We start from the raw sequence: 70,115 nt of genomic DNA, 5'->3' as shown, positions 1-70,115 counted from the left end.
ACGTTCGTTCGAGATGCCGCCCAAGACTAGCGGGAAGGCCGCCAAGAAGGCTGGCAAGGCGCAGAAGAACATTTCGAAGGGCGACAAGAAGAAGAAGCGCAAGAGGAAGGAGAGCTATGCCATCTACATCTACAAGGTGCTGAAGCAGGTGCACCCTGACACGGGCATCTCGTCGAAGGCGATGAGCATCATGAACAGCTTCGTGAACGACATTTTCGAGCGCATTGCGGCCGAGGCTTCTCGCCTGGCGCACTACAACAAGCGCTCGACCATCACGTCCCGCGAGATCCAGACCGCTGTGCGGCTGTTGCTGCCTGGCGAGCTGGCCAAGCACGCCGTGAGCGAGGGCACGAAGGCGGTGACCAAGTACACGAGCTCCAAGTAAGGAGGTGGCTCTGGAATGGAAGGAAGGAAGGAAGGATGGAGAAGGCTCCTCCGTTGCGAGAGCGGCAAAACGGCCCTTTTCAGGGCCACCAACTTGCCTTTTGCGGGAAGGGCGGAATTGTTGTTGTTGTTGTTTGTGTGGACGGCTGTGATGTGTGTGTGCATTTTGATTGTGGGTGGGGGGGGGCGCGTCAAAGGGTATTGCGGGGTACGGCCACGAGGTTGGTCGCCGTGGCGTGGTTTTTTGACCCATTGGTGTTGGTGTGTGTGTGTTACCTGTCTGCGAGGGGGGACAGTGCGATCGCCGACTTTTTTTTGTCACCGTAACGACGGCCGTTTGCGGGTTTGTTTTTGCACATCCATACATGGCGAGGGTGAAATGTGAAATGTTTTTATTTGTTTTGTTTTTTTTTTTTTTTGTTTTTTTGCCGCCCACTATTCCCTTTGCTGTACGCCGAGTTTTGACAATGGTGCGACGTAACTGCAGCGTGGAGGTGTGTGAGTGACGTTGAAATGAACGTGCCACTAAGACGCATTGTTGTTGTATTGTACTGTACGTGTACGGCGACACGCACGATGATGTACCATTCGACTCTGATTTTTGATAGCCGTGTCTGACTGATTGCGTACGACGCACGCACACCGATGTCGTCATTCAAGATGCACGCGTGTCCAGTGCAGTACAGTAAGCGCGACGCTAGACGGCGGCGGCGGTCGTTTTTGGCGAATGTCTGTACACGTGTTTGTCTGTGTCCATCCGGTGTGTATGTATTTGTTTGTTTGGAAGTGTTTTGTGTGTCGGTGACGTGGTCCGATCCGTCGCCCCCTGAGTAACTGTCGATCGGCGCGATAGACCGGCGTCACGCAACTGAACCGAAGTCTTGGGCACACCCGTCATACTGTTGTACGCCGTCGCGCTGAGAACGGTAACGAAAGGTTGACTTTGATCGGTCGAATGTCTGGGCAGAACGTGAGGAATGAGGCAAGAGTGCAGGAGGAAAGGACAGAGGGAGAGGGGGGGGCAAAAGAGAGAGGAAGGGAAAAAGGGAGAAACGCATTCGCAGAGCAACGGAACGTTCCCGTGTCGGAGGCGTATTGGAGCCGCACTGAAATGCGTTTAACGGCGGCGCGGCTGCAAGTGTCTGCCGTGGTGAACGTTACCTTTGACGGCTGCATTGGGCTTTGCTTTTGCTTTCGCTTTCGCTTTCCCGGGTGTACGTAACGTTTGTTGATATGGTTCTGAGGAAGAGTGTATGACAGTGCCGTGCCGTCCATGTTCGTGTGCCCTCCCATTGTGTGTATGCTATTGTCTGTGTACTTGAATGATGTATGTAGGTGTTGGTGGACATGTTTTACCAGTGGGGGGAAATGGATCGTCGATAGTTGCCGTCACTCTGTCACGGTCGAGATGACGCCACCCTCCGTACAGAAAGGTGTCGAGAAAGTGTGTGTGTGTGTGTGTTTAGCGAATTGCGTCCGTGAATTGGCAGTGTTTGGAGGTGGGCTTGCCCTGCATGTGGCCCGGAAGGCTGTTCGTTTGGCTGGCGGTAGTGTTGTGTGGACAGGGGAGGGGCATGCGTAACGCTGCTGGCATGGCATTTCGGGAGATGGGAGGGGGCAAACGAGGAAACGAGGAGCGGCGGCCAAAGACACGGGGAGGGGCGCGGTGTGGGTGGCTTGCGCCTGTGCTCGGCGTTGTGGTTTGTGCAAAAGAGGAGGAGAAAAACAATGAGTTGCCAGGGAGGGGAGCGGTGTTGTGTTGTGGTTGTCGTGGTGTAGCCGCAGACGCGGCTGTCAGTGAACGTGGCGAGACGGACGGATGCGCGGAGGGGCGGGGGCGGGGGCGGGGCATTTCGCCGGTGCCGTGCCATGCCTGAAAGCCGCGTGGTCGCCGTGTTGTTGGTGGCGTGGGGGCGAGGAGAGTACCGTACGGGTGTGCTTGTGCGCCGGAAATGGCACACTGCGGCTGCCCGTCTTGGAGGCTGATGGCTGTGGTGTGGAAATGGGGCGCGGTGATGTTGAAGCAGTTGAAGAACAGAAAAGAAACCAAAAAAAAAAAAACGGAAGGGGGGAGGCATGGCGTGATGCGGCGGTGGTGGTGAGAGCGGGAAAAACAAAACAAAAAAAAAAGAAGGAAAAAAAGAAAGAACAAGAAACAAAAAAGAAAACAAAAAGTCTATCAATATTGAAATGTAAATGGAAATGGACCCAGGTATAACCTCCCCGCACAAATAGGCAGAGAGACCGATGATAATAAAAATGTGCCAGAATGTTAAGGTCCCTACAAAAGAAACCCAACGATAATATTAATGAAAGAATGAACCGTATGTAACATTGCAACAGACATAATGAAACCTGATGAATTGTATAAGGGCAGCAGCGTTGACCTTTGGCCCTGTATTCAGAATAAAAAGAGCCAAAGATCGTTACCCCAATGAAAAAGACACACGAAAGAAACAAAAAATTGCATTTATATCTGCTCCTCAATTGTAGATACCCCCCCTTACACAGCTGTGTGCAATGAATGAGTGCTGGCTGGTAATTAATTGCACTCCTTGGAGGGAAATGCCATAGGAAGTAGTCTTTAAAAAGTGAATGTTTTTCGTTAAAAGAAAAAAGTTACTTTAGAAAAAAGTAATAGTGGGGCTTGTGTTGTTGAACAAAATAAGTACAATTAACACACGTTATCAGATTTGCGCAATGCAGCTTCACACTACCTTTTTATTGCAACACAATATACTGTACATCGTCCCGAACCGTGACCAGAGTCGCGAGACGAGCAGAGCACGCCGCCGACGCCCGCTCAGTACAACCGTCCACCCGCTACTACTGTCGACTGACTACTACCTCTCCCGACTCGCGCTACAATAAATATATATAACAACTGTTCCTGGCGACTCGCTGCGTGCCACTACTGTCGTCTGGCGCGGTCCAAGCGCCGACCAGCAACGATAAATAACCCTCTGGTCAGACGGAGATGCTGTCATGCCTCGCCATCGCTCTGGTAATGAATACATACGTGTTGCAGCGTGCGTACCACCGGAACACGCAGTGGCGGAGCCCAAAGACTGTGTTGTCGAGGTCGAGTGCGTGCGGGAAGAGAGGCAGCGTCGGCACGGAGATGCAAGCGAGCGAGACGCACGGGGGCTGCGGCGTGGCGCGTTTGCGGTCGGCGCCTTTGGTGGCAACGGCCGGGACAAGCAGCGGTGTATGGTGTGGTGCGGGGCGGACAGGGGCGGCGGTGGACGGGGAGGAGGCGGCGCGACGACGGCATGGGGGCGAAAACGGGACGGGGGACGGCGGATGTTGAGAGGCGTCACGCGCGGACAGGACACAGACACAGAGACACACAGATTGGAAAGGGAGGGTGCGCGGTAGTAGTTGGGAATGTGCGTACCGTGCGGGATGGGAGTGGGCGAGGAACACGGTCGTGGCCCCTGTTTTGGGTGCGTGTGATGACGTCGGTGTGTTGTGGGAAGGGAAGGGAAGGGAGAATATGCTGTGGCGGCGGCGCGTAATGGGCGTAGGCCGAAAAGAGAAAGGAACGTGGGCAGTGTGTTGGCAAGCGTCGGTTCGACTGCGACGTTGTGATGGGCAGGGCAGGGCAGGGCAGGGCAGGGCAAGGTAATGGTGGTTGGAGTAGGCGTGTGGGCGCAAAAAAAAAAAAAAAAAAAATCTGCTGCTGCAGGCGGTGCCGTAACCGCCATGGCGGGAAGGAGAGAGGGCCTAAGAAAGAAAGAAAGAAAGAAAGAAGAAGAAAAAAAAAAAAGGAAGGGGGGGGCGAAAGTGGAGAGGCGGTGGTGTTGAGAAGGGCGGGGGCGGAAGGAAGGCAGGAAGGACAAGAGGCGAGGCGACGGCTTGCTTTGTGTATCGGTCGGTCTCTGGCCATGCTTCGTTTTCTGCAGCAGGGTCGGTGCGCGGCGTGGCTCGCGGCAGTGGGAACGCCTGGCGGCTGGACGGCCAGCAATGCGGTTGGATGGGCGGCCACAGCACCGCACCTGTGCCCGAGGAGGAGACGCTGGCGGCGGGCCCTGAGGTGAGGCCGGCTCGGCTCGGCTCGACTGGGGCTGTGGATGTGTAGGTGTGCGCCGCTGCTGCAACAACGAGTAAAACGCGAGAAGAAGGGATGGCGGTAGAGAGAAAAAAAGGTCGGCACGGCCATTGCGCGATGTGGCGTGTTGTGTTGATGCGCAGGCAGACGCGTACAGAGAGACGAGCCCGGTCTGCAGCAGGGTGTGGCCGTGCCGAGTGCAGAGCAGCGGCGGCTCGGTTCGGTTCGGCCCGGCCCGGCGGGCCGCGCTGTTGTCGGCGGACGTGAGCGCCCCCTGGCGGGTGGCCGGAGGCGGCGCGGCGTGTTGGACGTGTGGCTGGTGGCAGTGCACAATTTGCGAGTGGCTGGCGGTGTGGTGTGGCGGTTGGCGCGTCGGGCGGCGGAGAGAGAGAGGAGAGGTAAGGTATGTGTTGCGGGCGCCCTTTTGCTGCGCTGCGTCGTTGCGTGCCGTACAGGGCGGGCGCTTGTCGACTGTGTGGGCGGTGTGGTGAATTGGCGTGAAACGGCTGCCGAGAGGTGTGGTAGCGAGCCGGTCGGTGTCAGTGCGAAGAGGAATGTGCGTGCGTTTGGCGTGAGAGTGGGAATTAGTGGGGCCGGCTGTTGTGTTGGTTCCTTGTGTCTTGTGTCGTGTAGGTAGCTTGATGGCAACGTGGAAGGACGCCGGTTTCGTTTCGAGCCTTGCGTGTGGTTGTCGACGTTGACTGGTTGGCGTGTGCATGTGTGGGTCGCGAGTGCGTTTTTGGCTGGCTGTGTGTGTGTTGGGGGGAGGCGGTGGTGAAAGTGCAGTCGTTGCCACGGGCGTCGTCGGGTGGGGCTTGGGCTGTGCGTCGTGGCCGAAAGGTGGTAGGTTGCGGGAAGCGAGCCCGTCGTTGACGGTGTCGCGTGAGTTGTGAATCGAGTGGGGCGCGGGGCGCGGGACAGGAGCAGCGTGCCGCTGCGTCGTGGTCGTCAGCAGAGGCTGTGCGTGTGCTTGTTCGTTTTGTGGGCGGTTCGTGCGAGGCGTTTTTGTTTTGTGTTGCCCTAGTTGTTAGTTTATTTTGTTTGTGTTTTGGTTGTTGTTTGTTATTTTGAGACGACGACTGGTTGGTGGCGTGCGCGCGAAGTGGCGGTGTGCGCTTCCCGTGTCGTTTGTGTTTTAATTTTTTTTTTTATTTTTGTGTGTTTTTGCACTGGGCCCCGGGGGGTGGGTGGGTGCGTGCGTGTCGATTGCCGGCTGGCGAAAGGTGCGCCATCGGCGGGGTGGGTCGCCGGCACAAGTAGAGGCGGCGGCGTTGTTGCTGTTGTTTGTTTTGTTCGGCTGTGTCGGCGAGCTGTGTTGCGGTGCGTGTGAATGGTGGTGCAAAAGTGCTGGCGTTGGGGCTGCGACTGCGACGGCGGCGAGCCGCGGGCGCGCATGATAGTGATGTTGTGTACGGTAGTGGTGGTGTTGTAGCACGACGTGCATCCGGGCCGGCGCGGAAAGCGCAGTTGCGGGCGGTTGCCCTTCGGTGCCAGCCATGTCGCGTGAGCGGCGGGTTGCTCTGGTGTCGACACGTGGTGCTCTGGGTTGTTGTGTGGTGCCCTTTGGCCGGTGGGGGTGGTTCGCGTGTGTCTCGTTCGCGCTCGGTATCTGGTCGTGGTCGTGCTGCTCCCCGTCTGTACGTTTTGTTTGTTTGTTTGTTTGCGGCGTGCCTGCCGACGTCGTCCCGTCGCGACCTTTCAACCGAAAGTAGTGTGGCGCCCGAAGGTGAACGAACGTAACCCTGACCTCGGCGCTTTACGCTGAGCCGAGCGGAACCGAACCGAACCGAACCTAACCTGTGGTGTGGTGAGGTGAGGTCAGCTCAGCCTGAGCCCCTAACGTCTACGTAAGGTAAGCTGTCCGGCTCACGCCTCACGTTTGAACGCTTTCTTAACCTACGTTTGACGCTTCTTCTTAACCTAGCACTGACCCCTTAACCTAACCTAACGTGTAACCTAACCTAACGTCTGACGACTGACGTGTTTGAATGCTTAACCTAAGTTTGGACGCTTAACCTAACCCAAGTCCCCTTAACCTAACCCACGTCCACCTAACCTAACCTACCCTAGACGTGTAAGAACGTAATGTGTAACGCGTAACGTGTAAGGTCGGCTGTCGTGTGTGCTGACGGCAGATTGGGTTGGTCTGTAGATTCGGATTGCGGTTTGCCTCGGGCGAGGGGTTGGGTCGGAAGCGGCGAGGGGCGGCGGTGCCTGTTGCGCAGGCGGCGTCCGTTTGCGGCGGGCAATTGTTGAGAAACGGCTGTGAATGTTGGCGGGCGAGAGGAGGAGGACGGCGCGCGATGTGGCCCGACGGCTGCGGGCCGATCGGGAAACGGCGGGAGGGCGACGGAAGGCGATGGGGCGGCGGAGGCGCGTTTGCACGGCCGTCATCGCCGCACGCCTCGGCTTGTGTGGCTGTGGCGCCGGCCGCGCTGGCCGGGCTGCCGCGGCGACGGTGTGGGAGTTTTGCCGAAGGTTTGGCCATTGTGGCGGGTCGTCGGCTGGGGCTGTGGGGGCGGCATTTGGGCGGGGGCGGCGATTCTCGGCGGGCCGACCCAGGCTGTAGCGCGCGGTAGCTGCAGTTTGGCCGTGGTTTGCGGCGCTGCCGCGGCGACTGGTTGGCGACTGTGGTGTGGCTGTGTGTAGCCCCATCCTCGGTGGTTTGAAAGGCGCGGGCGGTTGTGGCGCAGGTTTGGGGCTGCTCCGCACAGGCTGTCGGACGTTGGGCGGTAGCAAGCGCGGGAGGCGCGGCGCGGCGGCGCGCAGAGTGGCGGCCGCTCTCTCGGCCGTCCGCGCCCGCCCGCGACACTGGCTGGGCCTTGTGATTCTCTGCTCTGCTGTGCTGTGCTTGCGTGCCTGCCGTCCCGCTCGCTCTCGCTCTCGCTCTCGCTGTGTGTTAGGCGCGTCGTCGAAATGGCAGATCAGGCGGCTACGAACGAGACTGCTGCGGCACCCGCCGCCACCGGCACTACGAAGAAGGCCAAGTCTGCGTCGTCTGCGAAGAAGCCGCGCGCCAAGCCTGCGCACCCGCGCACCTCTGAGATGGTGACGGCCGCCATCAAGAGTCTGAAGGAGCGCGGCGGGTCGTCGCTGCAGGCGATCAAGAAGTACATTGCCGCGCACTACAAGCTGGACGCGGAGAAGCTGGCGCCGTTTATCAAGAAGTACCTCAAGTCGGCCGTCGTGGCGGGCGAGCTGGTGCAGACGAAGGGGAAGGGCGCGTCCGGCTCGTTCAAGCTTGCCGGCGCCGGCGGCGGGGGGGCGGCCGAGGGCGGCAAGGCTCGTGCTGGCGGTGCCAAGAAGAAGCGCGCCGCTCCGGCCAGCAAGGAGAAGAAGGGCGCCCGTGCGGCCGGCGCAAAGAAGGCTGGTGGCGTGAAGGCGGCCAAGCCGGCCAAGGCCAAGTCGCCGTCGAAGGCGAAGAAGGCCGCCAAGGTTCCGACGAAGAAGCCGAAGGCGCCGCGCCCGAAGAAGGCGACGACGCCGTCTAAGGCGAAGGCTTCGCCCAAGAAGAAGAAGTAGAGTAGAGTAGAGGAGAAAGAGAAAGAGGATGGGAAAGGAAGGGTTTGGCGCTTGACTCCGTCGTCCCCAGCCCCCGTCGTCGTCTAGTGGCGCGCAAGAGACGCGCGGCCCAAAACGGCCCTTCTCAGGGCCATCAAAGCACGTCGGGGAAGGTTTTGATTGTCGTGTTGCGGTGTGGGTGTGTGTCTGTCTGTCTGTCTGGCGTTTTCTGTATGCCCGTGGGGATGCTGTTTGCGTGCCGTGGTGGTTGGATTGCGGGGGTCGGTGGCGGGTGTGGGCGGCGGTAGCGGTAAGCGGTGTTGTTGTCGTGGTTGATTGTCGCCGTGTTTTTGGCGGCGGCCGACGGTTGGTTTTCTGTCACGTTGTTTTTTTGAATACGTTGGTTGGCTTGCCTGCGTTCGTTCTTCTCGGATGTCTGTCTTGTCTAGTCGTGTCTGGTCTTTGTTTGTTTCTTTGTGTGTGTGTGTTATGTTTTGCAACGGGGGGCACGTTGAGATGAGATGTCGGCGGGGATTTCGGTGGCGCGCCTGCCTGGCCGTTGGCCGTCGGAGTGGAGTGCGGGTTGTGTTTTCGAAACGAAAGCGGCGGCCGGCCGGCCAGCCACCCGTGCGGTGTGACGTCGGCCGTTGGGTATTGTGCGCTTTGAGCGCCGGGGAGGGATGATGTGTGATTGTTGCGCGCTGCTAAGCAGGCAGGCAGAGTGAGCGGGTGTGGCGGACGGACGGGAAGTGGTGGTTTTTGTTTTGGGTTGTGGGGCGAGAGGCAGGCGACCGACAAAGTTTGCTCGCGACGGAGAGATGTTAGTGGCCCTGAAAAGGGCCGTTTTTGTTTGTGCGGTGCGGTGCCGCGGCGCGGTTTAGGCGCGCTCGACGCGGATGCGGCGCGCGAGCTGGATGTCCTTGGGCATGATGGTGACGCGCTTGGCGTGGATTGCGCACAGGTTGGTGTCTTCGAAGAGGCCGACGAGGTAGGCCTCGCTGGCCTCCTGCAGGGCCATGACTGCGGAGCTCTGGAAGCGCAGGTCGGTCTTGAAGTCCTGGGCGATCTCGCGCACTAGGCGCTGGAATGGCAGCTTGCGGATGAGCAGCTCTGTGCTCTTCTGGTAGCGCCTGATTTCTCGCAGGGCGACGGTGCCCGGCCTGTAGCGGTGGGGCTTCTTGACGCCTCCGGTGGCGGGCGCGCTCTTCCTCGCCGCCTTGGTGGCGAGCTGTTTGCGCGGCGCCTTTCCGCCGGTGGACTTGCGGGCCGTTTGCTTTGTGCGGGCCATAGCGGTAGCGGAGCGGCGTGCGTGGAGGCTAGGTGCGGCGCGGCGTCCGGTGCTGCCTTGACAACGGGCCCGCGCGCCTCCGTGCTGCGCTTATATGCCCTCGGTTGCGCGTGGTGGGGGGAGGGCGGGCCAGAGTCTATATAGGGGGGCGGCGGGCGCGCTGGGCGCAGACCGTAGCCGACTCGCCAGCCGCTGCAGCTGCTGTTTGTGCACGTTTTGCTTTGCCCGAGGAAGGATGACAGGCCGCGGCAAGGGAGGAAAGGGGCTCGGCAAGGGTGGCGCCAAGCGGCACCGCAAGGTGTTGCGCGACAACATCCAGGGCATCACGAAGCCCGCCATCCGCCGCCTGGCTCGCAGGGGCGGCGTGAAGCGCATCTCTGGTCTGATCTACGAGGAGACCCGCGGGGTGCTGAAGGTGTTCCTGGAGAACGTGATCCGCGACGCGGTGACGTACACTGAGCACGCCAAGCGCAAGACTGTGACGGCCATGGACGTGGTGTACGCCCTGAAGAGGCAGGGGCGCACCCTGTACGGTTTCGGCGGTTAGGCTGCGTCGCAGCGGGCGCTGGCCTTCCCGCGGCCGTGCTTGTGGGTGGGAGAGACTAGAAAACGGCCCTTTTCAGGGCCACCACACTGTTCGGAAGTTGAAAAGTGCGAAAGAGTCTGTGTTGTTGCTGCGTGTGTGCGCTGTGTTGTTTGTTTGTTTGTTTGTTTCTTTCTGTCCGTTTGAGCGACGTGATGTGACTGGGAGGGGAGAAGGAAAGGAAGCGTGTCATGTGGCTGGCTGTGTGTGTGAGAGTGGAGCTGCTTCGTTTGTGTTTGTTATTGTGTGTCTTTGTATCGATCGCGATGGAGATGGCGGGCTGTGTGTTGTTGTGCGAGAGGCGGTGATTATTTGCTTGCGTGGTTTGGCTCTGTGTGTTTGCGGCAGCGTTGGGGTTTCCGAGGCAAGGCGTGTGGGCATAGGCGGCCGGATCAGCTGTTTCGTTCGTGTCGACGGCCGTTGCGCGCGGGAGCGGAGGGCGGTGTGTCGACACGCCTCCCTTTTAACAATGGTCATTATTGCTGCCGTTGTCGTTTGGAAGGCGACTGCGACCGTGCAAAATGTGTGTGTGTGTTGGGCCACACGGGCTGTGTGGACGACAAGATGGCGGACGTGCGCCGGCGGCGGCTGTGCTGTGAAAGTGCAAAGTTAAAACAAAACAAGGACGACTGAAATTTTGCTTTGGACGTAGGTTTGTGTGGTGGCCCTGAAAAGGGCCGATTGTTGTGGGCCGGGCCGAGCCGAGCCGGCAAAGCGCGTTGCGCGCAGGGGAGCACGCGGCGCTGCGATTGCCTGGCCTCCTTTAGGCCTTCTTCTCGGTCTTCTTTGGCAGCAGGACGGCCTGGATGTTGGGCAGGACACCACCCTGTGCGATGGTGACGCCCGACAGGAGCTTGTTGAGCTCCTCGTCGTTGCGGATGGCAAGCTGCAGGTGGCGCGGGATGATGCGCGTCTTCTTGTTGTCGCGGGCCGCGTTTCCGGCCAGCTCGAGCACCTCAGCCGCGAGGTACTCCATGACGGCGGCGAGGTAGACGGGCGCCCCGGCGCCGACGCGCTCTGCGTAGTTTCCCTTGCGCAGGAGGCGGTGGATTCTGCCGACCGGGAACTGGAGCCCAGCCCTGCTTGAGCGGGACTTTGACTTGCCCTTGACTTTGCCTCCCTTTCCGCGTCCGGACATGGCGATGGGCTAGCGACGGTGCACACGAAACGGAAACGAAAACGACCGGTGCGAGCGGCAGCGAGTCGAGCAGCGGAGTGCGTGCCGGCGCAGCTCTCTCTCTGCTCTCTTTTTATTCCTCTACCGGTAGAGGGGGGAGTTGGTGGAGGTTGTTGTCGCCTTTGGACATTTCCTCCTCTTTTCTGTGTGTTGTTTTTGTTACTGTGCTGTTGTGTGTTGCTGTTTGTTGAGAGTCGTTGTGTGTTCTGTTTGTGTTACTGTTGGAGTAGCGACTTGGGTCTTGCATATCTGCCCCTATGGTTTTCATATTGCCCAAGGGTGTTTATCAGGTCGTTTTCTGAATTCCGCGCCTTGGCATAGAACGCTTCTGCCAGGGCACGGAATCTTGTTGTGAGTGGCTCTATATCTGCGGCTTCATGCAGGTCTGCCGTGGGGAAGCGCGTGGGGACGTGTAAGGCCCGTCGTAGCGCTCTGTTTTGGACCTTCTGTAGGCGATCTATCGTCGATCTGGCTGCATAGCCCCATACAGGGCACGCATATTCCAGTATCGGTCGAATTAGACTTCGATAGATCGCTACTCCTGTTGCGGGGTCGAGGGAACTGGTGCTGTTCAAGACAGGGTACAGAATCTGCATCCTGCCGTGAGCCTTTCTGCGAAGTTCCTCTATGTGACACTTCCATGTCAGGCGTCTGTCAAGTGTGACGCCGAGGTACTTCGCAGAATTTCTCCATGGCAAGTTCTGCCCCTGCAATCGCAGCAGTTGGTATGGTATTCTTGGGGGACGGCGTTTCCCATGACGTCTGGTGAGCATCATGGCTTGTGTCTTCTCTGAATTTATTGAGATGCGCCACTGCTTGGCCCAGTTTTCCGTCCTGTTTAGGGCGGTTTGCAGACGCCTAGTAACCAGGTTCCTGTTTGTCGAGCAGGAGAAGAATGCAGTGTCGTCTGCGTATTGTGCAGTGTGTACATGCTGAGTCGTAGGGATGTCAGCAGTGTAGACACTGTAGAGGACGCGTCCCAGGACCGAGCCCTGGGGCACGCCTGCACTGATTCTTCTCCTGGTCGATAGGGATCCATCGATCTTGACTGAGAAAGTCCTACCGGAGAGATAGTTTTTAACGATTTTGACGATCTTTCCGGGGAAGCCTAGGGTGTACATCTTGTGTAATATCCCGGTGTGCCAGACTGAGTCGAAGGCTTTTGCTACGTCTAACAAGACAAGCCCGCAGTAGCCCTTTCGGTTGAAGCTGTCTGTGGCTGCTTCAACCACCCTCATGATTTGCTGGGGGGCGGAGTGTCTTTGCCTAAATCCGAATTGGAATTTCGGCAGAATCTGCTCTCTTGTGATATAGTCCTGTATGGGGGTTAGTAGGAGGCGCTCGTATAGTTTACTGAGGGTAGGCAGTAGACTAATTGGTCTATAGTGTTGCGGGAACACCGGGTCTTTTCCTGGTTTCGCGATCGCAATAACTTCTGCGTGCTTCCACTGCGCCGGGAATTTTTGTGATCGCGTCAGTTCATTAACTATATCGGTCAGGTGGGTGATTGCCAGAGGCGGGAGGAGTTTCAGCAATTCATTTGTGACCTGGTCGTGACCCGGGGTTTTCCTGGTGGGCAGGGACTTGATGCAGCGCGCCACATCTTCAGTATTGAAGAGTGGTGTGTAGTCATCTTCGTCGTCTGCTTCCAGGAACACGGCCAGTTCTCTGCGGACTGTTGCGACGTGTTCTCTGTCCTGTACTTCTGCTGGTCTGAACTGTTTTTCGAACACGTCGGCTAGTGCGTTAGCTTTGTCGATGGGGCTGAACTGCAGTCCGCGTTCGCCATGCAGTGGTGGCATTTTCGCGCGTCTTCTCGTGTACTGTTTGGTGGCTTGCCATAAACTATTGTCTTCTAGTTTGAGAGCTGAAAGCCTTGCCGACCATTGTTGGTTGCGGTACTCATTGAGATCTGCTTTCAGCTCTCTCTGTAGCCTATTGAGTAGCCTCCGTGTATTCTTATTTCTGGTGAGCTTCCACTCTTTGGCGATCCTGTTTTTGTGCCGTATTTGCACAAGCAAGTGCGGGGGGAGTTGCCTGAAGCGGGGGGGCCCCGCAGGAGGCGGTGTGGCTCCCTCAGCAGCTTGTAGGATCGCTCTTGTGAGGTCGTCTAGTGCCTGTTCTGCTGTCTCTGCAGTTGGAGGCGGGGTCTGGGCAAGTTCAGCTGCTACTGCGTTGCTGAATTGCTCCTTATTGATGCGCTTGTATGTCGCATGCCGTTGTGGGATAGAGAGCCATTCTCCCATATCGACCTCAAAAATCACGGGATTGTGGTCCGACGACATTCTGTTTACCGATGTCGCGGATACAAAGCCCACCAGATTCTTTGTGATGGCTATGTCGAGGACGTCCGGTCTTCCTCCGTTCTTTGGGAAGTGTGTCGGTTCCTCTGGGCCCCATACTTGTAACTGGTGTGTGCGCGCAAGTCGTTGCAGTTGTTGACCAGCTTGATTTCGGTGTCTCGAGTTCCAGTCCGCGTGTTTGGCATTTAGGTCCCCTGCTATTAGTAGTTTGCCTCTAATACGGCTTAGTGCAGCTATGTCGTCCTCTTCTAGTCTTTGGGAGCCGGGGTGGGGGTGCTTTATGGGCTCGGGTGCGGCGGCCGGTTGCGCGCGCGCCCCATTGGTCGGCGGCCGCAACAGGGCGAGCTGGTAAAGGTGCGGCGGCGGCTGGCGGCGGGCCAGTCTCGCGCTGGCAGTCGTAGCGCTCGCTTCGCTCGCCAGTGCGCAGACGCTTGAGGCAGAATTGTCGTGTTCGGCGCGAGGGGGCTCGCTGCTGCTCACAGCAGACTTGCCGCCGTCGCTGCTGCGGCCGCTGTCGCTGCCGTTTAGCGGGGAGGTACCGCTGCTGCTTCTCCGGCGGCCATCCACCGCCGCTGCCTTCGGCGCCGCGCTCCGTGCGCCGCCTTCAAGAAAAAGCAAATTGTCACTAGGTTTGTCTCTCGTAAGTAGGGATAGCGTCTAGTAATTCCGGACAGCTGGAATTTAGGGCTGGTTAGTGTTAGGGTACGCTGTAGAGCCAGGGCCCCCTGCTGCGGCGGGGTCAGCCCGCGTTCTGCCAGGCCAGGCCAGAGATTAGGGCTAGTGAAGATTTTCGCGATCAGGTGTGTCCATCTCCACTGTTAGGGTCCACCAACCACCTCAATGTAATGCCTAAATATATGCCACCACGTGAAATGGAAGGAACTAGGAGCAACCAGATCACCCAGAAACCACCAGACAACACCGCAGAAACACCATCCCCAGGCGGTAACGATCCATCACAGGAAGGGGCCGTAGGCGACTGGCAAAATGCCAGATCACCTAGGCGTAGGCGTTCACCCAGATCATCTCCGGAACCGGTGCCAGAGTGCCTGTCCTTCGAAACTGAAACCCTATACCAGGTCCTTGACCTAATAGAAGAACTCCCGGGCGCACTAGCCACACAAAATGAGCCTAAAGAGGGGAATGAGTCACCAAAAGCTGCACCACAAGTGATAGTACCACAGGATAACAACAGTCAAAATCAACACACACCCTTCTCCATGATACCACCGATCATTGTTCATCAGCCGTGTGATTACATCAAACTAAACAAGATCCTAAAAACCAAACTGAAAGGTCCCCTAAAAGCAATCTTCCGTGGGGATAACACCAAATATCACTTTGACTCTGTCGAAGATTTCCGCGCTGCGGAAAAATTCCTCAGAGAGGAAAATGTTCCTCACTTCACACACCAGCTGGCCACAGACAGACAAAGAAGATTCGTGATGAAGGGCCTCCCCCCGCGGACGCCCGAGGAAGACGTAAAAACTGCACTTGAGGAAAAAGGCCACGAAATAGTATCAGTGTTTGAGTACAAGAAAAGAAATCATGAAACGAGGGAACTGATTCACGAAGGAACTTATCAAATAAACACACCACCTAGACCCGAAGCCGACCGCCTATATGATGAGCGCTTCCTCCTGGGGATGAAGATTCGTATCGAATCATACAAACCCAGAATTGGACCAAGGCAGTGCCGACGCTGCCAAAGGTTCGACCACACAGCGAACTACTGTACGCTCCCCACCAGGTGCTTGATTTGTGCGGGCCTACACGAGGCTAAAGATTGCACTAAACCGCGATCAGACAGCCCAGTGTGCGCCAACTGCAATGGAGCGCACCCCGCAAATTACAAAGGCTGCGAAGTCTACCAAAGCAAGTTGAAACCCTTTCTACCAGTCACACGATCCGTACAACACACACACCCACCAAAGCGGGCTAGCCAACTCCAAAATGCAGTGCAGCGCCAAGGAACCTCTGAAACCACAGGAACCCAACAGCAACTCGGTCAACCAACAGCTCGCACATATGCAAGCGCAGTTTCACCAAAGCAACTGACACCAATGCACACCCAGGTGGAAAGCAGGGATAATAGCAAGACGCCAATCCAAGGGCCCTCAAAATCACCGCCTACGCCCAAGCCCAGGGAACATGTGCCAATCCCGAGGCCAGGGCACAGCTCAAAATCCACCGAAGTCGAGCGAGTGACACCATCAACAAATAAGCCAACACAAATAAAAGCTACACACCTACAAGGAAGCCACACAGCGGAAACCATAACTGTACCAAACCAGCCAACTACTACAGAAACTGAGAAACCAGCACCACCACCAAACAGCGAAAAACCAGCACCACCACAAAACACAGAACCAGGCCAAACTCCCCTTCAAACTGAACTGGGAGCAGATATAGGCGAAATACTCAGCACCCTCAAGCTCTTCGACAAACAGCGACTGCTGAATACAATCAAACTCACCGCTCAAAAACTCCGACAAACAAACGACAAGGCCACCAAAGCGATAATACTGATGGAGGCAGTATTCACCATCATAGAGTAGCTATGGCAGGTCGCAGAACACCCAAACGAAACACGACATTATGCGTCTGGAATGCCAATGGCATAAAGTCCAAAAAGACCGAAGTACAAGCATTCATCGCTGAAAACGACATCGACATTATGCTCGTGACGGAAACCCACCTACGTCCACCTGACACCTTCCGACTCAGAAACATGGCCACTTACAGAACAGACAGACAGCACCAGAGAGGCGGTGGCACAGCGATTTTCATAAAAAACAATATTACGCACGACATAGTAGAAACCCCTGCAATAGAAGAATTAGAAGCCACCTTGTTAAAAATCAACACAACTCTCGGAGTTCTGCTGATTGGGGCTGCATATCTTGCCCCAAATAGAGAACTTCGCGAAAACGAGCTACGCCAGATATTTGACCTCCATCCAAGGGTGTTACTTGGGGGAGACCTAAATGCTAAACACCCATTCTGGAACTCACGAGTGGCAAACCCGAAGGGCAACAAACTAGTTAGCCTAGAAGAGGCACTCCAAATCACAGTCTGGGGCCCTGACGACCCCACCCACGTCCCGCTATTACCACAACAGAGGCCTGACGTCCTGGACATCGTTGTGACCAAGGGGTTAGCAGACAACATTCACTTAGATGTGCAGGACGACCTGTCCTCTGACCACAAGCCTGTACTAGTAAATTTCCACAGACTCATGCCACCACCGCCACCGCAGCACCAAACGTTCAAAACCGACTGGGATCTATACCGAACTTCCCTAACAGCGACCATCCGCCCTGACATCCAACTCAGCACAACAGAAGAAATCGACTCAGCAATAGAATCCCTCACCACTCAGATCCAAACCGTTGCACGCCAATCAACAACCAAAACAAATCAACCAAGCAATGATTTCGAACTCCCACCCCTCCTCCGTGATCTCCGTTACATTAAAAATAAAGCCAAAAGACGCTGGCAACAAACTCGCGACCCAAGAGATCGTACCACCGCCAACCAACTAATGCGCGAGCTGAGGAAACGGTTAACGGAATGGCGTGCGGAAGTATGGGCGGACAAAATGGATTCTTTCAACCTCCAAACCACCGACGAGTGGAAGGTTGTAAGGAATATAAGAGCCGCCCAACCACCCAAAAGGGCCATGACAGGCAACCAGGGCACAATTTACGACGCCTTGTCGAAGGCCGAGTTACTCGCTGACACCTTCGAAGAACAAAACACCCTCCCAACCCACGACGTACAGACACGCGACGACCAAGACCAAGAAGACAAAATTAAACAGACCATCAATACATTGAGGACTACGCCACCCTCCACAACACCGCAGCTAACCACCCCAACTGAGGTCAGAAGAGAAATACGAAAAAGAAAGGGGGGTTCTGCACCTGGACTTGACAAAATAACTCATATGCATCTAAAAAATCTGCCACGTAAGCCAATAGTGCTCCTAACCAGAATATTCAATAAATGTCTGCACCTATCGTACTTTCCCTCCTCCTGGAAAATAGCTAAACTGATCACCATACCGAAAGCAGGAAAAGACCCAAAAATCCCTTCAAACAACAGACCTATCAGCTTGCTACAGACCATGGGGAAGCTGTTTGAGAGGATCCTACTTCAGCGTCTCCAACCATCCCTGACCGACAATAATACACTCAGAGCCGAGCAATTCGGCTTCCAAAAGAAGGTGTCAGCAGAACTCCAAGTGCTTCGCGTCACCGAACACATAGCAGCAAATATGAACTTGCAGAAATCCACCGCAGCCGTGTTCCTTGACTGGGAAAAAGCCTTTGACAAGGTGTGGCATGAAAACTTAATATGGAAGATACTGCATCAAACATCTATCCCAGACGTCTACGCCAAGCTACTTGACAGCTACTTAAACGAGAGGCATTTCGTGGTTGAGGTGGATGGCAAACGTTCCACTCGTCGCCAGCTGATGGCGGGCATCCCCCAAGGGTCTGTCCTTTCGCCGACTCTATTCAACATCTACGTCAACGACATTCCCTTGGAGGCAGGAGTCCACATCGCCCAATTCGCTGACGACACGGCGTTCTACACCAGTGAACACCGCCAGCATGTATCCATTGGCAGACTACAACGCCAACTCAATCGCGTAGAAAACTGGTGTAGAACAAACAAATTACAACTCAACGCCACAAAAACAACTGCCATTTACTTCACCCGAAAGCGACCAATCCTGGAAAACCATCTGCGCCTCAACGCCCAGGAGCTACCCTGGAGGGACGAGGTCAAGTACCTTGGCGTGACGCTGGACAGAAGACTGCTGTACCACCACCACATCAGAGAGAAAAAGACAAAAGCACTGAACCTAGCTAAAGCACTGTACCCCCTCTTCAAGAGCAAAAACCTAAAAGCTGAAACAAAGCGGACACTATATAAGACAACGGTGCTGCCCACAATGACGTATGGTAGCTCATCTTGGGCAGTGGCTTGCCCTACAAGAAAATATGAATTGCAAGTAGTGCAAAACAAAGTGCTCAGGTGGATCCTAGGAGCACCCTACTGGACTAAAATATCCAAATTACACGAACAGCTGGAGATGGACACACTTGATCAAACAATTAGGAAACAGACAACAAAACTTTTTCAAAAGATAGATAACATTAGAAATAGCTGCAGACACCTGACAGACGTAGGGACCCAAAGACCTAAAACCTGGCACAAACAGAGGGTACCTCGATCCATCACAGAGGACCCCACAGAATAAACCAGGAAATACACCCCATCTCCCATTTACAAGCAATTTCAATCACACCAACCACCTTAAACCAGACCAAGTAGATCGTATTGCGAGAGACAACCTAGTGGCAAGCAGACGCTGAACCACCAGGGACAAGAGGAAAGCGGCATCCCAGCCGCAACAAAAACACCACGGACCAAGAGGAGCGGAAGGAAAATCAACACCAAGCCTTCTGAAAGGCGCAGTACCCCATCAAGGGCGGCGGATTGGTGAACTTTTAAGTTCAAAAATCACAATCCTGACCCCCAAAGAGAATAAATGGTGCCCCAACAGCACTACCTAAACACAACTACATCAATACACGGAAAATCGGCGAAGCCGATAAGCCTGTTCAACAACATTGTGACAAAAAAAAAAAAAAAAAAAAAAAAAAAAAAAAAAAAAAAAAAAAAACTGGCGGCGGGTGCCACTGTGTGGGGAGACGCTGACTAGAGCGGAGCGCTTGCTACTGGTGTTGCTGCTGCCGTACGTTCGTTCGAGATGCCGCCCAAGACTAGCGGGAAGGCCGCCAAGAAGGCTGGCAAGGCGCAGAAGAACATTTCGAAGGGCGACAAGAAGAAGAAGCGCAAGAGGAAGGAGAGCTATGCCATCTACATCTACAAGGTGCTGAAGCAGGTGCACCCTGACACGGGCATCTCGTCGAAGGCGATGAGCATCATGAACAGCTTCGTGAACGACATTTTCGAGCGCATTGCGGCCGAGGCTTCTCGCCTGGCGCACTACAACAAGCGCTCGACCATCACGTCCCGCGAGATCCAGACCGCTGTGCGGCTGTTGCTGCCTGGCGAGCTGGCCAAGCACGCCGTGAGCGAGGGCACGAAGGCGGTGACCAAGTACACGAGCTCCAAGTAAGGAGGTGGCTCTGGAATGGAAGGAAGGAAGGAAGGATGGAGAAGGCTCCTCCGTTGCGAGAGCGGCAAAACGGCCCTTTTCAGGGCCACCAACTTGCCTTTTGCGGGAAGGGCGGAATTGTTGTTGTTGTTGTTTGTGTGGACGGCTGTGATGTGTGTGTGCATTTTGATTGTGGGTGGGGGGGGGGGCGCGTCAAAGGGTGTTGCGGGGTACGGCCACGAGGTTGGTCGCCGTGGCGTGGTTTTTTGACCCATTGGTGTTGGTGTGTGTGTGTTACCTGTCTGCGAGGGGGGACAGTGCGATCGCCGACTTTTTTTTGTCACCGTAACGACGGCCGTTTGCGGGTTTGTTTTTGCACATCCATACATGGCGAGGGTGAAATGTGAAATGTTTTTATTTGTTTTGTTTTTTTTTTTTTTGTTTTTTTGCCGCCCACTATTCCCTTTGCTGTACGCCGAGTTTTGACAATGGTGCGACGTAACTGCAGCGTGGAGGTGTGTGAGTGACGTTGAAATGAACGTGCCACTAAGACGCATTGTTGTTGTATTGTACTGTACGTGTACGGCGACACGCACGATGATGTACCATTCGACTCTGATTTTTGATAGCCGTGTCTGACTGATTGCGTACGACGCACGCACACCGATGTCGTCATTCAAGATGCACGCGTGTCCAGTGCAGTACAGTAAGCGCGACGCTAGACGGCGGCGGCGGTCGTTTTTGGCGAATGTCTGTACACGTGTTTGTCTGTGTCCATCCGGTGTGTATGTATTTGTTTGTTTGGAAGTGTTTTGTGTGTCGGTGACGTGGTCCGATCCGTCGCCCCCTGAGTAACTGTCGATCGGCGCGATAGACCGGCGTCACGCAACTGAACCGAAGTCTTGGGCACACCCGTCATACTGTTGTACGCCGTCGCGCTGAGAACGGTAACGAAAGGTTGACTTTGATCGGTCGAATGTCTGGGCAGAACGTGAGGAATGAGGCAAGAGTGCAGGAGGAAAGGACAGAGGGAGAGGGGGGGGCAAAAGAGAGAGGAAGGGAAAAAGGGAGAAACGCATTCGCAGAGCAACGGAACGTTCCCGTGTCGGAGGCGTATTGGAGCCGCACTGAAATGCGTTTAACGGCGGCGCGGCTGCAAGTGTCTGCCGTGGTGAACGTTACCTTTGACGGCTGCATTGGGCTTTGCTTTTGCTTTCGCTTTCGCTTTCCCGGGTGTACGTAACGTTTGTTGATATGGTTCTGAGGAAGAGTGTATGACAGTGCCGTGCCGTCCATGTTCGTGTGCCCTCCCATTGTGTGTATGCTATTGTCTGTGTACTTGAATGATGTATGTAGGTGTTGGTGGACATGTTTTACCAGTGGGGGGAAATGGATCGTCGATAGTTGCCGTCACTCTGTCACGGTCGAGATGACGCCACCCTCCGTACAGAAAGGTGTCGAGAAAGTGTGTGTGTGTGTGTGTGTGTGTGTTTAGCGAATTGCGTCCGTGAATTGGCAGTGTTTGGAGGTGGGCTTGCCCTGCATGTGGCCCGGAAGGCTGTTCGTTTGGCTGGCGGTAGTGTTGTGTGGACAGGGGAGGGGCATGCGTAACGCTGCTGGCATGGCATTTCGGGAGATGGGAGGGGGCAAACGAGGAAACGAGGAGCGGCGGCCAAAGACACGGGGAGGGGCGCGGTGTGGGTGGCTTGCGCCTGTGCTCGGCGTTGTGGTTTGTGCAAAAGAGGAGGAGAAAAACAATGAGTTGCCAGGGAGGGGAGCGGTGTTGTGTTGTGGTTGTCGTGGTGTAGCCGCAGACGCGGCTGTCAGTGAACGTGGCGAGACGGACGGATGCGCGGAGGGGCGGGGGCGGGGGCGGGGCATTTCGCCGGTGCCGTGCCATGCCTGAAAGCCGCGTGGTCGCCGTGTTGTTGGTGGCGTGGGGGCGAGGAGAGTACCGTACGGGTGTGCTTGTGCGCCGGAAATGGCACACTGCGGCTGCCCGTCTTGGAGGCTGATGGCTGTGGTGTGGAAATGGGGCGCGGTGATGTTGAAGCAGTTGAAGAACAGAAAAGAAACCAAAAAAAAAAAAAACGGAAGGGGGGAGGCATGGCGTGATGCGGCGGTGGTGGTGAGAGCGGGAAAAACAAAACAAAAAAAAAGAAGGAAAAAAAGAAAGAACAAGAAACAAAAAAGAAAACAAAAAGTCTATCAATATTGAAATGTAAATGGAAATGGACCCAGGTATAACCTCCCCGCACAAATAGGCAGAGAGACCGATGATAATAAAAATGTGCCAGAATGTTAAGGTCCCTACAAAAGAAACCCAACGATAATATTAATGAAAGAATGAACCGTATGTAACATTGCAACAGACATAATGAAACCTGATGAATTGTATAAGGGCAGCAGCGTTGACCTTTGGCCCTGTATTCAGAATAAAAAGAGCCAAAGATCGTTACCCCAATGAAAAAGACACACGAAAGAAACAAAAAATTGCATTTATATCTGCTCCTCAATTGTAGATACCCCCCCTTACACAGCTGTGTGCAATGAATGAGTGCTGGCTGGTAATTAATTGCACTCCTTGGAGGGAAATGCCATAGGAAGTAGTCTTTAAAAAGTGAATGTTTTTCGTTAAAAGAAAGAAGTTACTTTAGAAAAAAGTAATAGTGGGGCTTGTGTTGTTGAACAAAATAAGTACAATTAACACACGTTATCAGATTTGCGCAATGCAGCTTCACACTACCTTTTTATTGCAACACAATATACTGTACATCGTCCCGAACCGTGACCAGAGTCGCGAGACGAGCAGAGCACGCCGCCGACGCCCGCTCAGTACAACCGTCCACCCGCTACTACTGTCGACTGACTACTACCTCTCCCGACTCGCGCTACAATAAATATATATAACAACTGTTCCTGGCGACTCGCTGCGTGCCACTACTGTCGTCTGGCGCGGTCCAAGCGCCGACCAGCAACGATAAATAACCCTCTGGTCAGACGGAGATGCTGTCATGCCTCGCCATCGCTCTGGTAATGAATACATACGTGTTGCAGCGTGCGTACCACCGGAACACGCAGTGGCGGAGCCCAAAGACTGTGTTGTCGAGGTCGAGTGCGTGCGGGAAGAGAGGCAGCGTCGGCACGGAGATGCAAGCGAGCGAGACGCACGGGGGCTGCGGCGTGGCGCGTTTGCGGTCGGCGCCTTTGGTGGCAACGGCCGGGACAAGCAGCGGTGTATGGTGTGGTGCGGGGCGGACAGGGGCGGCGGTGGACGGGGCGGAGGAGGAGGAGGAGGAGGCGGCGCGACGACGGCATGGGGGCGAAAACGGGACGGGGGACGGCGGATGTTGAGAGGCGTCACGCGCGGACAGGACACAGACACAGAGACACACAGATTGGAAAGGGAGGGTGCGCGGTAGTAGTTGGGAATGTGCGTACCGTGCGGGATGGGAGTGGGCGAGGAACACGGTCGTGGCCCCTGTTTTGGGTGCGTGTGATGACGTCGGTGTGTTGTGGGAAGGGAAGGGAAGGGAGAATATGCTGTGGCGGCGGCGCGTAATGGGCGTAGGCCGAAAAGAGAAAGGAACGTGGGCAGTGTGTTGGCAAGCGTCGGTTCGACTGCGACGTTGTGATGGGCAGGGCAGGGCAGGGCAGGGCAGGGCAAGGTAATGGTGGTAGGAGTAGGCGTGTGGGCGCAAAAAAAAAAAAAAAAAAAATCTGCTGCTGCAGGCGGTGCCGTAACCGCCATGGCGGGAAGGAGAGAGGGCCTAAGAAAGAAAGAAAGAAAGAAAGAAGAAGAAAAAAAAAAAGGAAGGGGGGGGCGAAAGTGGAGAGGCGGTGGTGTTGAGAAGGGCGGGGGCGGAAGGAAGGCAGGAAGGACAAGAGGCGAGGCGACGGCTTGCTTTGTGTATCGGTCGGTCTCTGGCCATGCTTCGTTTTCTGCAGCAGGGTCGGTGCGCGGCGTGGCTCGCGGCAGTGGGAACGCCTGGCGGCTGGACGGCCAGCAATGCGGTTGGATGGGCGGCCACAGCACCGCACCTGTGCCCGAGGAGGAGACGCTGGCGGCGGGCCCTGAGGTGAGGCCGGCTCGGCTCGGCTCGGCTGGGGCTGTGGATGTGTAGGTGTGCGCCGCTGCTGCAACAACGAGTAAAACGCGAGAAGAAGGGATGGCGGTAGAGAGAAAAAAAGGTCGGCACGGCCATTGCGCGATGTGGCGTGTTGTGTTGATGCGCAGGCAGACGCGTACAGAGAGACGAGCCCGGTCTGCAGCAGGGTGTGGCCGTGCCGAGTGCAGAGCAGCGGCGGCTCGGTTCGGTTCGGCCCGGCCCGGCGGGCCGCGCTGTTGTCGGCGGACGTGAGCGCCCCCTGGCGGGTGGCCGGAGGCGGCGCGGCGTGTTGGACGTGTGGCTGGTGGCAGTGCACAATTTGCGAGTGGCTGGCGGTGTGGTGTGGCGGTTGGCGCGTCGGGCGGCGGAGAGAGAGAGGAGAGGTAAGGTATGTGTTGCGGGCGCCCTTTTGCTGCGCTGCGTCGTTGCGTGCCGTACAGGGCGGGCGCTTGTCGACTGTGTGGGCGGTGTGGTGAATTGGCGTGAAACGGCTGCCGAGAGGTGTGGTAGCGAGCCGGTCGGTGTCAGTGCGAAGGGGAATGTGCGTGCGTTTGGCGTGAGAGTGGGAATTAGTGGGGCCGGCTGTTGTGTTGGTTCCTTGTGTCTTGTGTCGTGTAGGTAGCTTGATGGCAACGTGGAAGGACGCCGGTTTCGTTTCGAGCCTTGCGTGTGGTTGTCGACGTTGACTGGTTGGCGTGTGCATGTGTGGGTCGCGAGTGCGTTTTTGGCTGGCTGTGTGTGTGTTGGGGGGAGGCGGTGGTGAAAGTGCAGTCGTTGCCACGGGCGTCGTCGGGTGGGGCTGGGGCTGTGCGTCGTGGCCGAAAGGTGGTAGGTTGCGGGAAGCGAGCCCGTCGTTGACGGTGTCGCGTGAGTTGTGAATCGAGTGGGGCGCGGGGCGCGGGACAGGAGCAGCGTGCCGCTGCGTCGTGGTCGTCAGCAGAGGCTGTGCGTGTGCTTGTTCGTTTTGTGGGCGGTTCGTGCGAGGCGTTTTTGTTTTGTGTTGCCCTAGTTGTTAGTTTATTTTGTTTGTGTTTTGGTTGTTGTTTGTTATTTTGAGACGACGACTGGTTGGTGGCGTGCGCGCGAAGTGGCGGTGTGCGCTTCCCGTGTCGTTTGTGTTTTAATTTTTTTTTTTATTTTTGTGTGTTTTTGCACTGGGCCCCGGGGGGTGGGTGGGTGCGTGCGTGTCGATTGCCGGCTGGCGAAAGGTGCGCCATCGGCGGGGTGGGTCGCCGGCACAAGTAGAGGCGGCGGCGTTGTTGCTGTTGTTTGTTTTGTTCGGCTGTGTCGGCGAGCTGTGTTGCGGTGCGTGTGAATGGTGGTGCAAAAGTGCTGGCGTTGGGGCTGCGACTGCGACGGCGGCGAGCCGCGGGCGCGCATGATAGTGATGTTGTGTACGGTAGTGGTGGTGTTGTAGCACGACGTGCATCCGGGCCGGCGCGGAAAGCGCAGTTGCGGGCGGTTGCCCTTCGGTGCCAGCCATGTCGCGTGAGCGGCGGGTTGCTCTGGTGTCGACACGTGGTGCTCTGGGTTGTTGTGTGGTGCCCTTTGGCCGGTGGGGGTGGTTCGCGTGTGTCTCGTTCGCGCTCGGTATCTGGTCGTGGTCGTGCTGCTCCCCGTCTGTACGTTTTGTTTGTTTGTTTGTTTGCGGCGTGCCTGCCGACGTCGTCCCGTCGCGACCTTTCAACCGAAAGTAGTGTGGCGCCCGAAGGTGAACGAACGTAACCCTGACCTCGGCGCTTTACGCTGAGCCGAGCGGAACCGAACCGAACCGAACCTAACCTGTGGTGTGGTGAGGTGAGGTCAGCTCAGCCTGAGCCCCTAACGTCTACGTAAGGTAAGCTGTCCGGCTCACGCCTCACGTTTGAACGCTTTCTTAACCTACGTTTGACGCTTCTTCTTAACCTAGCACTGACCCCTTAACCTAACCTAACGTGTAACCTAACCTAACGTCTGACGACTGACGTGTTTGAATGCTTAACCTAAGTTTGGACGCTTAACCTAACCCAAGTCCCCTTAACCTAACCCACGTCCACCTAACCTAACCTACCCTAGACGTGTAAGAACGTAATGTGTAACGCGTAACGTGTAAGGTCGGCTGTCGTGTGTGCTGACGGCAGATTGGGTTGGTCTGTAGATTCGGATTGCGGTTTGCCTCGGGCGAGGGGTTGGGTCGGAAGCGGCGAGGGGCGGCGGTGCCTGTTGCGCAGGCGGCGTCCGTTTGCGGCGGGCAATTGTTGAGAAACGGCTGTGAATGTTGGCGGGCGAGAGGAGGAGGACGGCGCGCGATGTGGCCCGACGGCTGCGGGCCGATCGGGAAACGGCGGGAGGGCGACGGAAGGCGATGGGGCGGCGGAGGCGCGTTTGCACGGCCGTCATCGCCGCACGCCTCGGCTTGTGTGGCTGTGGCGCCGGCCGCGCTGGCCGGGCTGCCGCGGCGACGGTGTGGGAGTTTTGCCGAAGGTTTGGCCATTGTGGCGGGTCGTCGGCTGGGGCTGTGGGGGCGGCATTTGGGCGGGGGCGGCGATTCTCGGCGTTCCGACCCAGGCTGTAGCGCGCGGTAGCTGCAGTTTGGCCGTGGTTTGCGGCGCTGCCGCGGCGACTGGTTGGCGACTGTGGTGTGGCTGTGTGTAGCCCCATCCTCGGTGGTTTGAAAGGCGCGGGCGGTTGTGGCGCAGGTTTGGGGCTGCTCCGCACAGGCTGTCGGACGTTGGGCGGTAGCAAGCGCGGGAGGCGCGGCGCGGCGGCGCGCAGAGTGGCGGCCGCTCTCTCGGCCGTCCGCGCCCGCCCGCGACACTGGCTGGGCCTTGTGATTCTCTGCTCTGCTGTGCTGTGCTTGCGTGCCTGCCGTCCCGCTCGCTCTCGCTCTCGCTCTCGCTGTGTGTTAGGCGCGTCGTCGAAATGGCAGATCAGGCGGCTACGAACGAGACTGCTGCGGCACCCGCCGCCACCGGCACTACGAAGAAGGCCAAGTCTGCGTCGTCTGCGAAGAAGCCGCGCGCCAAGCCTGCGCACCCGCGCACCTCTGAGATGGTGACGGCCGCCATCAAGAGTCTGAAGGAGCGCGGCGGGTCGTCGCTGCAGGCGATCAAGAAGTACATTGCCGCGCACTACAAGCTGGACGCGGAGAAGCTGGCGCCGTTTATCAAGAAGTACCTCAAGTCGGCCGTCGTGGCGGGCGAGCTGGTGCAGACGAAGGGGAAGGGCGCGTCCGGCTCGTTCAAGCTTGCCGGCGCCGGCGGCGGGGGGGCGGCCGAGGGCGGCAAGGCTCGTGCTGGCGGTGCCAAGAAGAAGCGCGCCGCTCCGGCCAGCAAGGAGAAGAAGGGCGCCCGTGCGGCCGGCGCAAAGAAGGCTGGTGGCGTGAAGGCGGCGACCGGTCGGAAGGCGGGCGCCGCCAAGAAGGCGTCTGCGGCGTCGGCCGCTCCCGCGGGTGCGAAGAAGGCGGCTGCGGCCAAGCCGGCCAAGGCCAAGTCGCCGTCGAAGGCGAAGAAGGCCGCCAAGGTTCCGACGAAGAAGCCGAAGGCGCCGCGCCCGAAGAAGGCGACGACGCCGTCTAAGGCGAAGGCTTCGCCCAAGAAGAAGAAGTAGAGTAGAGTAGAGGAGAAAGAGAAAGAGGATGGGAAAGGAAGGGTTTGGCGCTTGACTCCGTCGTCCCCAGCCCCCGTCGTCGTCTAGTGGCGCGCAAGAGACGCGCGGCCCAAAACGGCCCTTCTCAGGGCCATCAAAGCACGTCGGGGAAGGTTTTGATTGTCGTGTTGCGGTGTGGGTGTGTGTCTGTCTGTCTGTCTGGCGTTTTCTGTATGCCCGTGGGGATGCTGTTTGCGTGCCGTGGTGGTTGGATTGCGGGGGTCGGTGGCGGGTGTGGGCGGCGGTAGCGGTAAGCGGTGTTGTTGTCGTGGTTGATTGTCGCCGTGTTTTTGGCGGCGGCCGACGGTTGGTTTTCTGTCACGTTGTTTTTTTGAATACGTTGGTTGGCTTGCCTGCGTTCGTTCTTCTCGGATGTCTGTCTTGTCTAGTCGTGTCTGGTCTTTGTTTGTTTCTTTGTGTGTGTGTGTTATGTTTTGCAACGGGGGGCACGTTGAGATGAGATGTCGGCGGGGATTTCGGTGGCGCGCCTGCCTGGCCGTTGGCCGTCGGAGTGGAGTGCGGGTTGTGTTTTCGAAACGAAAGCGGCGGCCGGCCGGCCAGCCACCCGTGCGGTGTGACGTCGGCCGTTGGGTATTGTGCGCTTTGAGCGCCGGGGAGGGATGATGTGTGATTGTTGCGCGCTGCTAAGCAGGCAGGCAGAGTGAGCGGGTGTGGCGGACGGACGGGAAGTGGTGGTTTTTGTTTTGGGTTGTGGGGCGAGAGGCAGGCGACCGACAAAGTTTGCTCGCGACGGAGAGATGTTAGTGGCCCTGAAAAGGGCCGTTTTTGTTTGTGCGGTGCGGTGCCGCGGCGCGGTTTAGGCGCGCTCGCCGCGGATGCGGCGCGCGAGCTGGATGTCCTTGGGCATGATGGTGACGCGCTTGGCGTGGATTGCGCACAGGTTGGTGTCTTCGAAGAGGCCGACGAGGTAGGCCTCGCTGGCCTCCTGCAGGGCCATGACTGCGGAGCTCTGGAAGCGCAGGTCGGTCTTGAAGTCCTGGGCGATCTCGCGCACTAGGCGCTGGAATGGCAGCTTGCGGATGAGCAGCTCTGTGCTCTTCTGGTAGCGCCTGATTTCTCGCAGGGCGACGGTGCCCGGCCTGTAGCGGTGGGGCTTCTTGACGCCTCCGGTGGCGGGCGCGCTCTTCCTCGCCGCCTTGGTGGCGAGCTGTTTGCGCGGCGCCTTTCCGCCGGTGGACTTGCGGGCCGTTTGCTTTGTGCGGGCCATAGCGGTAGCGGAGCGGCGTGCGTGGAGGCTAGGTGCGGCGCGGCGTCCGGTGCTGCCTTGACAACGGGCCCGCGCGCCTCCGTGCTGCGCTTATATGCCCTCGGTTGCGCGTGGTGGGGGGAGGGCGGGCCAGAGTCTATATAGGGGGGCGGCGGGCGCGCTGGGCGCAGACCGTAGCCGACTCGCCAGCCGCTGCAGCTGCTGTTTGTGCACGTTTTGCTTTGCCCGAGGAAGGATGACAGGCCGCGGCAAGGGAGGAAAGGGGCTCGGCAAGGGTGGCGCCAAGCGGCACCGCAAGGTGTTGCGCGACAACATCCAGGGCATCACGAAGCCCGCCATCCGCCGCCTGGCTCGCAGGGGCGGCGTGAAGCGCATCTCTGGTCTGATCTACGAGGAGACCCGCGGGGTGCTGAAGGTGTTCCTGGAGAACGTGATCCGCGACGCGGTGACGTACACTGAGCACGCCAAGCGCAAGACTGTGACGGCCATGGACGTGGTGTACGCCCTGAAGAGGCAGGGGCGCACCCTGTACGGTTTCGGCGGTTAGGCTGCGTCGCAGCGGGCGCTGGCCTTCCCGCGGCCGTGCTTGTGGGTGGGAGAGACTAGAAAACGGCCCTTTTCAGGGCCACCACACTGTTCGGAAGTTGAAAAGTGCGAAAGAGTCTGTGTTGTTGCTGCGTGTGTGCGCTGTGTTGTTTGTTTGTTTGTTTCTTTCTTTCTGTCCGTTTGAGCGACGTGATGTGACTGGGAGGGGAGAAGGAAAGGAAGCGTGTCATGTGGCTGGCTGTGTGTGTGAGAGTGGAGCTGCTTCGTTTGTGTTTGTTATTGTGTGTCTTTGTATCGATCGCGATGGAGATGGCGGGCTGTGTGTTGTTGTGCGAGAGGCGGTGATTATTTGCTTGCGTGGTTTGGCTCTGTGTGTTTGCGGCGGCGTTGGGGTTTCCGAGGCAAGGCGTGTGGGCATAGGCGGCCGGATCAGCTGTTTCGTTCGTGTCGACGGCCGTTGCGCGCGGGAGCGGAGGGCGGTGTGTCGACACGCCTCCCTTTTAACAATGGTCATTATTGCTGCCGTTGTCGTTTGGAAGGCGACTGCGACCGTGCAAAATGTGTGTGTGTGTTGGGCCACACGGGCTGTGTGGACGACAAGATGGCGGACGTGCGCCGGCGGCGGCTGTGCTGTGAAAGTGCAAAGTTAAAACAAAACAAGGACGACTGAAATTTTGCTTTGGACGTAGGTTTGTGTGGTGGCCCTGAAAAGGGCCGATTGTTGTGGGCCGGGCCGAGCCGAGCCGGCAAAGCGCGTTGCGCGCAGGGGAGCACGCGGCGCTGCGATTGCCTGGCCTCCTTTAGGCCTTCTTCTCGGTCTTCTTTGGCAGCAGGACGGCCTGGATGTTGGGCAGGACACCACCCTGTGCGATGGTGACGCCCGACAGGAGCTTGTTGAGCTCCTCGTCGTTGCGGATGGCAAGCTGCAGGTGGCGCGGGATGATGCGCGTCTTCTTGTTGTCGCGGGCCGCGTTTCCGGCCAGCTCGAGCACCTCAGCCGCGAGGTACTCCATGACGGCGGCGAGGTAGACGGGCGCCCCGGCGCCGACGCGCTCTGCGTAGTTTCCCTTGCGCAGGAGGCGGTGGATTCTGCCGACCGGGAACTGGAGCCCAGCCCTGCTTGAGCGGGACTTTGACTTGCCCTTGACTTTGCCTCCCTTTCCGCGTCCGGACATGGCGATGGGCTAGCGACGGTGCACACGAAACGGAAACGAAAACGACCGGTGCGAGCGGCAGCGAGTCGAGCAGCGGAGTGCGTGCCGGCGCAGCAGCAGCAGCTTCTCTCTTTTATTCCTCTACCTTTAGAGGGTGTGCTGGTGGAGGTTGTTGTCACATTAGGACATTTCCTCCTCTTTTCTTTTGTGTTGTTTTTGTTTCTTTGCTTTTGTTGGTTGCTGTTCGTTGAGAGTTTTCTTTAGTTGTTCTTTTTCTGCTACTGCAGGAGTAGCGACTTGGGTCTGTTATATCTCTGCCTATGGGGTTCGTATTGCCCAAGGGTGTTGATTAATTCGTTTTCTGACTTCCGCGCCGTGGCGTAGAACACTTCTGCCAGGGCGCGGAATCTTGTGGTGATTGGCTCTATGTCTGCGGCTTCGTGCAAATCTGCCGTGGGGAAGCGCGTGGGGACGTGTAGGGCTCGTCTTAACGCTCTGTTTTGAGTCTTTTGTAAGCGATCTATCGTCGATCTGGCTGCGTAGCCCCATACAGGGCACGCATATTCCAGTATCGGTCGAATTAGACTTCGATAGATCGCTACTCCTGTTGCGGGGTCGAGGGAACTGGTGCTGTTCAAGACAGGGTACAGAATCTGCATCCTGGCGTGAGCCTTTCTGCGAAGCTCCTCTATGTGGCACTTCCATGTCAGGCGTCTGTCAAGTGTGACACCGAGGTACTTCGCAGAATTTCTCCATGGCAAATTCTGCCCCTGCAATCTCAGCAGTTGGTATGGTCTTCTTGGGGGTCGGCGTTTCCCATAGCGTCTGGTGAGCAGCATGGCTTGTGTTTTCTCAGAGTTAATTGAGATGCGCCACTGCTTTGCCCAGTTTTCCGTCCTGTTTAGGGCGGTTTGCAGACGCCTTGTAACCAGGTTCCTGTTTGTCGAGCAGGAGAAGAATGCAGTGTCGTCTGCGTACTGTGCAGTGTTTACATGCTGAGTCGTAGGGATGTCAGCAGTGTAGACACTGTAGAGGACGGGTCCCAGGACTGAGCCCTGGGGCACGCCTGCACTGATTCTTCTCCTGGTCGACAGGGATCCATCGATCTTGACTGAGAAAGTCCTACCGGAGAGATAGTTTTTAACGATTTTGACTATCTTTCCGGGGAAGCCTAGGGTGTACATCTTGTGTAGTATCCCAGTGTGCCAGACTGAGTCAAAGGCTTTTGCTACGTCTAATAAGACAAGCCCGCAGTAGCCCTTTCGGTTGAAGCTGTCCGTGGCTGCTTCAACCACCCTCATGATTTGCTGTGGGGCGGAGTGTCTTTGCCTAAATCCGAACTGGAATTTCGGCAGGATCTGCTCTCTTGTGATATAGTCCTGTATGGGGGTTAGTAGGAGGCGCTCGTAAAGTTTACTGAGGGTAGGCAGTAGACTAATTGGTCTGTAATGTTGCGGGAACACCGGGTCTTTTCCTGGTTTCGCGATCGCAATGACTTCTGCATGCTTCCACTGCGCCGGGAATTTTTGTGATCGCGTCAGTTCATTAACAATATCGGTCAGGTGGGTGATTGCCAGGGGCGGGAGGAGTTTCAGCAATTCATTTGTGACCTGGTCGTGACCCGGGGTTTTCCTGGTGGGCAGGGACTTGATGCAGCGCGCCACGTCTTCAGTACTGAAGAGTGGCGTGTAGTCATCTTCGTCGTCTGCTTCCAGGAACACGGCCAGTTCTCTGCGGACTGTTGCGACGTGTTCTCTGTCCTGTACTTCTGCTGGTCTGAACTGTTTTTCGAACACGTCGGCTAGTGCGTTAGCTTTGTCAATGGGGCTGAACTGCAGTCCGCGTTCGCCATGGAGTGGTGGCATTTTTGCGCGTCTTTTTGTGTACTGTTTGGTGGCTTGCCATAAACTATTGTCGTCTAGTTTGAGAGCTGAGAGCCTTGCCGACCATTGTTGGTTGCGGTACTCATTGAGATCGGCTTTCAGCTCTCTCTGTAGCCTATTGAGTAGCCTCCGTGTATCCCTATTTCTGGTGAGCTTCCACTCTTTGGCGATCCTGTTTTTGTGCCGTATTTGCGCAAGCAAGTGCGGGGGGAGTTGCCTGGAGCGGGGGGGCCCCGCAGGAGGCGGTGTGGCTCCCTCAGCAGCTTGTAGGATCGCTCTTGTGAGGTCGTCTAGTGCCTGTTCTGCTGTCTCTGCAGTTGGAGGCGGGGTCTGGGCAAGTTCAGCTGCTACTGCATTGCTGAATTGCTCCTTATTGATGCGCTTGTATGTCGCATGCCGTTGTGGGATAGAGAGCCATTCTCCCATGTCGACCTCGAAAATCACGGGATTGTGGTCCGACGACATTCTGTTTACCGATGTCGCGGATACAAAGCCCACCAGATTCTTTGTGATGGCTATGTCGAGGACGTCCGGTCTTCCTCCGTTCTTTGGGAAATGTGTCGGTTCCTCTGGGCCCCATATTTGTAACTGGTGTGTGCGCGCGAGTCGTTGCAGTTGTTGACCAGCTTGATTTCGGCGTCTCGAGTTCCAGTCCGCGTGCTTGGCATTTAGGTCCCCTGCTATTAGTAGTTTGCCTCTAATGCGACTTAGTGCAGCTATGTCGTCCTCTTCTAGTCTTTGGGAAGGGGGGCGATACACTGCAACGACTGTTAGGGGGCCAGTTACTGTAGCCACTTCGATTGCCGCTGTTTCTATTTCTGCTGTATTGGGGGGGTATATTTGATGGTGTCTGATACCTTTTTTGACATATACCGCTACCCCGCCTCCGTGAGTGGGTCGGTCGTTTCTGTAACAAATGTAGTTTGGTACAGAAACTCTTAGTCCTGGTTTGAGGAATGTTTCTCCCACTAGGCATATGTCAACTTTTTCTTCCTGTATGAACTCTCTAAACTCCGTGGGTTGGCGAGTAAGGTTGTCTGCGTTAAACGCGCATATTTTGAGACCTTGTATATTAGGTCTCCTATCCATGGTGGGGGACAATTTTTCCTGTGGCTGTCGCTGCTACAGGCGACTGCTGTGCTGCCGATCTGAGGTCGGCGGGGAGCTGCGTCAATGTTGCTAGAATGCCCACTAGCTGGGTCATCTGTGCCTGTAGCAGTCGGATGGACGACGCGAGTTGCTGGATTGCAGCAGACTCGACTGCTTCTCGCGGACTGGTTTGTGGATGGCGTGGTGGACTGACTTCCCTAGGGCTTCCATCAGCTTGAGGAACCTGTTTACTGGTGTGTGGTGGTGGTGGTAGGTGGTTCGGCGGGTCGGGTGGGTCACCGGTAAGTGCACGGGAATATTTGGTAGATGCGAAGACCTGTGTTCTTACTGTGTCCTGGTTTCTTCTCTGGGGTGGTGGGGGGGGGTGGCCTGGGTGCTGGCATGTTCCTATTGTGATTCGGGGTTTTATTGATAGCTTTGCCCCTCTGCCTGTCCCTTGCAGCTCTGTACTCAGGACATCCTAAGTAGCTGGCTGGGTGCGCTCCCCTGCAATTGGCGCACTTTTCTTTTCCCTCCCCCCTTGGCAGTTTGCACTGCTCGTAAGTGTGGTGTTCAGTGCATCTGACGCACACCACTGGCATCGTGCAGTCTCGCGCGATGTGTCCTAGGGCCTGGCAGTTATAGCAGCGGCCTGGTCCCGATCTCTTTTTGAGCTTCTCGGGAGTGACCGTTAGCGCCAGTATCCTTTTGACCTCCCAGATCTTTCGGTTTTGGGCAGAGTCTGGGAGGGTGACCGTATGAAGGGGCCAGGGTCGGTTCGGTCGCGTCAACACCACCGAACTAACCTCGAAACCTTCCTCCTGAAGGAACTGTTTGATGTCCGCAGTGTCGGTGGTATGTGGTACACCGCGGAACACCAGTCTAATCGGCCTTCTCGCTGCTAGTGGGAAGGTGTAGAAATGAAGTTTCCGCTCCTCTAGCACCTTCCTCACTGCCTTGTAGTCGTCGACGTTTCTAAGAGTGATCTTAACTTTGTCACCGCCAGTTGTTTTGGCGGTGAATCTGTCTTGCCCTACCGTGTTCGTGATGACATCGTACAGTGCTTTATAGTCATTTTCGAATTGCACGACTATGGGCGGGATTCTGAGGGATTTGTGTTGTTCGTTTCCCTCAGTGTCATCTGCTTCTGGCGGTGCATTTTGCGCAGATTCTCCCACCGCGTCGAATCTGTTGGCGGTGTGTATTGGGGCTGGTGTGTCTAAGACGGGGGATCGTCTGGCGGTTTTACGTGCCAGCTGGAATCCCTCGTCGTCAATTTCCTGCGTGGCGATCTCTGCGCTGCTTCCGCATCGCTCGCTCCCCTCAGCGCACACCCCAGCAACGCTCCGAGGTTCCTCCGCTCCGGCATTCCCCCGCGGTGGCGAGCCCGCGCCGGCGGTATCGGTTTCCTTCCGCCGCCCGCGCGCACCCGCCTCCGCGCCTTCGTGCTTTTGCGCATTCACCTCGGGGCGCAGCCGCCCGGCCGCCTCGGGGGGCGCGCTAGCCGTCACAGCGCAGGCGCTTTGTTCCGCTGCTACCTGGCCCTGCTGGCCGCCGCTGCACGTGGCCCGGTCGGCCTTTGTGTTGGCAGGCGCGGTCGGCTCAGGCGCGGCCGACCCGGCCGCGTCCGCCACTTCCGGCCGCCGCGCAGCGACGGTTTTACGCGAGGTGGTCTTTCGCTTCTTTACCGGTGACCCTGGTTTGACTTTGTTGTGTTTCGGTGACTTCTTTGACTTCGCCTTGATTAGACGGGCACTTGGTGGTGTTCTGTCACCCTTGGGCAATATCGGTGGTTCTTTCCACGCTCTTTCGAGCTTCTTCTCATATTTACGTCTGTCCCTACCGGTGAGACCCGCGATTGCGTTGAGCAACAGCAATCGCGAGCTCGGGCTCATCCCGCCCTGGCTGCCCGTTAGGTCCGTCCTGTTGACCTCGTAGCAGCCAGGGGAATTTTCTTTCTCTATAATCGTGAGTTTCACTGGGGTGTCCATGTCCAGACTCGGAAGGATGGCTGCCAGGGGGTGTCGGTGTCTGCTTTCGGTTGGCACCGTTAGGTATCAGGCAGAACAGTCCGACCCTAACAGTTCTAACACGCGCGGGTATCTGGCCGTTGACCAGGCCCTGACGTGCAATTTCCCTACTCTTGGGGGGGAGCAGAGCTAGTCTCTGCGGCAGCAGGAGTACCTGTCGCAGCCGAAGCGCTCGAACCGGCCGAAAAAGCGAACCGCGGCAGCAAGAAGACGCGCACCAAGACGCGCCAACCCACAGCTCACAACCCGCAACGACAATTTGCTCAACAGCTGCCGACAATTCAGCTGCTCGCCCCGCAATCTTCTTGCAACTCCGCTCCCGATTTGAAAAAATCAGGAGCTCGGAAGCCTTAGTGCCGAACCGTCCAGCTACAGCGCTAGGACAATCAGCGACTAATCCCGCAAGCGGGTTCCTATGGCTGAGTAGCAACGAAGAGGGAGAGTACTAGCGCAGCCCCGCACACGCGTCCGCACTCTCCAGAAGCTACTCAGCGAATGCCGGCGCAGCCGGGGTGGGGGTGCTTTATGGGCTCGGGTGCGGCGGCCGGTTGCGCGCGCGCCCCATTGGTCGGCGGCCGCAACAGGGCGAGCTGGTAAAGGTGCGGCGGCGGCTGGCGGCGGGTGCCAAGCCACATGGGATAGATCGAGAAGAAAGAAGAACATCGCGCCGCAAGTAGGCGACTATAAATCAGCGATATTGTTCGAGAATTTCTGTGCCATAGGTGTTAGGGAAGCTGCAGTCCAGGGACCCGCCGAGCCACACAGTCAAACAGACTGACTGTGAGGCCCTTGGTGGTATCCCGCGCCTGCTAGGTGTAGGGAAAGGTCACTGGCACGGAAATTGTCGAAATATAGGACAAATTCAGTAAACCGTTTCGTTTCACGGTTGCCCCACTATGGGGCACCCACAGGATCGACATCCAAGCGGCGACTCACACAGTGTGGACCCGACATCTATCGCGACTACATCATCATCTCTTTCTTCATCTATGGACCACCCACCCCCATCACCATCTTCAGTCACTAGCTCGGACTCTGACAATCTTGTCATTGCCACCGACAGTGACAGCAGCTCTATCTCGTCACTGGGCGAGGGACGTCTGCGGCGAAGCGGGAGGCTGCTTCAAAAACAGGAAAAATCTGGGCAGCCCCTGCAACCCGCTATTGCAGAAGAAATTCAACTGCACACGCCACCTGCCTCAGCAAAAGAAAACCCAAAACACGTCGAAACGGCAGAACAGGTAAATCCTGTTCTGCCACAGCAATGCCAGGGCACAGAAATCGAAATCACGAAATCTGACCGCCCCCAAAATCCAACAGATATCAGTGCGAACGCAGAAAGCGCAGCACCAACGCCAAAGGCCACCCAGACGACGTCAGAGGGCGGCAACAGGGGACAGGAGAAAATAAGTACAGTAGCTCCCCAGGCGCAAGGGGGCCCCACACAAAATAGAAACCAAAGAACTAACAGAGGTCGGAGGGTTCCCCCTATCACTGTGTTCGAGACCAAAGGGTACACGACCTTGATAGGACAAATTCAAGGAAAGCTAATGGGTGCCCTCAGTACCACGTACAAGGGTGATAGCATTGTCTATCAGGCTACTAACCCAGAGGATTTCCAATACCTCAAGCAAGAATTCAGGAAGCGTAATCTAGAATTCTTCACGTACAACGACGACCCGAAGAGTACACTGAAGGTCGTCGTTAAAAGACTGACGCCCTACTGGACCCCAGAGGACGTCAAGAACGCACTCGCCGAGAAGGGCTTTCCGGTGCAAGACGTATTCCAAATGTCTAAGCCGCAGACAGAAATCGATGACTCTGGAAACATAGTATCAGCGCCAAGACGAAAAACGGCCAATTTCCAGGTCAATCTATTGAACACGGCGGAGGCTAGGAAAATATTCAAAGTGGAGAGACTACTTCATATGAAGGTTACCATAGAATTATACCAAAAACCAAGTGGGCCGACACAGTGCTATCTATGCCAGAGATTTCGACATGGGGCAAACCAATGCGAACTCGCCCCCAGGTGCGTTAAATGTGCAGGACCGCATCTTTCTGGCGCCTGCACAAAGAAAAGAGAAGAACCGGCCATATGTGCCAACTGTAGGGGCAACCATCCAGCCTCCTTCAGGGGCTGCCCAGAACGACTGAAGATCGTCCAGGCGTGGGAGCGACAGCGAGCATCAGCTCCTAGAAGGCAGGAACCACTTCCTAGGGCGCCACAGAAAAACTCCAACCCCCCTCCAGCACTATCCATGGAAGAAGTAAACCCCCCACCATCCCCGACTCCTACTAGAGCAGAAACAAGTCCTCCCAACCCTACTCAAACCCAGAGGAGTACAGAACCATCCACTCCACAACATCAGTCACACCAAGACGATAGCCCTACCGGCATTAGAACCTTAGCCGAGGTTGTGAAAACTGGGCGCACTCCTCCCCCCTCAAATACCCCTAAACCAAAGCCGCAAAGATCCCCCCTCAAGGCAACTCTGCCTGTAAAAAGAACCCCACCCCCACAGGTCGTCTCTCCCGCACAAACCACACCCCTCCCCATCCCAACCCAACCTGAAACAAAGAAGGCAGAGACAACGCCACTGCCCTCAACATCAAAGGCTACAAATGTACAACCACCAAGGGCCATACCAGCCCAAGCCATACCCACCGAATCCGCCCAAGCCACAGCTGCACCAGCAGATTCCAACAACACTACTAACATCGTCAGTGGCCAGACCACTGCACAGGAAAGTTCTGTTCAGATCGAACAAGAACAGCCACTCCAGTTCCTATCAAAGATTTGGGCGCTCATTAAGTCCCTCATTTCACCAGCCGTCCTTGAAGGCATAACCCAGCTATGCACCAAAGTAGCAGCAGCCCCAGACTTAATTTCAACAATCACAATACTCGCCACCAACATCCTACCACTGCTTTCCAATGGCAAATGAAGATGAGAAGCAACATATCACCATCGCCATCTGGAATGCAGATGGCATCTATCACGACAGGTTCGAGCTCGAGATGTTCTTGGACGATCATGGAATCGATGTGGCTCTCCTCAGTGAGACCCATCTCACCCCTGACGACACCTTTCAGGTCCGCAACTATCAACTAATTAGGACGGACCGTCCTAACAGGCAAGGTGGCGGTACAGGTATCCTAATAAAACGGCGCATATGCCATCGCCAGGTACCTGTACCAAGACTGATTAACACAGAGGCAACAGCGGTAGAGGTTGTTCTCAACAACCGCCCCACACACCTGGTGGCAGTATACCATCCACCGAGCACAACACTATTTCCCCACGACCTGGACAGTCTCCTGAATGGCAGTCACAATACAATAGTAGGAGGGGACCTGAACGCCAAGCACAGGGCATGGGGTTGCCGCACCACGAACACCAGTGGAAATCGGTTATTAAGGTATCTTGATAACCATCCAGCAGTGCAGGTTGTCTCTCCAGACGAGCCTACTCACTTCCCGTATGATTCAAGGTGTCGACCAGACATACTTGACATATTTTTACTAAAAAATATCAATCTAGCAACCACTACAGAAGTTGTCAACAGTCTTAACTCAGATCACAGCCCTGTGGTACTCAGATTTGAGGGAGATCAGGACGTTCCCAACAACAGAGTACACACAACACTGTACACTGACTGGGAGAGATACAAGCAACTGGTTGCCTCACACATCCCAGACCATGCACCAGACATGCCAACCCACGCGGAAATAGATCTAGCCATAGAGGAGTTTACCAACATTATCAAGGCGTGTGGAAAGGCTGCCACCACCAAAATCACACATAACAATGGGCGATCCAACCTGCCCCCAGAACTAGCACAGCTAATATCGGACAAAAACCGCACGCGTAAAAGATGGCAGACCTTCCGAGACCCTCAGGATAGGAGACGCATGACCCAGATGGGCCATGAAATACAGACAAGACTGAAACTCCTGAGATGTTCCAGGTGGGAACAAAGTCTTCAGGCAGCTGAGAGAAATCCGGAAAAGTTCTGGGGGATAATAAAAGCTAGGCGGCAACCCCACAAAGCCAACAGACCCCTACACGGGCAGAACGGGTTGGTTTACACACCAGAGGACAAAGCGACTGCCATGTCAAACACCCTCGAGCTCCAATTCCAGGAGAATGTCATAGAGGACGACGAGGACGAAGCAGATGCCCTGGAACAGCGGGTGGAACGACACCTCCATCGCAGACTTCGCGCCAGGTCCGACACGACCTTCGAACTGACTAGCGAGCGTGTAGTTGCAGCTATCATCAGGCGAATCGGCACTGCAAAAGCCCCTGGTCCTGACAACATCAAACCACCCTTCCTTAAGGCCCTCCCCCAACCTGCAATCTCCCATCTCACTGCCATCCTAAATAATTGTCTTACAACTCAGTATTTCCCTTCAACCTGGAAGGTTGCTAAAGTAATTTCAATCCCAAAACCAAATAAAGATCACCTATTCCCTCAAAACCATCGACCAATCTCCCTGCTCAACCATCTATCAAAATTACTTGAAATCCTCATCCAAAACTCCCTACTACAATTCCTATCCGCCAACAACATCCTTATCGCCGAGCAATTTGGATTTCGTGCTGGGCATAGCACAACACAACAAGCCATTCGTCTGGTGGAGCACATCTGCACAGAGAAGAGCCAGGGCAATAGCACAGCTGCCATTTTCCTGGACATTGAAAAAGCGTTCGACCGGGTTTGGCATGGCGGTCTGCTATACAAACTGTCGAAGATGAACTGCCCACTTCACCTGCTTAAAATAGTCCACTCTTTCCTGGTGGAAAGAAAATTCTACTCTACAGTTGACCGAGCAAACAGCGAGCTAAAACAAATAGAAGCGGGTGTCCCACAGGGATCTGTGCTTGGCCCCCTCCTATATCTACTATACACAAACGATCTGCCGAAGGAGCCGGGCGGCAACATTGCCCTATATGCAGATGATACTGCATTATACCACAGTGGCAGAAACATCAACTATTTAGCCTACCGCCTACAACGACACCTAGACAAAGTGACAAAGTGGTGCAATCTATGGAAGATAAAGATAAACGCAGACAAATGCCAGACTATCTTATTCAGCCACAAAATCAAACGCCCCATAGTGAACATCACGCACAACAACCAGGTACTACCCTGGAGAGAAGTAGTTACCTACCTCGGGCTAAAACTGGATAAGAATCTGACATTTGTGCATCACATTAAAGAGGCCAGAAACAAGGGCTCCGCCCGGCTCTTTCAGTTATATCCTCTCCTTAAAGGCAGGGGACTCACAATACCTGCCAAGCTCAAAATTTGGAAAACGATCATCCTGCCAGCCATGCTCTACGGTTCAGAAGCGTGGAGTATGGCAGCAGACACCAACCTTAAACAGTTGGAAATCATCCAGAACAAAGCCTTCCGTATAGTTGCAGACGCTCCATGGTTCTCGAGCAATGAGGAGATCAGAGCAATGTTAGGACAGCCATCATTTTATCACCTCATAAAACAAAAATCATTAAAATTCTACGAATCATCCAATGCATCACCACACCAACTCATCAACTCTCTGGGAAGGGATGAAAACCCTGGCCAGAGAGCACCAATCGCCACCATCCATCGCCAATTCAGGCGTTAGTCATATAAATTCATGTGCAAACATACATTTACACCATCATCGCTGCCGCCTCCACAACCATCATCTATCCAGGGGAAAACCGACCCCTAGCCAATACCATATATAACCCTGAATCCGCACCATAAAGGAACACCTCGTAAGACAGAGCGTTTCAAGGACGCTGGTTCTTCAAGTACACCATGGGTATAGACCCAGCCATTTCATGACGGCGGGTGCCACTGTGTGGGGAGACGCTGACTAGAGCGGAGCGCTTGCTACTGGTGTTGCTGCTGCCGTACGTTCGTTCGAGATGCCGCCCAAGACTAGCGGGAAGGCCGCCAAGAAGGCTGGCAAGGCGCAGAAGAACATTTCGAAGGGCGACAAGAAGAAGAAGCGCAAGAGGAAGGAGAGCTATGCCATCTACATCTACAAGGTGCTGAAGCAGGTGCACCCTGACACGGGCATCTCGTCGAAGGCGATGAGCATCATGAACAGCTTCGTGAACGACATTTTCGAGCGCATTGCGGCCGAGGCTTCTCGCCTGGCGCACTACAACAAGCGCTCGACCATCACGTCCCGCGAGATCCAGACCGCTGTGCGGCTGTTGCTGCCTGGCGAGCTGGCCAAGCACGCCGTGAGCGAGGGCACGAAGGCGGTGACCAAGTACACGAGCTCCAAGTAAGGAGGTGGCTCTGGAATGGAAGGAAGGAAGGAAGGATGGAGAAGGCTCCTCCGTTGCGAGAGCGGCAAAACGGCCCTTTTCAGGGCCACCAACTTGCCTTTTGCGGGAAGGGCGGAATTGTTGTTGTTGTTGTTTGTGTGGACGGCTGTGATGTGTGTGTGCATTTTGATTGTGGGTGGGGGGGGGGGGCGCGTCAAAGGGTGTTGCGGGGTACGGCCACGAGGTTGGTCGCCGTGGCGTGGTTTTTTGACCCATTGGTGTTGGTGTGTGTGTGTTACCTGTCTGCGAGGGGGGACAGTGCGATCGCCGACTTTTTTTTGTCACCGTAACGACGGCCGTTTGCGGGTTTGTTTTTGCACATCCATACATGGCGAGGGTGAAATGTGAAATGTTTTTATTTGTTTTGTTTTTTTTTTTTGTTTTTTTGCCGCCCACTATTCCCTTTGCTGTACGCCGAGTTTTGACAATGGTGCGACGTAACTGCAGCGTGGAGGTGTGTGAGTGACGTTGAAATGAACGTGCCACTAAGACGCATTGTTGTTGTATTGTACTGTACGTGTACGGCGACACGCACGATGATGTACCATTCGACTCTGATTTTTGATAGCCGTGTCTGACTGATTGCGTACGACGCACGCACACCGATGTCGTCATTCAAGATGCACGCGTGTCCAGTGCAGTACAGTAAGCGCGACGCTAGACGGCGGCGGCGGTCGTTTTTGGCGAATGTCTGTACACGTGTTTGTCTGTGTCCATCCGGTGTGTATGTATTTGTTTGTTTGGAAGTGTTTTGTGTGTCGGTGACGTGGTCCGATCCGTCGCCCCCTGAGTAACTGTCGATCGGCGCGATAGACCGGCGTCACGCAACTGAACCGAAGTCTTGGGCACACCCGTCATACTGTTGTACGCCGTCGCGCTGAGAACGGTAACGAAAGGTTGACTTTGATCGGTCGAATGTCTGGGCAGAACGTGAGGAATGAGGCAAGAGTGCAGGAGGAAAGGACAGAGGGAGAGGGGGGGGCAAAAGAGAGAGGAAGGGAAAAAGGGAGAAACGCATTCGCAGAGCAACGGAACGTTCCCGTGTCGGAGGCGTATTGGAGCCGCACTGAAATGCGTTTAACGGCGGCGCGGCTGCAAGTGTCTGCCGTGGTGAACGTTACCTTTGACGGCTGCATTGGGCTTTGCTTTTGCTTTCGCTTTCGCTTTCCCGGGTGTACGTAACGTTTGTTGATATGGTTCTGAGGAAGAGTGTATGACAGTGCCGTGCCGTCCATGTTCGTGTGCCCTCCCATTGTGTGTATGCTATTGTCTGTGTACTTGAATGATGTATGTAGGTGTTGGTGGACATGTTTTACCAGTGGGGGGAAATGGATCGTCGATAGTTGCCGTCACTCTGTCACGGTCGAGATGACGCCACCCTCCGTACAGAAAGGTGTCGAGAAAGTGTGTGTGTGTGTGTGTTTAGCGAATTGCGTCCGTGAATTGGCAGTGTTTGGAGGTGGGCTTGCCCTGCATGTGGCCCGGAAGGCTGTTCGTTTGGCTGGCGGTAGTGTTGTGTGGACAGGGGAGGGGCATGCGTAACGCTGCTGGCATGGCATTTCGGGAGATGGGAGGGGGCAAACGAGGAAACGAGGAGCGGCGGCCAAAGACACGGGGAGGGGCGCGGTGTGGGTGGCTTGCGCCTGTGCTCGGCGTTGTGGTTTGTGCAAAAGAGGAGGAGAAAAACAATGAGTTGCCAGGGAGGGGAGCGGTGTTGTGTTGTGGTTGTCGTGGTGTAGCCGCAGACGCGGCTGTCAGTGAACGTGGCGAGACGGACGGATGCGCGGAGGGGCGGGGGCGGGGGCGGGGCATTTCGCCGGTGCCGTGCCATGCCTGAAAGCCGCGTGGTCGCCGTGTTGTTGGTGGCGTGGGGGCGAGGAGAGTACTGTACGGGTGTGCTTGTGCGCCGGAAATGGCACACTGCGGCTGCCCGTCTTGGAGTCTGATGGCTGTGGTGTGGAAATGGGGCGCGGTGATGTTGAAGCAGTTGAAGAACAGAAAAGAAACCAAAAAAAAAAAAAACGGAAGGGGGGAGGCATGGCGTGATGCGGCGGTGGTGGTGAGAGCGGGAAAAACAAAACAAAAAAAAAGAAGGAAAAAAAGAAAGAACAAGAAACAAAAAAGAAAACAAAAAGTCTATCAATATTGAAATGTAAATGGAAATGGACCCAGGTATAACCTCCCCGCACAAATAGGCAGAGAGACCGATGATAATAAAAATGTGCCAGAATGTTAAGGTCCCTACAAAAGAAACCCAACGATAATATTAATGAAAGAATGAACCGTATGTAACATTGCAACAGACATAATGAAACCTGATGAATTGTATAAGGGCAGCAGCGTTGACCTTTGGCCCTGTATTCAGAATAAAAAGAGCCAAAGATCGTTACCCCAATGAAAAAGACACACGAAAGAAACAAAAAATTGCATTTATATCTGCTCCTCAATTGTAGATACCCCCCCTTACACAGCTGTGTGCAATGAATGAGTGCTGGCTGGTAATTAATTGCACTCCTTGGAGGGAAATGCCATAGGAAGTAGTCTTTAAAAAGTGAATGTTTTTCGTTAAAAGAAAGAAGTTACTTTAGAAAAAAGTAATAGTGGGGCTTGTGTTGTTGAACAAAATAAGTACAATTAACACACGTTATCAGATTTGCGCAATGCAGCTTCACACTACCTTTTTATTGCAACACAATATACTGTACATCGTCCCGAACCGTGACCAGAGTCGCGAGACGAGCAGAGCACGCCGCCGACGCCCGCTCAGTACAACCGTCCACCCGCTACTACTGTCGACTGACTACTACCTCTCCCGACTCGCGCTACAATAAATATATATAACAACTGTTCCTGGCGACTCGCTGCGTGCCACTACTGTCGTCTGGCGCGGTCCAAGCGCCGACCAGCAACGATAAATAACCCTCTGGTCAGACGGAGATGCTGTCATGCCTCGCCATCGCTCTGGTAATGAATACATACGTGTTGCAGCGTGCGTACCACCGGAACACGCAGTGGCGGAGCCCAAAGACTGTGTTGTCGAGGTCGAGTGCGTGCGGGAAGAGAGGCAGCGTCGGCACGGAGATGCAAGCGAGCGAGACGCACGGGGGCTGCGGCGTGGCGCGTTTGCGGTCGGCGCCTTTGGTGGCAACGGCCGGGACAAGCAGCAGTGTATGGTGTGGTGCGGGGCGGACAGGGGCGGCGGTGGACGGGGCGGAGGAGGAGGAGGAGGAGGCGGCGCGACGACGGCATGGGGGCGAAAACGGGACGGGGGACGGCGGATGTTGAGAGGCGTCACGCGCGGACAGGACACAGACACAGAGACACACAGATTGGAAAGGGAGGGTGCGCGGTAGTAGTTGGGAATGTGCGTACCGTGCGGGATGGGAGTGGGCGAGGAACACGGTCGTGGCCCCTGTTTTGGGTGCGTGTGATGACGTCGGTGTGTTGTGGGAAGGGAAGGGAAGGGAGAATATGCTGTGGCGGCGGCGCGTAATGGGCGTAGGCCGAAAAGAGAAAGGAACGTGGGCAGTGTGTTGGCAAGCGTCGGTTCGACTGCGACGTTGTGATGGGCAGGGCAGGGCAGGGCAGGGCAGGGCAAGGTAATGGTGGTAGGAGTAGGCGTGTGGGCGCAAAAAAAAAAAAAAAAAAATCTGCTGCTGCAGGCGGTGCCGTAACCGCCATGGCGGGAAGGAGAGAGGGCCTAAGAAAGAAAGAAAGAAAGAAAGAAGAAGAAAAAAAAAAAAGGAAGGGGGGGGCGAAAGTGGAGAGGCGGTGGTGTTGAGAAGGGCGGGGGCGGAAGGAAGGCAGGAAGGACAAGAGGCGAGGCGACGGCTTGCTTTGTGTATCGGTCGGTCTCTGGCCATGCTTCGTTTTCTGCAGCAGGGTCGGTGCGCGGCGTGGCTCGCGGCAGTGGGAACGCCTGGCGGCTGGACGGCCAGCAATGCGGTTGGATGGGCGGCCACAGCACCGCACCTGTGCCCGAGGAGGAGACGCTGGCGGCGGGCCCTGAGGTGAGGCCGGCTCGGCTCGGCTCGGCTGGGGCTGTGGATGTGTAGGTGTGCGCCGCTGCTGCAACAACGAGTAAAACGCGAGAAGAAGGGATGGCGGTAGAGAGAAAAAAAGGTCGGCACGGCCATTGCGCGATGTGGCGTGTTGTGTTGATGCGCAGGCAGACGCGTACAGAGAGACGAGCCCGGTCTGCAGCAGGGTGTGGCCGTGCCGAGTGCAGAGCAGCGGCGGCTCGGTTCGGTTCGGCCCGGCCCGGCGGGCCGCGCTGTTGTCGGCGGACGTGAGCGCCCCCTGGCGGGTGGCCGGAGGCGGCGCGGCGTGTTGGACGTGTGGCTGGTGGCAGTGCACAATTTGCGAGTGGCTGGCGGTGTGGTGTGGCGGTTGGCGCGTCGGGCGGCGGAGAGAGAGAGGAGAGGTAAGGTATGTGTTGCGGGCGCCCTTTTGCTGCGCTGCGTCGTTGCGTGCCGTACAGGGCGGGCGCTTGTCGACTGTGTGGGCGGTGTGGTGAATTGGCGTGAAACGGCTGCCGAGAGGTGTGGTAGCGAGCCGGTCGGTGTCAGTGCGAAGGGGAATGTGCGTGCGTTTGGCGTGAGAGTGGGAATTAGTGGGGCCGGCTGTTGTGTTGGTTCCTTGTGTCTTGTGTCGTGTAGGTAGCTTGATGGCAACGTGGAAGGACGCCGGTTTCGTTTCGAGCCTTGCGTGTGGTTGTCGACGTTGACTGGTTGGCGTGTGCATGTGTGGGTCGCGAGTGCGTTTTTGGCTGGCTGTGTGTGTGTTGGGGGGAGGCGGTGGTGAAAGTGCAGTCGTTGCCACGGGCGTCGTCGGGTGGGGCTGGGGCTGTGCGTCGTGGCCGAAAGGTGGTAGGTTGCGGGAAGCGAGCCCGTCGTTGACGGTGTCGCGTGAGTTGTGAATCGAGTGGGGCGCGGGGCGCGGGACAGGAGCAGCGTGCCGCTGCGTCGTGGTCGTCAGCAGAGGCTGTGCGTGTGCTTGTTCGTTTTGTGGGCGGTTCGTGCGAGGCGTTTTTGTTTTGTGTTGCCCTAGTTGTTAGTTTATTTTGTTTGTGTTTTGGTTGTTGTTTGTTATTTTGAGACGACGACTGGTTGGTGGCGTGCGCGCGAAGTGGCGGTGTGCGCTTCCCGTGTCGTTTGTGTTTTAATTTTTTTTTTTATTTTTGTGTGTTTTTGCACTGGGCCCCGGGGGGTGGGTGGGTGCGTGCGTGTCGATTGCCGGCTGGCGAAAGGTGCGCCATCGGCGGGGTGGGTCGCCGGCACAAGTAGAGGCGGCGGCGTTGTTGCTGTTGTTTGTTTTGTTCGGCTGTGTCGGCGAGCTGTGTTGCGGTGCGTGTGAATGGTGGTGCAAAAGTGCTGGCGTTGGGGCTGCGACTGCGACGGCGGCGAGCCGCGGGCGCGCATGATAGTGATGTTGTGTACGGTAGTGGTGGTGTTGTAGCACGACGTGCATCCGGGCCGGCGCGGAAAGCGCAGTTGCGGGCGGTTGCCCTTCGGTGCCAGCCATGTCGCGTGAGCGGCGGGTTGCTCTGGTGTCGACACGTGGTGCTCTGGGTTGTTGTGTGGTGCCCTTTGGCCGGTGGGGGTGGTTCGCGTGTGTCTCGTTCGCGCTCGGTATCTGGTCGTGGTCGTGCTGCTCCCCGTCTGTACGTTTTGTTTGTTTGTTTGTTTGCGGCGTGCCTGCCGACGTCGTCCCGTCGCGACCTTTCAACCGAAAGTAGTGTGGCGCCCGAAGGTGAACGAACGTAACCCTGACCTCGGCGCTTTACGCTGAGCCGAGCGGAACCGAACCGAACCGAACCTAACCTGTGGTGTGGTGAGGTGAGGTCAGCTCAGCCTGAGCCCCTAACGTCTACGTAAGGTAAGCTGTCCGGCTCACGCCTCACGTTTGAACGCTTTCTTAACCTACGTTTGACGCTTCTTCTTAACCTAGCACTGACCCCTTAACCTAACCTAACGTGTAACCTAACCTAACGTCTGACGACTGACGTGTTTGAATGCTTAACCTAAGTTTGGACGCTTAACCTAACCCAAGTCCCCTTAACCTAACCCACGTCCACCTAACCTAACCTACCCTAGACGTGTAAGAACGTAATGTGTAACGCGTAACGTGTAAGGTCGGCTGTCGTGTGTGCTGACGGCAGATTGGGTTGGTCTGTAGATTCGGATTGCGGTTTGCCTCGGGCGAGGGGTTGGGTCGGAAGCGGCGAGGGGCGGCGGTGCCTGTTGCGCAGGCGGCGTCCGTTTGCGGCGGGCAATTGTTGAGAAACGGCTGTGAATGTTGGCGGGCGAGAGGAGGAGGACGGCGCGCGATGTGGCCCGACGGCTGCGGGCCGATCGGGAAACGGCGGGAGGGCGACGGAAGGCGATGGGGCGGCGGAGGCGCGTTTGCACGGCCGTCATCGCCGCACGCCTCGGCTTGTGTGGCTGTGGCGCCGGCCGCGCTGGCCGGGCTGCCGCGGCGACGGTGTGGGAGTTTTGCCGAAGGTTTGGCCATTGTGGCGGGTCGTCGGCTGGGGCTGTGGGGGCGGCATTTGGGCGGGGGCGGCGATTCTCGGCGGGCCGACCCAGGCTGTAGCGCGCGGTAGCTGCAGTTTGGCCGTGGTTTGCGGCGCTGCCGCGGCGACTGGTTGGCGACTGTGGTGTGGCTGTGTGTAGCCCCATCCTCGGTGGTTTGAAAGGCGCGGGCGGTTGTGGCGCAGGTTTGGGGCTGCTCCGCACAGGCTGTCGGACGTTGGGCGGTAGCAAGCGCGGGAGGCGCGGCGCGGCGGCGCGCAGAGTGGCGGCCGCTCTCTCGGCCGTCCGCGCCCGCCCGCGACACTGGCTGGGCCTTGTGATTCTCTGCTCTGCTGTGCTGTGCTTGCGTGCCTGCCGTCCCGCTCGCTCTCGCTCTCGCTCTCGCTGTGTGTTAGGCGCGTCGTCGAAATGGCAGATCAGGCGGCTACGAACGAGACTGCTGCGGCACCCGCCGCCACCGGCACTACGAAGAAGGCCAAGTCTGCGTCGTCTGCGAAGAAGCCGCGCGCCAAGCCTGCGCACCCGCGCACCTCTGAGATGGTGACGGCCGCCATCAAGAGTCTGAAGGAGCGCGGCGGGTCGTCGCTGCAGGCGATCAAGAAGTACATTGCCGCGCACTACAAGCTGGACGCGGAGAAGCTGGCGCCGTTTATCAAGAAGTACCTCAAGTCGGCCGTCGTGGCGGGCGAGCTGGTGCAGACGAAGGGGAAGGGCGCGTCCGGCTCGTTCAAGCTTGCCGGCGCCGGCGGCGGGGGGGCGGCCGAGGGCGGCAAGGCTCGTGCTGGCGGTGCCAAGAAGAAGCGCGCCGCTCCGGCCAGCAAGGAGAAGAAGGGCGCCCGTGCGGCCGGCGCAAAGAAGGCTGGTGGCGTGAAGGCGGCGACCGGTCGGAAGGCGGGCGCCGCCAAGAAGGCGTCTGCGGCGTCGGCCGCTCCCGCGGGTGCGAAGAAGGCGGCTGCGGCCAAGCCGGCCAAGGCCAAGTCGCCGTCGAAGGCGAAGAAGGCCGCCAAGGTTCCGACGAAGAAGCCGAAGGCGCCGCGCCCGAAGAAGGCGACGACGCCGTCTAAGGCGAAGGCTTCGCCCAAGAAGAAGAAGTAGAGTAGAGTAGAGGAGAAAGAGAAAGAGGATGGGAAAGGAAGGGTTTGGCGCTTGACTCCGTCGTCCCCAGCCCCCGTCGTCGTCTAGTGGCGCGCAAGAGACGCGCGGCCCAAAACGGCCCTTCTCAGGGCCATCAAAGCACGTCGGGGAAGGTTTTGATTGTCGTGTTGCGGTGTGGGTGTGTGTCTGTCTGTCTGTCTGGCGTTTTCTGTATGCCCGTGGGGATGCTGTTTGCGTGCCGTGGTGGTTGGATTGCGGGGGTCGGTGGCGGGTGTGGGCGGCGGTAGCGGTAAGCGGTGTTGTTGTCGTGGTTGATTGTCGCCGTGTTTTTGGCGGCGGCCGACGGTTGGTTTTCTGTCACGTTGTTTTTTTGAATACGTTGGTTGGCTTGCCTGCGTTCGTTCTTCTCGGATGTCTGTCTTGTCTAGTCGTGTCTGGTCTTTGTTTGTTTCTTTGTGTGTGTGTGTTATGTTTTGCAACGGGGGGCACGTTGAGATGAGATGTCGGCGGGGATTTCGGTGGCGCGCCTGCCTGGCCGTTGGCCGTCGGAGTGGAGTGCGGGTTGTGTTTTCGAAACGAAAGCGGCGGCCGGCCGGCCAGCCACCCGTGCGGTGTGACGTCGGCCGTTGGGTATTGTGCGCTTTGAGCGCCGGGGAGGGATGATGTGTGATTGTTGCGCGCTGCTAAGCAGGCAGGCAGAGTGAGCGGGTGTGGCGGACGGACGGGAAGTGGTGGTTTTTGTTTTGGGTTGTGGGGCGAGAGGCAGGCGACCGACAAAGTTTGCTCGTGACGGAGAGATGTTAGTGGCCCTGAAAAGGGCCGTTTTTGTTTGTGCGGTGCGGTGCCGCGGCGCGGTTTAGGCGCGCTCGCCGCGGATGCGGCGCGCGAGCTGGATGTCCTTGGGCATGATGGTGACGCGCTTGGCGTGGATTGCGCACAGGTTGGTGTCTTCGAAGAGGCCGACGAGGTAGGCCTCGCTGGCCTCCTGCAGGGCCATGACTGCGGAGCTCTGGAAGCGCAGGTCGGTCTTGAAGTCCTGGGCGATCTCGCGCACTAGGCGCTGGAATGGCAGCTTGCGGATGAGCAGCTCTGTGCTCTTCTGGTAGCGCCTGATTTCTCGCAGGGCGACGGTGCCCGGCCTGTAGCGGTGGGGCTTCTTGACGCCTCCGGTGGCGGGCGCGCTCTTCCTCGCCGCCTTGGTGGCGAGCTGTTTGCGCGGCGCCTTTCCGCCGGTGGACTTGCGGGCCGTTTGCTTTGTGCGGGCCATAGCGGTAGCGGAGCGGCGTGCGTGGAGGCTAGGTGCGGCGCGGCGTCCGGTGCTGCCTTGACAACGGGCCCGCGCGCCTCCGTGCTGCGCTTATATGCCCTCGGTTGCGCGTGGTGGGGGGAGGGCGGGCCAGAGTCTATATAGGGGGGCGGCGGGCGCGCTGGGCGCAGACCGTAGCCGACTCGCCAGCCGCTGCAGCTGCTGTTTGTGCACGTTTTGCTTTGCCCGAGGAAGGATGACAGGCCGCGGCAAGGGAGGAAAGGGGCTCGGCAAGGGTGGCGCCAAGCGGCACCGCAAGGTGTTGCGCGACAACATCCAGGGCATCACGAAGCCCGCCATCCGCCGCCTGGCTCGCAGGGGCGGCGTGAAGCGCATCTCTGGTCTGATCTACGAGGAGACCCGCGGGGTGCTGAAGGTGTTCCTGGAGAACGTGATCCGCGACGCGGTGACGTACACTGAGCACGCCAAGCGCAAGACTGTGACGGCCATGGACGTGGTGTACGCCCTGAAGAGGCAGGGGCGCACCCTGTACGGTTTCGGCGGTTAGGCTGCGTCGCAGCGGGCGCTGGCCTTCCCGCGGCCGTGCTTGTGGGTGGGAGAGACTAGAAAACGGCCCTTTTCAGGGCCACCACACTGTTCGGAAGTTGAAAAGTGCGAAAGAGTCTGTGTTGTTGCTGCGTGTGTGCGCTGTGTTGTTTGTTTGTTTGTTTGTTTCTTTCTGTCCGTTTGAGCGACGTGATGTGACTGGGAGGGGAGAAGGAAAGGAAGCGTGTCATGTGGCTGGCTGTGTGTGTGTGAGAGTGGAGCTGCTTCGTTTGTGTTTGTTATTGTGTGTCTTTGTATCGATCGCGAAGGAGATGGCGGGCTGTGTGTTGTTGTGCGAGAGGCGGTGATTATTTGCTTGCGTGGTTTGGCTCTGTGTGTTTGCGGCGGCGTTGGGGTTTCCGAGGCAAGGCGTGTGGGCATAGGCGGCCGGATCAGCTGTTTCGTTCGTGTCGACGGCCGTTGCGCGCGGGAGCGGAGGGCGGTGTGTCGACACGCCTCCCTTTTAACAATGGTCATTATTGCTGCCGTTGTCGTTTGGAAGGCGACTGCGACCGTGCAAAATGTGTGTGTGTGTTGGGCCACACGGGCTGTGTGGACGACAAGATGGCGGACGTGCGCCGGCGGCGGCTGTGCTGTGAAAGTGCAAAGTTAAAACAAAACAAGGACGACTGAAATTTTGCTTTGGACGTAGGTTTGTGTGGTGGCCCTGAAAAGGGCCGATTGTTGTGGGCCGGGCCGAGCCGAGCCGGCAAAGCGCGTTGCGCGCAGGGGAGCACGCGGCGCTGCGATTGCCTGGCCTCCTTTAGGCCTTCTTCTCGGTCTTCTTTGGCAGCAGGACGGCCTGGATGTTGGGCAGGACACCACCCTGTGCGATGGTGACGCCCGACAGGAGCTTGTTGAGCTCCTCGTCGTTGCGGATGGCAAGCTGCAGGTGGCGCGGGATGATGCGCGTCTTCTTGTTGTCGCGGGCCGCGTTTCCGGCCAGCTCGAGCACCTCAGCCGCGAGGTACTCCATGACGGCGGCGAGGTAGACGGGCGCCCCGGCGCCGACGCGCTCTGCGTAGTTTCCCTTGCGCAGGAGGCGGTGGATTCTGCCGACCGGGAACTGGAGCCCAGCCCTGCTTGAGCGGGACTTTGACTTGCCCTTGACTTTGCCTCCCTTTCCGCGTCCGGACATGGCGATGGGCTAGCGACGGTGCACACGAAACGGAAACGAAAACGACCGGTGCGAGCGGCAGCGAGTCGAGCAGCGGAGTGCGTGCCGGCGCAGCCGGGGTGGGGGTGCTTTATGGGCTCGGGTGCGGCGGCCGGTTGCGCGCGCGCCCCATTGGTCGGCGGCCGCAACAGGGCGAGCTGGTAAAGGTGCGGCGGCGGGTGCCACTGTGTGGGGAGACGCTGACTAGAGCGGAGCGCTTGCTACTGGTGTTGCTGCTGCCGTACGTTCGTTCGAGATGCCGCCCAAGACTAGCGGGAAGGCCGCCAAGAAGGCTGGCAAGGCGCAGAAGAACATTTCGAAGGGCGACAAGAAGAAGAAGCGCAAGAGGAAGGAGAGCTATGCCATCTACATCTACAAGGTGCTGAAGCAGGTGCACCCTGACACGGGCATCTCGTCGAAGGCGATGAGCATCATGAACAGCTTCGTGAACGACATTTTCGAGCGCATTGCGGCCGAGGCTTCTCGCCTGGCGCACTACAACAAGCGCTCGACCATCACGTCCCGCGAGATCCAGACCGCTGTGCGGCTGTTGCTGCCTGGCGAGCTGGCCAAGCACGCCGTGAGCGAGGGCACGAAGGCGGTGACCAAGTACACGAGCTCCAAGTAAGGAGGTGGCTCTGGAATGGAAGGAAGGAAGGAAGGATGGAGAAGGCTCCTCCGTTGCGAGAGCGGCAAAACGGCCCTTTTCAGGGCCACCAACTTGCCTTTTGCGGGAAGGGCGGAATTGTTGTTGTTGTTGTTTGTGTGGACGGCTGTGATGTGTGTGTGCATTTTGATTGTGGGTGGGGGGGGGGGGCGCGTCAAAGGGTGTTGCGGGGTACGGCCACGAGGTTGGTCGCCGTGGCGTGGTTTTTTGACCCATTGGTGTTGGTGTGTGTGTGTTACCTGTCTGCGAGGGGGGACAGTGCGATCGCCGACTTTTTTTTGTCACCGTAACGACGGCCGTTTGCGGGTTTGTTTTTGCACATCCATACATGGCGAGGGTGAAATGTGAAATGTTTTTATTTGTTTTGTTTTTTTTTTTTTTGTTTTTTTGCCGCCCACTATTCCCTTTGCTGTACGCCGAGTTTTGACAATGGTGCGACGTAACTGCAGCGTGGAGGTGTGTGAGTGACGTTGAAATGAACGTGCCACTAAGACGCATTGTTGTTGTATTGTACTGTACGTGTACGGCGACACGCACGATGATGTACCATTCGACTCTGATTTTTGATAGCCGTGTCTGACTGATTGCGTACGACGCACGCACACCGATGTCGTCATTCAAGATGCACGCGTGTCCAGTGCAGTACAGTAAGCGCGACGCTAGACGGCGGCGGCGGTCGTTTTTGGCGAATGTCTGTACACGTGTTTGTCTGTGTCCATCCGGTGTGTATGTATTTGTTTGTTTGGAAGTGTTTTGTGTGTCGGTGACGTGGTCCGATCCGTCGCCCCCTGAGTAACTGTCGATCGGCGCGATAGACCGGCGTCACGCAACTGAACCGAAGTCTTGGGCACACCCGTCATACTGTTGTACGCCGTCGCGCTGAGAACGGTAACGAAAGGTTGACTTTGATCGGTCGAATGTCTGGGCAGAACGTGAGGAATGAGGCAAGAGTGCAGGAGGAAAGGACAGAGGGAGAGGGGGGGGCAAAAGAGAGAGGAAGGGAAAAAGGGAGAAACGCATTCGCAGAGCAACGGAACGTTCCCGTGTCGGAGGCGTATTGGAGCCGCACTGAAATGCGTTTAACGGCGGCGCGGCTGCAAGTGTCTGCCGTGGTGAACGTTACCTTTGACGGCTGCATTGGGCTTTGCTTTTGCTTTCGCTTTCGCTTTCCCGGGTGTACGTAACGTTTGTTGATATGGTTCTGAGGAAGAGTGTATGACAGTGCCGTGCCGTCCATGTTCGTGTGCCCTCCCATTGTGTGTATGCTATTGTCTGTGTACTTGAATGATGTATGTAGGTGTTGGTGGACATGTTTTACCAGTGGGGGGAAATGGATCGTCGATAGTTGCCGTCACTCTGTCACGGTCGAGATGACGCCACCCTCCGTACAGAAAGGTGTCGAGAAAGTGTGTGTGTGTGTGTGTTTAGCGAATTGCGTCCGTGAATTGGCAGTGTTTGGAGGTGGGCTTGCCCTGCATGTGGCCCGGAAGGCTGTTCGTTTGGCTGGCGGTAGTGTTGTGTGGACAGGGGAGGGGCATGCGTAACGCTGCTGGCATGGCATTTCGGGAGATGGGAGGGGGCAAACGAGGAAACGAGGAGCGGCGGCCAAAGACACGGGGAGGGGCGCGGTGTGGGTGGCTTGCGCCTGTGCTCGGCGTTGTGGTTTGTGCAAAAGAGGAGGAGAAAAACAATGAGTTGCCAGGGAGGGGAGCGGTGTTGTGTTGTGGTTGTCGTGGTGTAGCCGCAGACGCGGCTGTCAGTGAACGTGGCGAGACGGACGGATGCGCGGAGGGGCGGGGGCGGGGGCGGGGCATTTCGCCGGTGCCGTGCCATGCCTGAAAGCCGCGTGGTCGCCGTGTTGTTGGTGGCGTGGGGGCGAGGAGAGTACCGTACGGGTGTGCTTGTGCGCCGGAAATGGCACACTGCGGCTGCCCGTCTTGGAGGCTGATGGCTGTGGTGTGGAAATGGGGCGCGGTGATGTTGAAGCAGTTGAAGAACAGAAAAGAAACCAAAAAAAAAAAAAAACGGAAGGGGGGAGGCATGGCGTGATGCGGCGGTGGTGGTGAGAGCGGGAAAAACAAAACAAAAAAAAAAGAAGGAAAAAAAGAAAGAACAAGAAACAAAAAAGAAAACAAAAAGTCTATCAATATTGAAATGTAAATGGAAATGGACCCAGGTATAACCTCCCCGCACAAATAGGCAGAGAGACCGATGATAATAAAAATGTGCCAGAATGTTAAGGTCCCTACAAAAGAAACCCAACGATAATATTAATGAAAGAATGAACCGTATGTAACATTGCAACAGACATAATGAAACCTGATGAATTGTATAAGGGCAGCAGCGTTGACCTTTGGCCCTGTATTCAGAATAAAAAGAGCCAAAGATCGTTACCCCAATGAAAAAGACACACGAAAGAAACAAAAAATTGCATTTATATCTGCTCCTCAATTGTAGATACCCCCCCTTACACAGCTGTGTGCAATGAATGAGTGCTGGCTGGTAATTAATTGCACTCCTTGGAGGGAAATGCCATAGGAAGTAGTCTTTAAAAAGTGAATGTTTTTCGTTAAAAGAAAGAAGTTACTTTAGAAAAAAGTAATAGTGGGGCTTGTGTTGTTGAACAAAATAAGTACAATTAACACACGTTATCAGATTTGCGCAATGCAGCTTCACACTACCTTTTTATTGCAACACAATATACTGTACATCGTCCCGAACCGTGACCAGAGTCGCGAGACGAGCAGAGCACGCCGCCGACGCCCGCTCAGTACAACCGTCCACCCGCTACTACTGTCGACTGACTACTACCTCTCCCGACTCGCGCTACAATAAATATATATAACAACTGTTCCTGGCGACTCGCTGCGTGCCACTACTGTCGTCTGGCGCGGTCCAAGCGCCGACCAGCAACGATAAATAACCCTCTGGTCAGACGGAGATGCTGTCATGCCTCGCCATCGCTCTGGTAATGAATACATACGTGTTGCAGCGTGCGTACCACCGGAACACGCAGTGGCGGAGCCCAAAGACTGTGTTGTCGAGGTCGAGTGCGTGCGGGAAGAGAGGCAGCGTCGGCACGGAGATGCAAGCGAGCGAGACGCACGGGGGCTGCGGCGTGGCGCGTTTGCGGTCGGCGCCTTTGGTGGCAACGGCCGGGACAAGCAGCGGTGTATGGTGTGGTGCGGGGCGGACAGGGGCGGCGGTGGACGGGGCGGAGGAGGAGGAGGAGGAGGCGGCGCGACGACGGCATGGGGGCGAAAACGGGACGGGGGACGGCGGATGTTGAGAGGCGTCACGCGCGGACAGGACACAGACACAGAGACACACAGATTGGAAAGGGAGGGTGCGCGGTAGTAGTTGGGAATGTGCGTACCGTGCGGGATGGGAGTGGGCGAGGAACACGGTCGTGGCCCCTGTTTTGGGTGCGTGTGATGACGTCGGTGTGTTGTGGGAAGGGAAGGGAAGGGAGAATATGCTGTGGCGGCGGCGCGTAATGGGCGTAGGCCGAAAAGAGAAAGGAACGTGGGCAGTGTGTTGGCAAGCGTCGGTTCGACTGCGACGTTGTGATGGGCAGGGCAGGGCAGGGCAGGGCAGGGCAAGGTAATGGTGGTAGGAGTAGGCGTGTGGGCGCAAAAAAAAAAAAAAAAAATCTGCTGCTGCAGGCGGTGCCGTAACCGCCATGGCGGGAAGGAGAGAGGGCCTAAGAAAGAAAGAAAGAAAGAAAGAAGAAGAAAAAAAAAAAAAAGGAAGGGGGGGCGAAAGTGGAGAGGCGGTGGTGTTGAGAAGGGCGGGGGCGGAAGGAAGGCAGGAAGGACAAGAGGCGAGGCGACGGCTTGCTTTGTGTATCGGTCGGTCTCTGGCCATGCTTCGTTTTCTGCAGCAGGGTCGGTGCGCGGCGTGGCTCGCGGCAGTGGGAACGCCTGGCGGCTGGACGGCCAGCAATGCGGTTGGATGGGCGGCCACAGCACCGCACCTGTGCCCGAGGAGGAGACGCTGGCGGCGGGCCCTGAGGTGAGGCCGGCTCGGCTCGGCTCGGCTGGGGCTGTGGATGTGTAGGTGTGCGCCGCTGCTGCAACAACGAGTAAAACGCGAGAAGAAGGGATGGCGGTAGAGAGAAAAAAAGGTCGGCACGGCCATTGCGCGATGTGGCGTGTTGTGTTGATGCGCAGGCAGACGCGTACAGAGAGACGAGCCCGGTCTGCAGCAGGGTGTGGCCGTGCCGAGTGCAGAGCAGCGGCGGCTCGGTTCGGTTCGGCCCGGCCCGGCGGGCCGCGCTGTTGTCGGCGGACGTGAGCGCCCCCTGGCGGGTGGCCGGAGGCGGCGCGGCGTGTTGGACGTGTGGCTGGTGGCAGTGCACAATTTGCGAGTGGCTGGCGGTGTGGTGTGGCGGTTGGCGCGTCGGGCGGCGGAGAGAGAGAGGAGAGGTAAGGTATGTGTTGCGGGCGCCCTTTTGCTGCGCTGCGTCGTTGCGTGCCGTACAGGGCGGGCGCTTGTCGACTGTGTGGGCGGTGTGGTGAATTGGCGTGAAACGGCTGCCGAGAGGTGTGGTAGCGAGCCGGTCGGTGTCAGTGCGAAGGGGAATGTGCGTGCGTTTGGCGTGAGAGTGGGAATTAGTGGGGCCGGCTGTTGTGTTGGTTCCTTGTGTCTTGTGTCGTGTAGGTAGCTTGATGGCAACGTGGAAGGACGCCGGTTTCGTTTCGAGCCTTGCGTGTGGTTGTCGACGTTGACTGGTTGGCGTGTGCATGTGTGGGTCGCGAGTGCGTTTTTGGCTGGCTGTGTGTGTGTTGGGGGGAGGCGGTGGTGAAAGTGCAGTCGTTGCCACGGGCGTCGTCGGGTGGGGCTGGGGCTGTGCGTCGTGGCCGAAAGGTGGTAGGTTGCGGGAAGCGAGCCCGTCGTTGACGGTGTCGCGTGAGTTGTGAATCGAGTGGGGCGCGGGGCGCGGGACAGGAGCAGCGTGCCGCTGCGTCGTGGTCGTCAGCAGAGGCTGTGCGTGTGCTTGTTCGTTTTGTGGGCGGTTCGTGCGAGGCGTTTTTGTTTTGTGTTGCCCTAGTTGTTAGTTTATTTTGTTTGTGTTTTGGTTGTTGTTTGTTATTTTGAGACGACGACTGGTTGGTGGCGTGCGCGCGAAGTGGCGGTGTGCGCTTCCCGTGTCGTTTGTGTTTTAATTTTTTTTTTTTATTTTTGTGTGTTTTTGCACTGGGCCCCGGGGGGTGGGTGGGTGCGTGCGTGTCGATTGCCGGCTGGCGAAAGGTGCGCCATCGGCGGGGTGGGTCGCCGGCACAAGTAGAGGCGGCGGCGTTGTTGCTGTTGTTTGTTTTGTTCGGCTGTGTCGGCGAGCTGTGTTGCGGTGCGTGTGAATGGTGGTGCAAAAGTGCTGGCGTTGGGGCTGCGACTGCGACGGCGGCGAGCCGCGGGCGCGCATGATAGTGATGTTGTGTACGGTAGTGGTGGTGTTGTAGCACGACGTGCATCCGGGCCGGCGCGGAAAGCGCAGTTGCGGGCGGTTGCCCTTCGGTGCCAGCCATGTCGCGTGAGCGGCGGGTTGCTCTGGTGTCGACACGTGGTGCTCTGGGTTGTTGTGTGGTGCCCTTTGGCCGGTGGGGGTGGTTCGCGTGTGTCTCGTTCGCGCTCGGTATCTGGTCGTGGTCGTGCTGCTCCCCGTCTGTACGTTTTGTTTGTTTGTTTGTTTGCGGCGTGCCTGCCGACGTCGTCCCGTCGCGACCTTTCAACCGAAAGTAGTGTGGCGCCCGAAGGTGAACGAACGTAACCCTGACCTCGGCGCTTTACGCTGAGCCGAGCGGAACCGAACCGAACCGAACCTAACCTGTGGTGTGGTGAGGTGAGGTCAGCTCAGCCTGAGCCCCTAACGTCTACGTAAGGTAAGCTGTCCGGCTCACGCCTCACGTTTGAACGCTTTCTTAACCTACGTTTGACGCTTCTTCTTAACCTAGCACTGACCCCTTAACCTAACCTAACGTGTAACCTAACCTAACGTCTGACGACTGACGTGTTTGAATGCTTAACCTAAGTTTGGACGCTTAACCTAACCCAAGTCCCCTTAACCTAACCCACGTCCACCTAACCTAACCTACCCTAGACGTGTAAGAACGTAATGTGTAACGCGTAACGTGTAAGGTCGGCTGTCGTGTGTGCTGACGGCAGATTGGGTTGGTCTGTAGATTCGGATTGCGGTTTGCCTCGGGCGAGGGGTTGGGTCGGAAGCGGCGAGGGGCGGCGGTGCCTGTTGCGCAGGCGGCGTCCGTTTGCGGCGGGCAATTGTTGAGAAACGGCTGTGAATGTTGGCGGGCGAGAGGAGGAGGACGGCGCGCGATGTGGCCCGACGGCTGCGGGCCGATCGGGAAACGGCGGGAGGGCGACGGAAGGCGATGGGGCGGCGGAGGCGCGTTTGCACGGCCGTCATCGCCGCACGCCTCGGCTTGTGTGGCTGTGGCGCCGGCCGCGCTGGCCGGGCTGCCGCGGCGACGGTGTGGGAGTTTTGCCGAAGGTTTGGCCATTGTGGCGGGTCGTCGGCTGGGGCTGTGGGGGCGGCATTTGGGCGGGGGCGGCGATTCTCGGCGGGCCGACCCAGGCTGTAGCGCGCGGTAGCTGCAGTTTGGCCGTGGTTTGCGGCGCTGCCGCGGCGACTGGTTGGCGACTGTGGTGTGGCTGTGTGTAGCCCCATCCTCGGTGGTTTGAAAGGCGCGGGCGGTTGTGGCGCAGGTTTGGGGCTGCTCCGCACAGGCTGTCGGACGTTGGGCGGTAGCAAGCGCGGGAGGCGCGGCGCGGCGGCGCGCAGAGTGGCGGCCGCTCTCTCGGCCGTCCGCGCCCGCCCGCGACACTGGCTGGGCCTTGTGATTCTCTGCTCTGCTGTGCTGTGCTTGCGTGCCTGCCGTCCCGCTCGCTCTCGCTCTCGCTCTCGCTGTGTGTTAGGCGCGTCGTCGAAATGGCAGATCAGGCGGCTACGAACGAGACTGCTGCGGCACCCGCCGCCACCGGCACTACGAAGAAGGCCAAGTCTGCGTCGTCTGCGAAGAAGCCGCGCGCCAAGCCTGCGCACCCGCGCACCTCTGAGATGGTGACGGCCGCCATCAAGAGTCTGAAGGAGCGCGGCGGGTCGTCGCTGCAGGCGATCAAGAAGTACATTGCCGCGCACTACAAGCTGGACGCGGAGAAGCTGGCGCCGTTTATCAAGAAGTACCTCAAGTCGGCCGTCGTGGCGGGCGAGCTGGTGCAGACGAAGGGGAAGGGCGCGTCCGGCTCGTTCAAGCTTGCCGGCGCCGGCGGCGGGGGGGCGGCCGAGGGCGGCAAGGCTCGTGCTGGCGGTGCCAAGAAGAAGCGCGCCGCTCCGGCCAGCAAGGAGAAGAAGGGCGCCCGTGCGGCCGGCGCAAAGAAGGCTGGTGGCGTGAAGGCGGCGACCGGTCGGAAGGCGGGCGCCGCCAAGAAGGCGTCTGCGGCGTCGGCCGCTCCCGCGGGTGCGAAGAAGGCGGCTGCGGCCAAGCCGGCCAAGGCCAAGTCGCCGTCGAAGGCGAAGAAGGCCGCCAAGGTTCCGACGAAGAAGCCGAAGGCGCCGCGCCCGAAGAAGGCGACGACGCCGTCTAAGGCGAAGGCTTCGCCCAAGAAGAAGAAGTAGAGTAGAGTAGAGGAGAAAGAGGATGGGAAAGGAAGGGTTTGGCGCTTGACTCCGTCGTCCCCAGCCCCCGTCGTCGTCTAGTGGCGCGCAAGAGACGCGCGGCCCAAAACGGCCCTTCTCAGGGCCATCAAAGCACGTCGGGGAAGGTTTTGATTGTCGTGTTGCGGTGTGGGTGTGTGTCTGTCTGTCTGTCTGGCGTTTTCTGTATGCCCGTGGGGATGCTGTTTGCGTGCCGTGGTGGTTGGATTGCGGGGGTCGGTGGCGGGTGTGGGCGGCGGTAGCGGTAAGCGGTGTTGTTGTCGTGGTTGATTGTCGCCGTGTTTTTGGCGGCGGCCGACGGTTGGTTTTCTGTCACGTTGTTTTTTTGAATACGTTGGTTGGCTTGCCTGCGTTCGTTCTTCTCGGATGTCTGTCTTGTCTAGTCGTGTCTGGTCTTTGTTTGTTTCTTTGTGTGTGTGTGTTATGTTTTGCAACGGGGGGCACGTTGAGATGAGATGTCGGCGGGGATTTCGGTGGCGCGCCTGCCTGGCCGTTGGCCGTCGGAGTGGAGTGCGGGTTGTGTTTTCGAAACGAAAGCGGCGGCCGGCCGGCCAGCCACCCGTGCGGTGTGACGTCGGCCGTTGGGTATTGTGCGCTTTGAGCGCCGGGGAGGGATGATGTGTGATTGTTGCGCGCTGCTAAGCAGGCAGGCAGAGTGAGCGGGTGTGGCGGACGGACGGGAAGTGGTGGTTTTTGTTTTGGGTTGTGGGGCGAGAGGCAGGCGACCGACAAAGTTTGCTCGCGACGGAGAGATGTTAGTGGCCCTGAAAAGGGCCGTTTTTGTTTGTGCGGTGCGGTGCCGCGGCGCGGTTTAGGCGCGCTCGCCGCGGATGCGGCGCGCGAGCTGGATGTCCTTGGGCATGATGGTGACGCGCTTGGCGTGGATTGCGCACAGGTTGGTGTCTTCGAAGAGGCCGACGAGGTAGGCCTCGCTGGCCTCCTGCAGGGCCATGACTGCGGAGCTCTGGAAGCGCAGGTCGGTCTTGAAGTCCTGGGCGATCTCGCGCACTAGGCGCTGGAATGGCAGCTTGCGGATGAGCAGCTCTGTGCTCTTCTGGTAGCGCCTGATTTCTCGCAGGGCGACGGTGCCCGGCCTGTAGCGGTGGGGCTTCTTGACGCCTCCGGTGGCGGGCGCGCTCTTCCTCGCCGCCTTGGTGGCGAGCTGTTTGCGCGGCGCCTTTCCGCCGGTGGACTTGCGGGCCGTTTGCTTTGTGCGGGCCATAGCGGTAGCGGAGCGGCGTGCGTGGAGGCTAGGTGCGGCGCGGCGTCCGGTGCTGCCTTGACAACGGGCCCGCGCGCCTCCGTGCTGCGCTTATATGCCCTCGGTTGCGCGTGGTGGGGGGAGGGCGGGCCAGAGTCTATATAGGGGGGCGGCGGGCGCGCTGGGCGCAGACCGTAGCCGACTCGCCAGCCGCTGCAGCTGCTGTTTGTGCACGTTTTGCTTTGCCCGAGGAAGGATGACAGGCCGCGGCAAGGGAGGAAAGGGGCTCGGCAAGGGTGGCGCCAAGCGGCACCGCAAGGTGTTGCGCGACAACATCCAGGGCATCACGAAGCCCGCCATCCGCCGCCTGGCTCGCAGGGGCGGCGTGAAGCGCATCTCTGGTCTGATCTACGAGGAGACCCGCGGGGTGCTGAAGGTGTTCCTGGAGAACGTGATCCGCGACGCGGTGACGTACACTGAGCACGCCAAGCGCAAGACTGTGACGGCCATGGACGTGGTGTACGCCCTGAAGAGGCAGGGGCGCACCCTGTACGGTTTCGGCGGTTAGGCTGCGTCGCAGCGGGCGCTGGCCTTCCCGCGGCCGTGCTTGTGGGTGGGAGAGACTAGAAAACGGCCCTTTTCAGGGCCACCACACTGTTCGGAAGTTGAAAAGTGCGAAAGAGTCTGTGTTGTTGCTGCGTGTGTGCGCTGTGTTGTTTGTTTGTTTCTTTCTGTCCGTTTGAGCGACGTGATGTGACTGGGAGGGGAGAAGGAAAGGAAGCGTGTCATGTGGCTGGCTGTGTGTGTGAGAGTGGAGCTGCTTCGTTTGTGTTTGTTATTGTGTGTCTTTGTATCGATCGCGATGGAGATGGCGGGCTGTGTGTTGTTGTGCGAGAGGCGGTGATTATTTGCTTGCGTGGTTTGGCTCTGTGTGTTTGCGGCGGCGTTGGGGTTTCCGAGGCAAGGCGTGTGGGCATAGGCGGCCGGATCAGCTGTTTCGTTCGTGTCGACGGCCGTTGCGCGCGGGAGCGGAGGGCGGTGTGTCGACACGCCTCCCTTTTAACAATGGTCATTATTGCTGCCGTTGTCGTTTGGAAGGCGACTGCGACCGTGCAAAATGTGTGTGTGTGTTGGGCCACACGGGCTGTGTGGACGACAAGATGGCGGACGTGCGCCGGCGGCGGCTGTGCTGTGAAAGTGCAAAGTTAAAACAAAACAAGGACGACTGAAATTTTGCTTTGGACGTAGGTTTGTGTGGTGGCCCTGAAAAGGGCCGATTGTTGTGGGCCGGGCCGAGCCGAGCCGGCAAAGCGCGTTGCGCGCAGGGGAGCACGCGGCGCTGCGATTGCCTGGCCTCCTTTAGGCCTTCTTCTCGGTCTTCTTTGGCAGCAGGACGGCCTGGATGTTGGGCAGGACACCACCCTGTGCGATGGTGACGCCCGACAGGAGCTTGTTGAGCTCCTCGTCGTTGCGGATGGCAAGCTGCAGGTGGCGCGGGATGATGCGCGTCTTCTTGTTGTCGCGGGCCGCGTTTCCGGCCAGCTCGAGCACCTCAGCCGCGAGGTACTCCATGACGGCGGCGAGGTAGACGGGCGCCCCGGCGCCGACGCGCTCTGCGTAGTTTCCCTTGCGCAGGAGGCGGTGGATTCTGCCGACCGGGAACTGGAGCCCAGCCCTGCTTGAGCGGGACTTTGACTTGCCCTTGACTTTGCCTCCCTTTCCGCGTCCGGACATGGCGATGGGCTAGCGACGGTGCACACGAAACGGAAACGAAAACGACCGGTGCGAGCGGCAGCGAGTCGAGCAGCGGAGTGCGTGCCGGCGCAGCCGGGGTGGGGGTGCTTTATGGGCTCGGGTGCGGCGGCCGGTTGCGCGCGCGCCCCATTGGTCGGCGGCCGCAACAGGGCGAGCTGGTAAAGGTGCGGCGGCGGCTGGCGGCGGGTGCCACTGTGTGGGGAGACGCTGACTAGAGCGGAGCGCTTGCTACTGGTGTTGCTGCTGCCGTACGTTCGTTCGAGATGCCGCCCAAGACTAGCGGGAAGGCCGCCAAGAAGGCTGGCAAGGCGCAGAAGAACATTTCGAAGGGCGACAAGAAGAAGAAGCGCAAGAGGAAGGAGAGCTATGCCATCTACATCTACAAGGTGCTGAAGCAGGTGCACCCTGACACGGGCATCTCGTCGAAGGCGATGAGCATCATGAACAGCTTCGTGAACGACATTTTCGAGCGCATTGCGGCCGAGGCTTCTCGCCTGGCGCACTACAACAAGCGCTCGACCATCACGTCCCGCGAGATCCAGACCGCTGTGCGGCTGTTGCTGCCTGGCGAGCTGGCCAAGCACGCCGTGAGCGAGGGCACGAAGGCGGTGACCAAGTACACGAGCTCCAAGTAAGGAGGTGGCTCTGGAATGGAAGGAAGGAAGGAAGGATGGAGAAGGCTCCTCCGTTGCGAGAGCGGCAAAACGGCCCTTTTCAGGGCCACCAACTTGCCTTTTGCGGGAAGGGCGGAATTGTTGTTGTTGTTGTTGTTTTTGTTTGTGTGGACGGCTGTGATGTGTGTGTGCATTTTGATTGTGGGTGGGGGGGGGGCGCGTCAAAGGGTGTTGCGGGGTACGGCCACGAGGTTGGTCGCCGTGGCGTGGTTTTTTGACCCATTGGTGTTGGTGTGTGTGTGTTACCTGTCTGCGAGGGGGGACAGTGCGATCGCCGACTTTTTTTTGTCACCGTAACGACGGCCGTTTGCGGGTTTGTTTTTGCACATCCATACATGGCGAGGGTGAAATGTGAAATGTTTTTATTTGTTTTGTTTTTTTTTTTTTTTGTTTTTTTGCCGCCCACTATTCCCTTTGCTGTACGCCGAGTTTTGACAATGGTGCGACGTAACTGCAGCGTGGAGGTGTGTGAGTGACGTTGAAATGAACGTGCCACTAAGACGCATTGTTGTTGTATTGTACTGTACGTGTACGGCGACACGCACGATGATGTACCATTCGACTCTGATTTTTGATAGCCGTGTCTGACTGATTGCGTACGACGCACGCACACCGATGTCGTCATTCAAGATGCACGCGTGTCCAGTGCAGTACAGTAAGCGCGACGCTAGACGGCGGCGGCGGTCGTTTTTGGCGAATGTCTGTACACGTGTTTGTCTGTGTCCATCCGGTGTGTATGTATTTGTTTGTTTGGAAGTGTTTTGTGTGTCGGTGACGTGGTCCGATCCGTCGCCCCCTGAGTAACTGTCGATCGGCGCGATAGACCGGCGTCACGCAACTGAACCGAAGTCTTGGGCACACCCGTCATACTGTTGTACGCCGTCGCGCTGAGAACGGTAACGAAAGGTTGACTTTGATCGGTCGAATGTCTGGGCAGAACGTGAGGAATGAGGCAAGAGTGCAGGAGGAAAGGACAGAGGGAGAGGGGGGGGCAAAAGAGAGAGGAAGGGAAAAAGGGAGAAACGCATTCGCAGAGCAACGGAACGTTCCCGTGTCGGAGGCGTATTGGAGCCGCACTGAAATGCGTTTAACGGCGGCGCGGCTGCAAGTGTCTGCCGTGGTGAACGTTACCTTTGACGGCTGCATTGGGCTTTGCTTTTGCTTTCGCTTTCGCTTTCCCGGGTGTACGTAACGTTTGTTGATATGGTTCTGAGGAAGAGTGTATGACAGTGCCGTGCCGTCCATGTTCGTGTGCCCTCCCATTGTGTGTATGCTATTGTCTGTGTACTTGAATGATGTATGTAGGTGTTGGTGGACATGTTTTACCAGTGGGGGGAAATGGATCGTCGATAGTTGCCGTCACTCTGTCACGGTCGAGATGACGCCACCCTCCGTACAGAAAGGTGTCGAGAAAGTGTGTGTGTGTGTGTGTGTGTGTGTGTGTGTGTTTAGCGAATTGCGTCCGTGAATTGGCAGTGTTTGGAGGTGGGCTTGCCCTGCATGTGGCCCGGAAGGCTGTTCGTTTGGCTGGCGGTAGTGTTGTGTGGACAGGGGAGGGGCATGCGTAACGCTGCTGGCATGGCATTTCGGGAGATGGGAGGGGGCAAACGAGGAAACGAGGAGCGGCGGCCAAAGACACGGGGAGGGGCGCGGTGTGGGTGGCTTGCGCCTGTGCTCGGCGTTGTGGTTTGTGCAAAAGAGGAGGAGAAAAACAATGAGTTGCCAAGGAGGGGAGCGGTGTTGTGTTGTGGTTGTCGTGGTGTAGCCGCAGACGCGGCTGTCAGTGAACGTGGCGAGACGGACGGATGCGCGGAGGGGCGGGGGCGGGGGCGGGGCATTTCGCCGGTGCCGTGCCATGCCTGAAAGCCGCGTGGTCGCCGTGTTGTTGGTGGCGTGGGGGCGAGGAGAGTACCGTACGGGTGTGCTTGTGCGCCGGAAATGGCACACTGCGGCTGCCCGTCTTGGAGGCTGATGGCTGTGGTGTGGAAATGGGGCGCGGTGATGTTGAAGCAGTTGAAGAACAGAAAAGAAACCAAAAAAAAAAAACGGAAGGGGGGAGGCATGGCGTGATGCGGCGGTGGTGGTGAGAGCGGGAAAAACAAAACAAAAAAAAAAGAAGGAAAAAAAGAAAGAACAAGAAACAAAAAAGAAAACAAAAAGTCTATCAATATTGAAATGTAAATGGAAATGGACCCAGGTATAACCTCCCCGCACAAATAGGCAGAGAGACCGATGATAATAAAAATGTGCCAGAATGTTAAGGTCCCTACAAAAGAAACCCAACGATAATATTAATGAAAGAATGAACCGTATGTAACATTGCAACAGACATAATGAAACCTGATGAATTGTATAAGGGCAGCAGCGTTGACCTTTGGCCCTGTATTCAGAATAAAAAGAGCCAAAGATCGTTACCCCAATGAAAAAGACACACGAAAGAAACAAAAAATTGCATTTATATCTGCTCCTCAATTGTAGATACCCCCCCTTACACAGCTGTGTGCAATGAATGAGTGCTGGCTGGTAATTAATTGCACTCCTTGGAGGGAAATGCCATAGGAAGTAGTCTTTAAAAAGTGAATGTTTTTCGTTAAAAGAAAGAAGTTACTTTAGAAAAAAGTAATAGTGGGGCTTGTGTTGTTGAACAAAATAAGTACAATTAACACACGTTATCAGATTTGCGCAATGCAGCTTCACACTACCTTTTTATTGCAACACAATATACTGTACATCGTCCCGAACCGTGACCAGAGTCGCGAGACGAGCAGAGCACGCCGCCGACGCCCGCTCAGTACAACCGTCCACCCGCTACTACTGTCGACTGACTACTACCTCTCCCGACTCGCGCTACAATAAATATATATAACAACTGTTCCTGGCGACTCGCTGCGTGCCACTACTGTCGTCTGGCGCGGTCCAAGCGCCGACCAGCAACGATAAATAACCCTCTGGTCAGACGGAGATGCTGTCATGCCTCGCCATCGCTCTGGTAATGAATACATACGTGTTGCAGCGTGCGTACCACCGGAACACGCAGTGGCGGAGCCCAAAGACTGTGTTGTCGAGGTCGAGTGCGTGCGGGAAGAGAGGCAGCGTCGGCACGGAGATGCAAGCGAGCGAGACGCACGGGGGCTGCGGCGTGGCGCGTTTGCGGTCGGCGCCTTTGGTGGCAACGGCCGGGACAAGCAGCGGTGTATGGTGTGGTGCGGGGCGGACAGGGGCGGCGGTGGACGGGGCGGAGGAGGAGGAGGAGGAGGCGGCGCGACGACGGCATGGGGGCGAAAACGGGACGGGGGACGGCGGATGTTGAGAGGCGTCACGCGCGGACAGGACACAGACACAGAGACACACAGATTGGAAAGGGAGGGTGCGCGGTAGTAGTTGGGAATGTGCGTACCGTGCGGGATGGGAGTGGGCGAGGAACACGGTCGTGGCCCCTGTTTTGGGTGCGTGTGATGACGTCGGTGTGTTGTGGGAAGGGAAGGGAAGGGAGAATATGCTGTGGCGGCGGCGCGTAATGGGCGTAGGCCGAAAAGAGAAAGGAACGTGGGCAGTGTGTTGGCAAGCGTCGGTTCGACTGCGACGTTGTGATGGGCAGGGCAGGGCAGGGCAAGGTAATGGTGGTAGGAGTAGGCGTGTGGGCGCAAAAAAAAAAAAAAAATCTGCTGCTGCAGGCGGTGCCGTAACCGCCATGGCGGGAAGGAGAGAGGGCCTAAGAAAGAAAGAAAGAAAGAAAGAAGAAGAAAAAAAAAAAAAAGGAAGGGGGGGGCGAAAGTGGAGAGGCGGTGGTGTTGAGAAGGGCGGGGGCGGAAGGAAGGCAGGAAGGACAAGAGGCGAGGCGACGGCTTGCTTTGTGTATCGGTCGGTCTCTGGCCATGCTTCGTTTTCTGCAGCAGGGTCGGTGCGCGGCGTGGCTCGCGGCAGTGGGAACGCCTGGCGGCTGGACGGCCAGCAATGCGGTTGGATGGGCGGCCACAGCACCGCACCTGTGCCCGAGGAGGAGACGCTGGCGGCGGGCCCTGAGGTGAGGCCGGCTCGGCTCGGCTCGGCTGGGGCTGTGGATGTGTAGGTGTGCGCCGCTGCTGCAACAACGAGTAAAACGCGAGAAGAAGGGATGGCGGTAGAGAGAAAAAAAGGTCGGCACGGCCATTGCGCGATGTGGCGTGTTGTGTTGATGCGCAGGCAGACGCGTACAGAGAGACGAGCCCGGTCTGCAGCAGGGTGTGGCCGTGCCGAGTGCAGAGCAGCGGCGGCTCGGTTCGGTTCGACCCGGCCCGGCGGGCCGCGCTGTTGTCGGCGGACGTGAGCGCCCCCTGGCGGGTGGCCGGAGGCGGCGCGGCGTGTTGGACGTGTGGCTGGTGGCAGTGCACAATTTGCGAGTGGCTGGCGGTGTGGTGTGGCGGTTGGCGCGTCGGGCGGCGGAGAGAGAGAGGAGAGGTAAGGTATGTGTTGCGGGCGCCCTTTTGCTGCGCTGCGTCGTTGCGTGCCGTACAGGGCGGGCGCTTGTCGACTGTGTGGGCGGTGTGGTGAATTGGCGTGAAACGGCTGCCGAGAGGTGTGGTAGCGAGCCGGTCGGTGTCAGTGCGAAGGGGAATGTGCGTGCGTTTGGCGTGAGAGTGGGAATTAGTGGGGCCGGCTGTTGTGTTGGTTCCTTGTGTCTTGTGTCGTGTAGGTAGCTTGATGGCAACGTGGAAGGACGCCGGTTTCGTTTCGAGCCTTGCGTGTGGTTGTCGACGTTGACTGGTTGGCGTGTGCATGTGTGGGTCGCGAGTGCGTTTTTGGCTGGCTGTGTGTGTGTTGGGGGGAGGCGGTGGTGAAAGTGCAGTCGTTGCCACGGGCGTCGTCGGGTGGGGCTGGGGCTGTGCGTCGTGGCCGAAAGGTGGTAGGTTGCGGGAAGCGAGCCCGTCGTTGACGGTGTCGCGTGAGTTGTGAATCGAGTGGGGCGCGGGGCGCGGGACAGGAGCAGCGTGCCGCTGCGTCGTGGTCGTCAGCAGAGGCTGTGCGTGTGCTTGTTCGTTTTGTGGGCGGTTCGTGCGAGGCGTTTTTGTTTTGTGTTGCCCTAGTTGTTAGTTTATTTTGTTTGTGTTTTGATTGTTGTTTGTTATTTTGAGACGACGACTGGTTGGTGGCGTGCGCGCGAAGTGGCGGTGTGCGCTTCCCGTGTCGTTTGTGTTTTAATTTTTATTTTTATTTTTGTGTGTTTTTGCACTGGGCCCCGGGGGGTGGGTGGGTGGGTGGGTGGGTGGGTGCGTGCGTGTCGATTGCCGGCTGGCGAAAGGTGCGCCATCGGCGGGGTGGGTCGCCGGCACAAGTAGAGGCGGCGGCGTTGTTGCTGTTGTTTGTTTTGTTCGGCTGTGTCGGCGAGCTGTGTTGCGGTGCGTGTGAATGGTGGTGCAAAAGTGCTGGCGTTGGGGCTGCGACTGCGACGGCGGCGAGCCGCGGGCGCGCATGATAGTGATGTTGTGTACGGTAGTGGTGGTGTTGTAGCACGACGTGCATCCGGGCCGGCGCGGAAAGCGCAGTTGCGGGCGGTTGCCCTTCGGTGCCAGCCATGTCGCGTGAGCGGCGGGTTGCTCTGGTGTCGACACGTGGTGCTCTGGGTTGTTGTGTGGTGCCCTTTGGCCGGTGGGGGTGGTTCGCGTGTGTCTCGTTCGCGCTCGGTATCTGGTCGTGGTCGTGCTGCTCCCCGTCTGTACGTTTTGTTTGTTTGTTTGTTTGCGGCGTGCCTGCCGACGTCGTCCCGTCGCGACCTTTCAACCGAAAGTAGTGTGGCGCCCGAAGGTGAACGAACGTAACCCTGACCTCGGCGCTTTACGCTGAGCCGAGCGGAACCGAACCGAACCGAACCTAACCTGTGGTGTGGTGAGGTGAGGTCAGCTCAGCCTGAGCCCCTAACGTCTACGTAAGGTAAGCTGTCCGGCTCACGCCTCACGTTTGAACGCTTTCTTAACCTACGTTTGACGCTTCTTCTTAACCTAGCACTGACCCCTTAACCTAACCTAACGTGTAACCTAACCTAACGTCTGACGACTGACGTGTTTGAATGCTTAACCTAAGTTTGGACGCTTAACCTAACCCAAG

The sequence above is a fragment of the Schistocerca piceifrons genome, unplaced genomic scaffold (assembly GCF_021461385.2).
Source record: "Schistocerca piceifrons isolate TAMUIC-IGC-003096 unplaced genomic scaffold, iqSchPice1.1 HiC_scaffold_913, whole genome shotgun sequence".
Lineage (NCBI taxonomy): Eukaryota > Metazoa > Arthropoda > Insecta > Orthoptera > Acrididae > Schistocerca > Schistocerca piceifrons.
The sequence above is the reverse complement of the archived record's forward strand: the minus strand, read 5'-3'. Positions refer to the sequence as shown.